The 72,089-nt window shown below is 35.1% G+C and overlaps 1 protein-coding gene and 1 pseudogene across 1 annotated transcript; both read right to left on the bottom strand.

The window, feature by feature from the left end:
* Positions 1-22,689: 22,689 nt before the first annotated feature.
* Positions 22,690-43,281, bottom strand: LOC105036008 (uncharacterized; annotated as a pseudogene).
* A 2,771-nt stretch (positions 43,282-46,052) lies between these two features.
* Positions 46,053-47,795, bottom strand: LOC140857842 (uncharacterized). The gene is made up of 2 exons (XM_073257028.1): positions 47,475-47,795; positions 46,053-47,008 (listed from the first exon to the last, which is right to left on the bottom strand). The coding sequence occupies exons 1-2, from the start codon at positions 47,710-47,712 to the stop codon at positions 46,284-46,286; spliced, it is 963 nt and encodes a 320-aa protein (XP_073113129.1). The 5' UTR covers positions 47,713-47,795; the 3' UTR covers positions 46,053-46,283.
* Between the last annotated feature and the right edge of the window lie 24,294 nt (positions 47,796-72,089).

Raw genomic sequence — 72,089 nt, 5'->3', positions numbered from 1 at the left:
CAAAATCCTCTATCATTGATGTAAAGGGGTGATCGGTCCCAATGATGGCGGCGATCCATTGATTCAAGTCTTCCAACAATCACCGGCTAGGCTTTAGAGGGGAGGAGTGCCAGCTTTTGGCTCCTCCTTCTCCACCGATCACCCATCGATTCTTAATCCCTACTTCACCAGTAGCTGGGGCAATGGTCTCAGGCCGACGGTCGGTGGTGGAGGTCAGCCAGTGACTTGCCAGTGGTGTATATGGAGCTTTCAAATCGCCAGTTAGGTTGTGGGGTTTTGATCAGAAAAAGAGGAGGAAGAATGCAAAGGAAATGGGTTCAGATTTTGGGTTCTTATTCAAAATCCAAAACTCAATTTTCCATTTTCTTTTAAAAAGGAGATTTTCGCATTTAAGCCCCTGATAAAGTATATATTATTTAAAGGTCCTTTTTTAATAGAAGATTTTACAATTTAACCCTTGATAATGTTCTTTATTATATAAAGGTCGTTCTAAATTATATTTTGTTCCCTGTAATCTAACTTTATTTTATAAAAGAGCTTAGATTATTGTGAAATTTGTGATCATGATAAAGATGAAAATCATAATAAAGCTTCATATGGTTATTTGAGATTTTTCAATGCCATATTAAAGTTAGTGGGTTTATTATATTCAAAAGTAGCCACGGTATCTTGAATATAGTTAAAACCATATAAAAGCTATAAATTAAAATGTAATCGCATGTGAACAAAATTATAATTAAGTCAAAAAAATAATTAACTTTATCTATAGGAAGTGGTTATTTTTATGATTTAATTAGAATAAAATGGTGATTTAGGTATTAAGGATAGGATTTTTTCTAGACCTACATGTATGAAAATTTATTATTTTTTGATATCTATGTTGCTGGTTTTATTAATAAAGTATTAGTAAATTCTATGCATGATGTACCTCTACCCACAGGAAGGTTAGAATTTGCTACTGAAATTAATATTGATTATTTCAGATTATAATTTATACTTCATAGCACTAAAGTTTTCTATGTTTATGGATTATTGTAGCTAATCCTACTGCTTATGTTAATGATGCCACTCTTATTCCAATGCTAAGTGGTGACAATTTTTCTCGCTAGAAAGATAGTATTCTTTACACTCTTGGGTATGACTTGACCTAACATTTTATATGGATGAACCATTTATTTCCATGGATTCAAGTATGCCACAACAAATATTGGCATATGAGAAATAGGAGCCACTACAAAAAAATAATTTTTAGCGATGGCTATTAGCGACGCCAATGTTGCCATCGCTAATAATAGATTTTACCGACCACTAATGGCGACCAAAAAATAAGCCATCGCAAATTTTTTTTATTAAAATTATTAGCGATGGAGGATTATCATCGCTAATACTTATTAGCAATGGCACTATTGATGATGAAAATAGCCATCGCTAATAGCTCGTCGCCCCATCCCCACCCTCGATTTTAGCTTTCTTGCTAAAACCCTCATTTTCTCCCTTTCCCTCCATCCTCGATTTTCAGCTCCCCCATCGGCAATCGATCGAACCCCCCTCTCTCCATCTTTTGGTTCTCCAGCTCACGTCGTGCCGTCAGAGCCCTCGGTCTCCTCCTCCCAGTCTCGCGTCACCCCTAGAGCCCATGTCCCCGAGCCCGCATCCCCGAGCTCCCCCCTTCTTCCTAGCTGTCTCTTACAACCGGCATCCTGCCGTTCGACCTCTCTTTTCCTTCCGACCCCTCCCCTTGCTGGATTGGACCCCTTGCCGCCCCCTCTTTTACCCCACCTTTGGTCCCCTTTTTTCCCCACCGTGCCACTGAATCTAACCTCCTCGAGCCCTCGGCCCGCCTCCCCGAGCCCCCGACCCTCCCCCCAACCGCCTCCTCGAGGCCTCGATGGCCTCTCTGAGCCCCTAGCCAACCCCCCTTGTTCTTCCTCCCCACTTCTTCCCCTGCCTCCCCCTCCCCCCTTCTTCTCCTACCATGCAGCATCGCCTCCTGATTGGTTTGGTGAGTATTAGCGACGGTGATGGCGATAGCTCTATAGCGATTATCAAATATTATTATTTTAAAATTTTTAATATTTTTAAATTAATATTTATTAGATTTAATTAAATTAGATTTAATATTTAAATTAAATAATAATATTTACTTAAATTTAGTTAAATTAGTTTTAAATTAATAATATTTAATTAATTTAAATTAATAATATTATTAATTTTAATAATATTATTAATTTAAATAATATTATTTTTGAGAGGTGGAATCACTTCAGGAAGCTCTCCAACGATAGTAGTCTTACTGTCTTGGACGGCAGAGTCGGTTCGAATTCAAATCGAGCTTCGGACTAGACTTGAAATAGTTCAGACCAAGCTTGGACCTAATTACAGGATCCATTTGAATTTTGGATCGGGCTTCAGTATATCTTTGATCTGGCTCAGGTCTAATCCGAGCTCGGCTCGAGAGTAGGCCCGATACTGCCAGCCCACATCTAATCTAAAGCCAACAGTGCTTTATTCATAAAGAGGCTATGATGACTGTCTGTGCAAGATGCACCTAAAGAGTCTAGAGAGAGATGGAGATGATGCATTTTTGTTCCTGTTGTTGTAATTGTAGGACAAGCTTGGATGGTTTGTTACATCATAGGCAACCGCTTGCAGCCACCTTATGATTAAAGGTGCAGGAGAACTTGCAATGCCTAAGACTTCTTCTTTTCCTCTTTCCCTTGTTTACTTTGTTGGTCTCTAATTTAAGTACTATTTTTAAGTTTTATTTTATTTTTCAAAAAAATTTCTACTCCTAATTTGCAGGCTTCTTACTTTGCAGCCATCTCATGGTTCGGATCCATCCAAATGGGTTCGGACCGGGCTCGGACCTGGGCCAAGGCCGGGCCCAGGTCTGATTTTTCCTAAAATCATTGGGCCTAAGTTCAACTCGAAGCTCGAAAAGGATTTTTAGACCGGGCTCGGATAGGGGTAGGGGGCTCGGGGAGGCAGTCAGGGGCTCGGAGAAATAATATTATTTTCGGGAGATGGAACCACTTCAAAAAGCTCTCCAATAAGAATAGCCCTACTACCTTCGATGGTAGGAGTTTGAGGTCGGACCACTGTCGGACCGATTTTGGCCTGTCTAAAACCAGCAATGCTCTATTCATAAAGAGAATATGATGACTGCCTATGCGAGATGCGCCTAAAGAGTCTAGAGAGAGATCGATGGAGGTGATGCATTTCTATTCCTATTGTTATAGTTGCAGGGCAAGCTTGGATGGTCTGTTACATCGCAGGCTACTGCTTGCAGCCACCTCATGGTTAAAGATGCAAAAGAACTTACAATGTCTTATTTTCCAATGGCAGATCCAATCCTTCTTCTTTTCCTCTTTGCCTTGTTTGCTTTGTTGGTCTCTAATTTAAGTATTGTTTTTAAGTTTTTATTTTATTTTTTAAAAAAAATTTACTCCTAGTTTGTAGCCTTCTTACTTTACAGCCACCTCATGGTTCAAATCCATCCAAATAGGTTCGGGCCAGACTCGGGCCCAGATCCAGGCTTGATTTTTTCTAAAATCATTGGGCCTAAGCTCAACTCGAAGTCCGAAAAGAATTTTTAGGCCAAGCTTGGGGAGACGGTTGGGGGCTTAGGGAGACGATCGGGGGCTCAGAGAAATAATATTATTTTTGAGAGATGGAACCACTTCGGAAAGCTCTCCGATGAGAGTAACCCTCTATCTTCGATGATAGGGATTCGAGGTCGGGCCACCGTCAGATCAGCTTTGGCCAGTCCAAAACTAGCAATGCTCTATTCATAAAGAGGCTATGATGACTGTCTGTGTGAGATGTACCTAAAGAGCTAGAGAGAGACCGATGGAGGTGATGCATTTCTTCTCTTGTTATTGTAGTTGCAGGGCAAGCTTGGATGGTCTGTTATATCGTAGGCAACCGCTTGTAGCCACCTCATGGTTAAAGGTGCAGAGGAACTTGCAATGCCTTATTTTTCAATGGCAGATCTAAGCCTTCTTCTTTTCCTATTTTTTGTGTTTACTTTGTTGGTCTCTAATTTAAGTATTGTTTTTAAGTTTTTATTTTATTTTTTAAAATGTTTTTACTTCTAGTTTGTAGCTTTCTTACTTTGCAGCCATCTCATAGTTCAGACTCATCCAAATGGGTTTGGGCCAGGCTCAAGCCTAGGCCAGGGTCGAGCCTAGGCCCAAGCCTAACTTTTCCTAAAATCATCCAGCCTAAGCCTGACCCGAAGCCCGAAAAGAATTTTCAGGTAGGGCTCGAGTAGGGATAAGGCCTGGCCCAACCCAGCCCGACCCTAACTATGATGAAGATTTTGGATTGGCCCCCCTTGCCAAATCGGCCTCCCCCATAATAGGATTACACATCTTCTCCCTCCCAAAGTCATGATACTTTAGTTGAAGCATTTGAAAGATGTAATTTCACATTACTGTAGGTAAACTACTTTCAGATAAATATGATTAATACAACTATAACATGTCTTTGGAGGTGGCATGATCTAGGCATCAATTGCAACAAGCTGATTTCTAACCATGATTCCAAACTCTTTTGCATACTTATTATGAGAAAATCTATAATATTTGGACTCTAGATGTACGCTTGAAAGATAGAATCAAGTCAAGAAACAAGAAAGATTCAAACCTCCAGAATATTGTGCTCCCTATCTTGAGGGCATTCGTATATAAAGGTCAACATTTCAGTTATTTGTCGCTTATTCAGCTGAGCTCACTGTCACAACCACCACAACAGGTAAGTCAAGCAGTATTAATAAATTTTTTTACTTGTTTAAAATTTTTATACTTAGAAACTTCACATAGTTAGGCTTGAGTCAGAGGAAGGAGATCTAGAGTTAAAAGTTAATCTTTCTATCCGATGGATGGGATGGAGATGTAGATACATCCGTATCATCGAATGAAATGTGTAGGAGCATGCAAGGCATCTCATCATGATACCAATACATCAAGTAGAATAAAATTTAAATAATTATTATTCAATTTTAATTTAAATAACTAAATCAAATATCTTACATCCAATAAAGTTTTACTAAAAATAAAATAATAGATCTAAGTTCAATGAAGTTGAAAATGCTAAATGTTGCCTCTAAAAGCTCTGTCCCAACATTATTGCCCATACTTGTAATTAATTATCCAAATCTAAAAAAAAAAGGTAATGAGCTAGACAGCTCAGCAAGTAACAAATATCTCAACTAGATATTTTAGATATTATATAATATTCAAGAATAATACTGTGAATAAATCTAAAAATATATTTCATGCTAATTCAATACAAATCCAATCTTTTTAAATATTTATATACAATATAATCATAAATCTGATTCAAATCAAAATACTTCTAACTCAATAGCTATGACTATGACCAACGTTTAACCTCCATTGATGAGGTCTACTGAATACCAGCATACAACCCTGCACAACCTCCATTAGCAGGGTCCACTGAGTACCAACATATAATCTCCATTGGTGGGGCCCACTGAAATATAGTTAGACTGAGAGTATAAATCCGATCTATATCAAATTACTTTTATATCATAACATATCATAATTTTTACTGAACATATGCATAATCAATAAACCATGATATTTTAGAATCACTTTACGTTCAAAATATAATTTCATAAATCATACATAATTTTAAAAAATAATTATTTACTTTCAAAATAAATATGAAATATCTCGAGAAGATGATTCATTACTTATCTTTCGCAGACCACTAAGCGAATAGATCGATTAACCTTGAAGAAATTTTTTAGAATCTAATATTTGAAATTATATTTTTATATTAATTTTAATTCATAACTAAATCAAAATAAATTTCAAATCAAAATCATATTTAAGATCGAATCTTTCACTAAACTCGATCAAAATTATCAAAAAAGAAGTCCTTCACTGGGCAAATCTTAGAAAAATAATTTTGAGAGAGAGAAATCCATCAAGAGAAAGAATCAACTCAGAGAGAGAAAATTTTAGAAAGAGAAAGTTTATAGAAAGAAATTAGAGAGAAAAAGTTATCTTTTTAGAGAGAGAAAGCATGATTCAACTTAAAGCAGGGAGAGAGAGAAGAAGAAAAAATTCTCTCTTTTTTTTCCTTTCTTTTCTTTTCCCCTTTTTTCCTTCATGGAAGATGGAACCCACGTGGTCCTCTTCCTTCTTTTCTTTCATGGAACAGGAGAGCTCTTGCTCCCCTTGTTCTCGAGCTTGGAGGACCCCCACCCCTACAGGCATCCCTTAAGATCGGAAGAGCAATTCTGGACGATGACAACTAGCCTAGTCCAATGACCGACAACAACTCAGGCACCGAAAAATCAAGCTTAGGACTCAAAACATGGGATTTGGGAACATAAAAATTATCAAGGGATTTTGATAAAAAAATTTGGCAAAAATTCAAGATTAAAACCCATACAGATTGATAAAAGATAATGGAAGATATTTACTTAATTTTTGGATGGTTTTGATTCGATTTCCAGTGACCATAGTAAGATCAAATCACTGATATAACAAGAGGAAATCAGAGAAAAAAGGGGTAGCCAATGACAGTGATTTTTGATGAGAAAAAATGCAAAGATTTGAGGCCTTTAAATAGATCACAAAAGGAAGAGTTTTAGTTCGATTTTTACTTGAATTTTTGAGTAATTTTAAAACTTTGAATCAGAAAAGAAATGGAACCCTTCCAGGGTTCTTTCTATGTTTTTCTTTTTTTTTTTGGTAGCTGCTTTAAGATCTGTGTTATGGGTTGGGTATTACATTCTTCCCCCCTAAAAAGAAACTTCATCCTCGAAATTTTTTTGACTTAAGATTCATAGTTCAAATCTCATTCTCAAATATTTTGCTTTCCAATCATCGATGTAACTTCATCACTAAATCATCTTAGAAAAAAGTTAATATCATGAGGGTTGATCTAAATCAGAACCACTCACTTCTTATAATCAAAACCAATATTTTAATTCGAGATAAAGATATTAAGTTTATCACCAAAACATCATCTACAGTTGACTTAATCGATCTATCACAAAATCATGAACAAACTTTACTATACTCTCAATAATTGATCATTCGAGTACACAATCTAAAATTGATAAACAATCTCATATTCTTTTTAACAGATAGAGAAACATAAGCTTCAATAGTCCAAATTCAAGATCAATAATCAATGGTCCACTCATCTTAGTCCTAGGATACCAATTTTTTATCTTTTTAAACATGATAAATAGAAGATCTACTTGTAAAAATCACAGAGATATCTGAAATAGTCTAGAATCAAAAACATTATTCTTTCCATATAAATGATTTTTTTTCTATTAAGGAATATCAAATCATATCTTTTCTCATAATTTTTAACTCAAAAATTCAATATTATTGACCATATCAAAATAATCCAGATAATCTCGATCATTATGCTTCCACTGTACACTCTAATTCAGATCCATCAATGTATTTGTGTTAAATCTAGGGTTTCTAAGTTGTCACAATCAATATCAGTTATCGTCCCACTATTCCTAGTGTCTACCCACATACACTCATATCTGATTCTATGTGTCACAATTCATCCACTTATGCTCAGATACCATATTAATTGTCACACTTTCGATCTGAGATCATGCATCGAGGGTCATGGCAACTGCCGCATACTTATGAAGAACTCTCTCCATAAGCATGTAAGGCATCTCATCATGATATCAATGCATCATAGTGGAATAAAATTTAAATAAATATTATTCAACTTTAATTCAAATAATTAAATTAAATATCTTATATTTAATAAAATTTTACTAAAAATAAAATAATAGATCTAAGTTCAATGAAGTTAACAATGCTAAATCTCGCCTCTAAAAGTTCTATCCCAATATTATTGCCCATACTTGTAATTAATTATCCAAATCTAAAAAAAAATAAAAGAGAGATGTAATGAGCTAGACAGCTTAGTAAGTAACAAATATCTCAACTAGACATTTTATATATTATATAATATTCAAGAATAATACTGTGAATAAACATAAAAATATATTTTATACTAATTCAATATAAATCCAATCTTTTTAAATATTTATATATAATACAATCATAAATCTAATTCAAATTAAAATACTTCTAACTCAATAGCTATGACTATGACTAATGTTTAACTTCCATTGGTGAGATCCACTGAATACCAGCATACAATCTTCATTGATATGGTCCACTAAATACCAGCGCACAACTTCCACTGATAGGATCTACTGAGTACCAATGTATAATCTCCATTGATGGAACCCACTAATTTTCAACATATAATCTTTATTGGTGGGGCCCACTGAAACATAGTTAGGCTGAGAGCATAAATTCGATCCATATCAAAATATTTTTGTATCATAATATATCATAATTTTTACTGAACATATGCATAATCAATAAATCATGATATTTTAGAATCATTTTTTGTTGAAAATATAATTTTATAAATCATGTATAATTTTAAAGAATAATTATTTACTTTTAAAATAAATATAAAATATCTCAAGAAGATGATTCATTACTTAACTTTCACAGACCATTGAGTGAATAGATCGATTAACCCTGAGGAGATTCTTTTGAACCTAATATTCAAAATTATATTTTTATATTAATTCTAATTCATAACTAAATCTAAATAAAATTTAAATCAAAATCCCATTTAGGATCGAACCCTTCACTAGATCAAAATCATCAAAAAGGAAGTCCTTCACTAGGCTAACCTTAGAAAAATAACTTCAAGAGAGAGAAATTTATCAAGAGAGAGAATCAATCTATAGAGAAAAAATTTTAGAAAGAATGATTGTAGAGAGAGAAATTAGAGAGAGAAAGTTATCTTTCTAAAGAGAGAAAGTAGATTCAACTTAAAGCAGGGAGAGAGAGAAGAAGGAGAAATTCTCTCTCTCTCTCTCTTTTCTTTCTTTTTCTTTTCCCCTTTTTTTCCTTCATGGAAGAGGAAACCCGTGTGGTCCTCTTCCTTCTTTTCTTTCATGGAACAGGGGAGCTCTTGCTCCCCTTGTTCCCGAGCTTGGAGGACCCCCACCCCCATAGACATCCCTTAAGATCGAAAAAGCAATTTCGAATGGCAACAACCGACCTAGTCCAGTGACCAGTGGTGGCTCAAGCATTGAAAAATTAAGCTTAGGACTCAAAACAGGGGATTCGAGAAAACAAAAATTATCAAGGGATTTTGATAAAAAAAATTTGACAAAAATTCAAGATTAAAACCCATAAAGATTGATGAAAGATAATGAAATATATTTACTTGATTTTTGGATGGTTTTGATTCGATTTCCAACGGCCATAGCAAGATCAAATCACCGATATAACAAGAGGAAATCAGAGAAAAAAGGGGTAGCCAATGATGCTGATTTTTGATGAGAAAAAATCCAAAGATTTGAGACCTTTAAATAGATCACAAAAGGAAGAGTTTTAGTTCGATTTTTACTTAAATTTTTGAGTGATTTTGGGACTTTGAATCGAAGAAGGAATGGAACTCTTCCAGGGTTCTCTTCGTGTTTGCTTTTTTTTTTTTGGTAGCTGCTTTAAGATCTATGTTATGGGCTGGGTATTACAGCTCTCATGCAGTCAATTCATATGGTTCTGTGCCAGACATACCATACGGTAAACTCTAATACTTTAGATATTTTTTTATGTTATTTTATCTTTTATTATCTAATATAACATTCTTTATGATGTCTGGATACTCTCAGATTCGAACGATGTGGGGTCACCAATGACCCCACAGTCACACGAAGCAACATCTGGCTCTCAAAGTCAGCGACATCATAGAGGATCCATTCAGCTCGCAGCACCTCCAACTCAGTCAGAGGATAGAAAGCTTGTCCACATTCAGAGCTGCTCGTAAGTACTATATTTTCACTGAATATGTTTAAAATTTAGTTATTTTAGAGTCTAACATTTATTATTCAAAATTAATTTTACAGCATATTCAGAGAGCCTGAGGTGCCTCGTGTGGTTATTGGAATTATCCAACGATTGATGCTGGGGTCGGTGAACGAGTTCTCCAGTTGGCCTTCAGAGGCTCGTGATGTAGCCTGGGAGATATTTCTGGTAGGTCAAAGGTGTTTAATTTTTAAATTCACGGTAGATTTGTATTCTATTTATTAATACATGTTTGCTTCTACTTGTAAGAGTACTATCGATTCGAGACTCCTCAAGATGAGGAGGCTGGTCATCGGACCTTCAAGGAGGTGGCCACATGTAGGCTCCAGGATGGGCTGTATAGCCTTAGACAGACACCATGGAGTACTCCAGTTTTGAGTCACCATCAAACTAGAAGTCTTATATAGATCATTAGATGCGAGCGAGAATATAGGAGGCTCTTTGTGACCAATGGAGCATTAAGTAGTACTTTCATAGGTGGCAGAGGGCATGACAAAATCGGACTGCCCAGCAAGATCTGATCAAACACACCGACGGCTTCGTTGACATACATGTTGTGGTCGATAGATTGATAAAAATTCTATACTTAAATTAATTTCACATTGAATTGATCATATATTTATTTTAATTAATTTAATTTTATTATTTATTTATTGTAGACATGGTAGCTGGGTCATGCACTAAGGCAGCTATAAATATGGGAGGCCACACACCAGCCTAGGAGGATTGATGATTATTTAGATCCTAAATATCGACAAATTAAGGTAACAACTAGAAATACTATTTATTAAGTTTTTATATATACTGATATGTATGGACTAATGAATTTCTAAACTATATAGGTAGATTATGCAAAGTATCTCGTATCACAGTATGGTGAGGATCCATCCTCTCAGCCCCTTCTTGACCTCGAGGGATGGCTTAGTGCCACTGGAGGGGTGAATAGGAGTCGGGTCATGGGATTTGGCCATAGCTTCGATCCTCCAGCAGCTCGATACTCTTCGATGTTCACCTCTCAGGTCTCGACGATCCAGATGTAGGGTGATGCATATGTGGAGGAGGTCGTGCAGAGATTTTGGAGTCAGTGATCTCAGAGCTTTCGAGATGCCGTCCATGATACGATCATTGAGATTCTTCGGGATCCACATCTGTGCGATCAGCTGGGCTCATTGTCATAGCCATCATAGCAGATAAGTCTATTAATAATTTTTTTTACTTATTTTAAATTTTTATATTTAAAAGCTTCACATGTTTAAGCTTGAGTCTGAAAAAGAGATCTAGAAGGTAAAAATTCAATCTAACCATCCAATCGATGGGTCGGGGGTGTCTATAGCTCCGTATCATCGAATGAAACAGTAGGAATAATCTGTTTGAGAATCGAAGTAGTATATCGAAATATACACTTCCATATCAATATATACATTTTCGTACCGAAACTTGTTAATAATATTTTATTTTTTTTCGTTACAAGATGCTGGGACATCCAATACTCATCCGTTAGCTGCTAGAGAGAACATATAGGAGCAGGAGGAGGATAAGGAAGACGAGGAGGAGGATCTCACATGATTTTTTTTTTGACATGTATGTAATTTTGATACTTGTAAAGTAGTATAAATTTATAAAATTATAAAATTTATATTTTTAATATAATATAATTAATTTTATATTTATAATTATCATAAATAATTATTATTTTATTTATAATATATTTTAAAAAATATAATTACTTGTTACTATGATTAAAAAGTTTTAAAAAATTTAATTATATATTTAAAAAAATAAAAAAAATTATTAGCGATGGTATTAGTGACGAAAAATACCATCATTAATAGTTTTTAAAATTTTAATTAAGAAAAAAATTAAAGTAAAAATTATAAGTGACGATATTAGCAATTAAAATATCATCGTAAATAATTTTTATTTAAAAAAATTAAAATAAAAAAGTACTACTGACGGTATTATTGTTGCTAATACCGTCGCTAATTATACATAATAGTGATGAAATATTTATCATTACTAATAATAGTAATTAGCAATGACATTATTTTTGATGAACTATTAACGATGATAATCCATCGCCAATAGTATTAGCGATGGAAAATGGTTATTAGCCATGACATTTAGCCATCGCTAATAACCTGCTTTCTTGTAGCGAGCAATCTAATTATTTGAGTTTGATGCTCATCAAGTCTCAAGTGCCTAAAAGTATAAGAGGTTCAATCCCTCAATATGATAAGATCAAGAATTTTTGAAAGCCATTGAAGAACAGTTTGAAAGTTCTGATAAGGCATTGGTGAGTACCCTAATGAAGAGGCTTTCAAGTACAAGATTTGACAGTTCTAAAGATGTATGTGACCATATTATGGAAATGAGAGATATTACTGCTCAACTCAAGTCTTTGAAAGTTAAGATTTTTTATTTTTTTCTAGTTCATTTCATTTTAAATTCTCTATATGTAGAGTATGACATTTTCAATATTTTCAATAGTACACATAAGGAAAAATGATCTATTAATGAACTTTTGACTATGTATGTTCAAGAGAAAGAAAGATTGAAATAAAAGAAGCAGGATATAAAGTATGAAAGTACTAATCTTGCTACTCATGGCAACGAAAGAAAGAAAAAAGGTGCTCCAAAGAAAAAGAAAGATACTGCAGTGCTAATGAAGTGCCAGATAGTAAGTTACATGCTTCTTTTGTAAGAAAAAGAGATACATAAAGGACTGCATAAATTATAAAAAATGGCTTAAAAAGAAAGGTACTTTTATATCTCTAGTGTGTCATGAAATCTTTTCTGTTGATATTTTCAATAATACTTGGTAGATTGATTTTGGTACTATAATTCATATTGCCAATACTATACAGGGCTTTCTCAATCTAAAGAATCCAAAAATAAGTGAACAAGATATCTATTCAGGGAATCGAATATGATCACATGTGAAAGCATGTGAACCTTTAAATTAATTTTGAATTCTGATTTTATTTTGGACCTTGAAAATACTTTTTATGTTTCAAGTTTTTCTAAAAATTTAGTTTCTATTTCCAAGTTAACAAATATTATTTTGGTTTTTATTTTGAGAATTCTATAGTTAACATTTTTAGAAATGAAAGTGTTATTAGTACTAGTTTTCTGATGTGATGGTTTATATAAATTAGATTTAAATTTAAATTATAAATGTAATCATTCTTCTGTGCATGGTGATAATAAGAGGAACATTATTAAACAGAATTCTTCGAGTTTATGGCACAAAAGATTAGCACATATCTCTTTAGAGAGAATAAATTAAGAGGTTGATAAATGATGGTATCTAAAAAGATGTTGATTTTACTGACTTTGGCACTTATTTGGATTGCATAAAGGAAAAGCAAATTAGCAAGTCCTCTAAAGGTGCCAAAATGAGTTCTAATATTTTAAAAATCACACACACTAACATCTGTGGACCATTATCTACTTCCTATTTTAATGGTTAGAGATATTTTATCTTGTTCATTGGTGACCATACTAGACATATGTATCACTATCTTCTCCTTGAAAAGAGTGAGGTACTAGATGCCTTTAAGATTTATAAAGCAGAAGTAGAAAAATAAATAGATAGAAAAATAAAGATCATAAGATCTAACAAAGGAGAGTACTATAGAAGGTACACTGAAAGGGATCAGTCAATGGATCCATTTGATAAGTTTCTTGAAGAAGAGGGTATTATTGCTCAATACACAATGCCTGAAATATTATAACAAAATGATGTGACAGAAAAAAAGAACCGTATACTAGTAGATATGGTAAGGAGTATGATTAGTAATTTTAATCTTTCATTATCTCTTTGGAGTGAAGCATTAAAGACAACAGTATATGTTTTAAACAGGATTCCATCGAAGGCTGTACCTAAAACTCTTTTTGAGTTTAGAAAGGATGGAACTCGAGTTTAGATCATTATACACAAGGAAATATGCAGTTGAGGTATGGATTTATGGATTTATAATCCATATTTAAAGAAATTGGATTTTAAAATAGTTAGTAGCTTTTTTTTTGGCTATACAATGAACTCCAAGGGATATAAGTTTTATTATCCTTACCACACTTTAAAAAATAGTTGAAGCTGGAAATACTAAGTTTTTTGAGGATTATGAACTTAATGGTACAATGAGAAACCATAGAATTGGTGAGAACTTTATGGCAACGATAAAAAAAATCCTTGCTTAAAATATCATGTATGACAAGAACACAATCAAGTCCTTGCCAAATTTTTTCAACCCAACTTTTTGGCAAGGACTATATAGCTATCCATGCCAAAATTTAGGCATTTAAGCAAGGACATTGTATGTCCATTCCAAAAGTAGAAGGATATTTTTATGTCCTTGCCAAATGGGATAATTTTAATGTGAGGACATTATATATTCTTGCCGAAACCTGTGATTATAAACAAGGAGCTTAATCTTGGTAGAAGCATGATATTTTATTGGGTTTTGGAGATTTTTGATCTAAAGGATTCTTCTTTGCCTACAAAATTTTCAATTTATGGGGCCTATGTTCTTCCCTGTTTTTTCCCCTCCTTTTTCTGTTCTCAAGAATCTCAATCCGATGTAGCACCTATTTGGAGGGTATGACTCCCCCAGCACAATTTTTTTTTTAAAAAAAAAGGGTACACTTTACATGAGAATAGAGCTCTATAAGTTGAAAATTTTGTAGCCAAAGAATAATCCATTCGATGGAAAATCCCAAACCCTTTAAAATATCATGCATTCTACCAAGATTAAGCTCTTAGAACCTCAAGGGACCAACTCGCCCTGCCACAACTCGCACAAAATGCCATATGGAGCCTAAGAAACCACTCCGATCTCCTTCAGGTGCTCTCATTTCCCACATCTCTGGAAAAGAGAATGAAATGAAAAGAAAACACAAAAATGAGCATCTATGTGGGAAAGGATCTTGCCTTTTAATTTTTTCTATCTTTCCTTTGTTTTTGTTGATGTTTCCCGTGTTTTCCTTCAATGCATCCTCTATTTTTTCCATCATCAGGAGTCCCAACCGGATGGGACCGTGGGAGACTCAGAGCGGCCGAATATGGAAGTCTGGATGATGGTCAGGTTATTGTGTTGGTAATTATGGTCTGGTTCCTTCTCACGTCAGTTTTGTGTTTATGAAATATTTCTTTTGGATTTTATTTTATTTTGAGAAGTTATTGCTTCTGTTATGAATTGCTTGAAAAATTTGTGGAGTACAAATGGAGAACTTACAAGGATCTATAACTTGATCTTTTCCTTTATCTGCGTGTTGTATTATTTCAAAGTTATAGTCATTTATAGGAAAGCTGATGGAAAAATTTTGGTTGTTTGGGCGTCTATACTTCACATGAATTTGACTACACACGTAAATACAAATGATGCTGATGTATGAACTAAGCATTGACATTTTGCCTGATTTTATTCTTGTGTTTTCAATGGGCATCTACGTGTGACACAGTCTTCCATGCATAGCAAAGGAATAACCAGTCATAGACTGATAGTTTCTGCTATACATAATCATAGAATTAGTGACTCAAAGTAGCCATGTAATAAATTGACATCACATCAATGATTTGTACCAACCAGACGTGAGCAATACTGGACCATAATCAATTGAAGCAAGCTGGAACCTGAAATTTGATTGATTTCAGGATGAATTTTTTTTTTGCCAGAACCAAAACAAATTAGTTTTGGCTGAATCATGAAGTCTTGGTTGTGGTGAGTTGAATTTTTTTGCTTCATTGAGATAAGAATATGTGTAAGACCCAGGGTGAGAGAAGCAAAAAAAGAAATTTTAATTGGATTAGGAATAGCTGCAAATATGAAAATCTGAAAATGAATGGTTTACTTGTGTAATCTTTGCATTTTATGAAAATCCAAAGTATCATTTTTTTTGTTATACTTTCATAATATAGGATATTTTATTTTAGTTGTTACTTGTATGAGATGTTAGTTATATCCAAGAGCCATATGTAAGATATTCAGTCTCTGAAGTTGGTCGTTTTAGTAGTTATGTGGGTTTGTCATATATATAAAAAAAACATGATAGAAATATATACTAGTTACAGCAAAGATATTGACATATGGACATGCAAAGAGAAATTTTTCCAACAGCAAATGGAGCAACAAGTTGAACAAAGGATGCAACAATAATTTGATCAACTGTTTAAAGTGCTATGTAGCAGATGTTTCAAAATATGCCTTCGGGGATGCCATTTTTTCAATCTCAACAAAGGATAATTGACTTTTATAATAATTTTATCTAATAAAAGTGTTAGTTTAAAATTCTATTAGTAGCTAGTGCTTAATTTATTTTTTTAAATAGAAATAAAATAGTAGTTTGTTGACTATAAAATATAATTATTTGTTGTCAAATTTTTGTTGGATGAAAATGATCATGGAATTGAAGGTGAAGATGAAGAATAATGGGATGCAATGTCATGGAGACTTTGATATTATTTTGGAGCTTGTTTTTGATATTTTAGAGTGATTTTGTATATACTATATTTAATATTTGGATTGTGTATTTGGTGGAGATTTGGTTTTCATTTGGATATTATTCTTAGGTTTAAACTATTTTGTTTGGTAGTACTTTGTTATTATATGATGGAAATTAATGATGATATTTAAGACATATGTATTGTTGATATAGAAATGATATTATATATGGCATTAAAGTAGATTTGCTATTAAGATGTAAATTTATTATTTATATCGTATTGAAAGCAGGTCTTAATATTATTGTGTATGTACATATGAACAAAATGCAAAGGATACTATATACTAGGATAGTTTATGCTAAAAGTCCGCCTATGACATATCTCTAGCTTGGATGGTCCTCATCAAAGCTTTTATATTACAAGCTTTGGCTAGACAAATCCTTGCTAATACTTTAGTCCAGAATATTATATAATATATTTTAGCAAGGCTTGTCCATATCAAAAAATTCTATATTAGAATCTTAGGCAAGAGTTTTTCTTATCATAAAGATAGTACTAATTATTATTGATAGATTTTGGCTAAGACAATCCTTATTACGAACTTTATATTTTTGACCTTCAACAAAGATTTGCGTTATTAAAAGGATGTTCATTACAACTTTATATTAGGATTATCCATGCTAGAATATAGCATTAAACAAGGACCATCATCACCTAAAGAAACAATAAGCGAAGTTAATCCTAGCTAATAGTCTACATCTATATACAAATTATATTTATTATTTAATTTTTAGCTTGGATTATCCTTGCAAAAAGATTAAATATTTATAAATAATTATTTTTTTTATCAAAAATAGGTAAAGGCAGATTTTATTTTGGTGATAATTTATGTCCTCACCGATAAATCAACTTTTAGCAAGGACTATATTTGTCCTCTTCTAAAAGAATAGATAACAGCTATATAGGTTAGAACCTAGTGTTGAAAATTGTGTCCCAAAGTCAATCGTCAATCTGTTGATAATTATGCTCATATTTGTAAATTATATATAAATTATTATTAATAAAAATTATTTAATTTTTTCATCACATTTTATCCATCTTATTTGAACTCTTGTATTATAATAAAGTTCTTAGGACTATATTTAATCGACAAAGAAAGATTTGTCATTTAGTCCTTAAAATATTTTCGCGATCAAATGATATGCTATTAATAGAATGATAACAATATCAAATATAGGTCATTTGTGCCATATGGGTTAGTTATCCTCTTAATCAAGGAGTGTGGAGACACTGGTATGGCATATAGGTGGAATGTAGAAGTACATTCACATCGAATGTGATCAATTGTGGAGCACTCTACTGTCAAGAGTAGCTCATGAAAGGTATGAATATAAGTGTCCCTCCGATTTGAGATCACCACGGTGACTTGTAAGCAACTCACTGTACTTTGATGTCGAACCAACTAAATTTTTAATTCAGTGATAGAAGATTTCTGGATGCAGTCAAGTACTTATCAAGTCAGTGTATGAGGCAAGATGGGATTGATCCCTCTAAATAAGTAGGAGATAATGCATCAATGTATTTCAATTTAGTAAAACCTTAGTCAGGATAATCCATGTGATGAATTTGAAAAGTTGAAATACAATGTGATCGACTATATTAGGATCGACAGTTAAATCCTAGATCACTTAAGTATTTGGATCAAAGGGATAAATTATATGGTAACCATACGCCAGTAGGTTCTAGAATGTTGCTTTACAATCTTTCAGCCTATTCGGACATTGGATCTCATTGCTAGATGGTTATATGGATTAGTATAAAAATTTATTTCTATGCTACCAGCTTAAGTTCGAATCTATGGAGTCACACATATTAAAAGATTCGATCTGATCTGATGGCTGAAGAGTCCTACTAGATTGAGACTCTAGAGAAAAGTCTCACTAGATTGGGACTCTACTGTTAATGGAGGATTTATTAGCAATTAGATTGCTAATTAACTCAATTTAATTGAGCAAAGAGTTTTGAATCAAGTCTAATTGAATTGAATTCAGTTTGACTTAGATTGGGTTTGATTTGATCAAGTCTAATTACAAAAAAAATTTGTTCCTAATTTGATCAAGATTTTGGCTCAGTTAATTCCTAATTGGGTTAGAAATTTATTGAAATGATTGAGTTCCTAATTAGATTAGGTTTCTTTCTCTCATTGGATTCAAATCAGATTTAATTTGATTTAGAATCAAATTAGAAATAAAGAGTCCCAGCCAATTGGGACTCTCTCCCTTCCGCACGCCCTGGACCCACGCCATTCTTCTCAATGCCAAATAATTTTTGCATGAGATTTTTGGGCATGAGAAGGGAGGGTGCAGAGAGGATGGGCGGCTATCATGATGAGTCATGATCCTTGTCCCTTTCCTGATTTGAATGCAATCCGAATTAAAGATAAGGAGATAAGATGGAAAGAGATCGATTTTGTATGGAAAGATGGGTGGCGCCAAAACTAATTTCTCCATGTGCGTAGAAATTTTTGGAAGGTGTGAAAGAGATTTGATTTCTTTCTCATGCCATCACAAAAATTAAAAAAATATGGGATTCCCCATATGGATATGGCGTGGAGTTTTTGGCGCCCTCCCTTTTGACCCAAAACCCTGATGCCCAACTATTTAAAGGGGGTCCAATAGTTGGATGCCCCATAGGTGTTCTTGGCTGAATTTTTTTTTTCTCCAAAGCTCTCTCCTCTCTCCCCTTCCTCCACTGATTCTTCTTTTCCTTTGGAGCATCCAAGAGATCAAAGGAAGAAGAAGTAGATCAGCCTTCAAAGATCCTTGCGAGCTAGCACTCCCGAGAAGCCTGATCAGCATCTATTCTTTATGTGGATGATCTATAGAGGTCAGGCTCCTTTGTGTGGCTACGAGTGATCTGAAAGGAACTCCTTCCCATGCGAAATACTTATGGAGATTAGCAACCCACACTTCAGTAATGAGTTTTGAACTCGTTAGATTAGTTTTGATAGATCTAAGGGTTAGATCTAGTCTACAGCATCGATTAGATCGATGTAGATTTTTAATTTTTAGATCTTAAACTCATATTAAATCATATCATAGGTCTCAGCATGGTAGTTTAGATTAGATCTTGTGCATGTAGTGTAGGTTAAATCGTTTAATCTGATAAGATCTATTACGAAAATTTTAAAATTGCATGTATAGAACTGCCAGTATTTCCCACACTTAGCGAGGAGTTTTGTCCTCACCAATAATATTTGGCAAGGATATTTTGGTTTTTTGGCAATGACAAAAGTCTATGCCAAAGATTGGTTTTATTATAGTGTGGGAGTAATTTTCCTTGAAAGGATGAATTTAAAAAAATAAGGGATCAAAATGATCAATCCATGAAAGATATGAAATTGATGGTTATTCAAGGAGATCCACAAGATCCTTTTGAAGAACAACCAATTTAAGAACAACCACCCTATGAAAAATAAGTTTATATTAAGCCTACTATTAAAAACACTCAAAATATAGATGTAGTAGGATTAAGAAGATCCTTAATAGAATGAAGATCTACATATTTCTAATGATTACATTATCAACCTATAGGAATTCGATTTTGATGTTAAGCTCGATGATGATTCTAAGTTGTTTTTACGAGCCATGAGTGAAAACAAATCCATATTCTGATATGATGTCATGAAAGATGAGATTGAATCCATAGCTAAAACTCAAGTCTGGGATCTGATTAAATTACCACAAGATGCTTCAGCCATTGGCTGCAAATAGATCTATAAAACCAAAAGAGACTCCTTAGGTAAAATTGAATGATATATGGCTAGACTTATAGCTAAGGATTTTACTAAAAAAAAGATATTGAAATCTTCTTTTCAGTTTCAAAAAAAGATTCATTAAGAATAATTATGGCTTTAGTAGCTCATTTTGATTTAGAGTTACAACAAATTGATGTAAAAATAATATTTCTAAATAAAAATCTCGAAGAGACGATGTACATGACTTAGCCTAAAGATTTCTATATTGATAAAGATAGTCACCTTATCTATAAGTTCAAAAAATCTATATATAGACTTAGACAGGTCTTCTGCTAATGGTATATGAAATTTCATGATATTATTAGCTCTTTTGACTTTACAGAAAATATTATGGATCAATGTATATACTTTAAGATTTGTGGGAGTAAGTATATATTTTTAGTTCTATATGTAAATGATATATTACTTGTAAGTAATGATTTAAGCTTGTTAAAGGAGATAAAACTATTTCTTTCTGAAAACTTTGAAATGAAGGATATGGGTGAAGCCTCTTATATCATTGACATAGAGAATCATAGAAATAGATTGTGAAGGATTTTAGGTTTGTCTCAAAAGGCCTATATCAAAAAGATTTTAAAAATATTTAAAATGATAGATTGTACTCCTATAGTTGCATCCATTATGAGAAGTGACAAATTTCTTAGAATCAATGCCTACAAAATGAATAGAAAAAAAAATAAATAAAGAATATCCCATATGTATCTACAGTGGAAAGCTTGATGCATGCTCTATTCTGTACAAGATTTGATATTACTTATGTAGTAGGAATATTGGATAAATACCAAAGCAATCCTAATCTTAATCATTGAAAAGCTGTAAAGAAGGTTATGCAGTATCTATAAGAAATCAAGTATTATATGCTTACCTACAGATACAATGATTACTTGAAAGTGATTGGATATTTGAATTCAGATTTTGGTGGATGTGTGATACAAGAAAGTCTAATTTAGGATATATTTTTTTTCTTGCAGGATATGATGTATCTTGAAGAAATAATAAGCAAACTATAACTACTTTATCTACCATGGAGGCGGAGTTCGTTACATGCTATGAAGCTATTTCATAGGTAATATGGATGAGGAATCTTATTTTTAGTTTGAGAGTTGTCGATTCTATTGCAAGGCCAATAAAGATTTATTATGACAATTCTGTTATAATTTTTTTTTTCTGAGAATGATAATAGTAGAAATCACAATAAGTATATCGATATGAAGTATTTTACTATTAAAGATCATGTCAAGAAGTATGAAGTGGATATCCTATATATCAGTATTGAATTAATGGTTACAGACCCTATGACTAAAGGATTATGGGCCAAACAGTTTAAAGATCATATAGATTATATGGAAATCATTAATTCAATTTTTGTTTGATTTACTTCTTATATAATATTTATGATATTCTTAGAAATAAAGGACATACTTTTTGTTTTGTGCACATGAAGTTCATGTCATAAATAAAGTTGGACTTTGAATAGCTTACAAGAAGTAGTTGTTCATAAAGAAAAGTATAAAATACTTAAATAAAGAGTATCATGCATTATAACACATGGAAGGGAGTATTCAATTTATAGGATATGACCGCCATGATTTATCTATTAAAATTTCTTATTTAAGTGAGAGTTTTGGCTTGAGCTGGTTTATGGCCATATTGTAGTTTTATTTATCATCTATTCGGTATCTTGATTGTGATACGTAGGCCAAGTGAGAAAATGTTGTACGTGCCCCAAATATTAAGAACTTGATGTAGCTCACTTATAATTATATTGTTAAAGATAATTTAAGATAATTAAGATGATAATAAATAATTAAAAATTCTTTTGAGACAAGGATAAACTCAAGTAAAAATAAAGACTCCACTATGATTGTGTTTTCTTGATGAAAGAAAAAAGTTATGTTACTCCAAAAGAGTCCTAAGTCTAGCCTATAAATATAGCTTATGACTCTCCATCAAATATACGCATCGAGATCCTCTGGTATAGATCAAAAATACGTTTTTGCGGAATAGAAGCAAAGCTGATTCATCTACAAGATTTATCTTCTGGTATTTTGACAACTTTCTTGATTATTGGTTCGACTGGGCTTGAATAATAATAGCTAGAAGTATGTTCATTTCCAATTCAGATTAAATTTCCTACAAAAAATCACTCTATTATTCAATACCATGGAGGCCATAATTTTTCTTGATTAGAAGAGCTGTCCACCGCATAAAGTAGTTATATCACTTGCAGAGTCATGCAACCTTTCAAACTATATCCCTGATCTGAAACACCCTTTGGATCATTAACAAACATAAAAATCATGCACATCAGTCTCTTATTTTGTGGTTTCAAGTAATATTCTTATATATTACATGGTAAATACCGATTTCATAAATACACAAGTAACAATGTTTATCGATGTGAGTCGCACATCTTTTATACTTAAGACAATATAGGCATCATTATGAATTTAATTTATGTCAAAGAATCTCTTTTGTTGCAAATTTACTTCACTTTTTTGTATCTCCTATCCTCAGCGCAGAACGTGCAACTCGATCTCATTATTTTCCTCAAGAGAGAACAAACACAGCTTGCAGTCTACAGAGAGGAGTGATGAAGTCTTGTATTTGTCTTCTCCACCAACTACAGGCATCAACACACCACACTTTACCGTATTCTCGTAGTCAGGACGGTATGTTCTTCCCAGAACTTTTTCCACTTGAGGGGAGAGCCCAATGAATCTGAACTGCACCTTGAAATGTGCAAAGGAATCATTTGATGGTATCTGATAGTTGTGTATCTCATCATCTTCCTTGGTAATTGGAACTAAATTGAGCATGGCCTCTGCAATCCCCTCAACCATGACCATGATGCTGTCTCTGGTTCCAGCCCTCTCCAGAGCTCCTTATCTTGTGACTTCCAATCGGAGAGGTGTCCTTCCGAGGACTAGCAAAGGCTTTCCATCATAAGAGAACTTTAGGTGATCAACATTGGTGTCCCATTTCTTCACACGAGCTGCCTCAACGGTGAAGTTGTGAGAACCGTACATGAACCCAAGAGCTTGAATCCAAGTGAAGTCACGGGTCCATCCGGAAGACCGGGGCCAATGAAGCAGGCATTTGTCTGATGGTTGGTCCAAGACTAGGCTGAAGTGTTCATCCTTTCTCCCATGAAAATAAAACACAGCATCACCACCACCAATGAAGCGAGGGTCATGACATCCAGACCCATGGTGATGTCAAGGTTTATCATGACCTGTGATATGATAGCATTCTTGCAATTAATTAATTGCAGCGTTCACACCATTGGAAATGCAGTGTTCCATCATTTAGAATTCAAATTCTAAGATATATGAATATATACATTTTGAGAATATTGAGATACAGTTTCAAACCCGGGAAGGGTGTCCTGCGATGTCGGGACGGTGAGTTTGGTCGGGACGGTGTGCCCACCATCATCACAGCATCCTTACCGATGTTCCCTGGGACATTGTTCCTCGCAAGTGTCAAGACAAGGCGCTACATGTCATTCTATGAGAAAATTAGGACACCACGGTCCCATAAGATTTAATATATCATTAATATTGTAAAAAATTAAGAAACTAGAGGCAGAGTAAGATGGTGTTTCCACGCCACTGGAGATCTCTTTTACTTCTTGGAGGAATTTCTGTTGAAGAAGCCAAGCTTACCTTTGCACACAGCTTCACATTTGGGGGGGTAGATGTCGAGGAGACAAGCTTTGGCCTTCGGGTGTTTTGGTTGTGTATGGGCACTCCTTTGGACATATGATAACCTTATGATGGCATGGGCTCCATTGTGACAGCCACAAACAACAGCACATTACCATCCATTTGCTCTCTGTGGACTGCTTTAACTCAGGGCAGGCCACTACAAAGTCGTAGAAATAACTCAGCTGGTGGTTAGAAGGCTTGCTATTCTTGACATATTTATAAGGCTCAAATAATGTGGGTTTTCAAGAGTTTGGCTTGTTAGCCTAGTTTGACATTAAATTTCTTGCTACAGTTATATTAGGCAGAATTCTAATTTAACATGAAGGTCATGGATTCAACTGGTCGAACCCAGTTGGTTTTTTCTTTGTTATCAGTAGATTTTGGAACTTGGCCACAGAAAGAAGAGGACTTGGATGTTTAGCTTGGTTATTTCTCAGTCCCCACAAATGCAGACACAATGGTTCAATCTAGTAGAATTTCTTCTAAGAGTTGCACTCCTTTCAGTATTCCATTGCTTGTTTATTTTGAATCTTTAGCAGAAATTCAATAGCAAAGAAAGGCTTTGCCCAATTGGGGTTAGTTGCCACTCAGCTCTGATAGCTCCTCCGGCGAGAGCCCAACCGGATGTCCCAGCAGATGGTGGCCGCCCTCCAAGGTAGTTGGACTTGCAAGGAAAGCTCATGCATCAGAGCATGTCCAGCAGCGGCCCCTCTGATGGCTAAGTTAGTTGGAGCCTAAGGAATGGATGAAGGAGGAAGAATGGCAAGAGGGAGCAAAGGAAGAGCTTTGGGTTCGGTGTCGGACTTGCCTCTCTCTGCCCTTACCTTAGGGCCCCTTTTTTACCTCTTTAAATAGAGGTGGAGTTATTGGTTGCCATGATGGAGTCGCGTAGACCGTCTGGGACCTGCTAGGCCATGATCTGACGAGCCATTGGTGGTGCCTAAGCCAATGGCACCATTATCTAACAAATCATTATTTTAGCCACTACCCCATGTTCGGGGTTGTTAGTCATGAGCTCTTGTGGCTAGCTGTGTCTGCAAGTGAAGTTGGCTAGTCATGGGTGTTAATTGCAGGATGCGTCCAAATTGAAAAAGCTGCTAGCCTCTCAGTTTAGCTTGCTTATCTCAGGATCTCCTTTGTACCTCTTTTATATGAAGGTTGAGCCCATAAGCTATTAGCCGAAATCTGTAGGTTTATTAGGCCTAATTCTCTAAGCCGTTGGATCATGTTCTCGCCATTTAATAGGAGAGAAACTCTACCAACTAATAAGATTGTTAGTCATGGATGTCTGTCACGGGCTTTACGCATATGAGTAGTGGAGTTGGTAGCCCTGACCAAGTCACCTTGGGTGCACCCTAAAGAAAGGGGTCTATCTGGTCGGTGGGTCACCTCCACAACTCTTGCCTCCCACTTTCGAGTTTAAAATGATCTTTTGGCTTCGAAAGAAGAAAGTAGTCGATCCGACAGCTGGCTGTTGATTTGGTTCCCTCTTGGAAGCATCTGTTTTATTACACTCAGAGGAAAGAAATCTTGGAGGTTGACAATATGTCGTTTCATGATCCGCACCATCATTATTAGAGAATGGAGCTCGAGGAGTCACCGAACAATTCCTTTGAGGGAAGAGATCTGGAGATTACTTCTAAATTTGTCGGGACTCACCATGTGTCTGATGCTGGTAGGCTTTGAGATGTGCTTTGTAGATTACCTCATACAGCTTGATCTGGGAAGGGTGTGATGAAGAGCCACGAAATTCGACGCCTCCAATGTTGGCTAGGTGGCAAGTTCTGGTGATTCGATAGTCGAATATGCACCGTCAGTGGTCCATACAAATAGACCACTCGTCTAGTCAGATTTTCTGCCATCTAATCACCAATTACTCTCTTGTCATTATAGCTATTGAGGGAAGACTTCTTCCTCTTGTTGTCCTCGATCAGGAGCTTCAAATGTCGAGACTCGAATGAGGAACACCGAGTAGGCCAAAGAGGCAGCTAAGGACCAGCTAAGGTTCATCGAGGCTACGAGGAAGCTGCCATCGAGGCTAGATCCAAATGCATCAAGGAGTACAAAGATTCGATGGATTTTAAGAATCAAGTCCTCGAGGCATCCTCAGTCGCTTTCATTCATGACTTCCAAGACTGCAAGGCATGCTTGCAATGGATAGTCCCCAAGTTGGACTTGAGATACCTTCATCCCAAGTACAGTGATGAAGAAGTCGGGACATTCTCTTTGAATAAAGACTAGTTTTTTTTTTTTGTAGTTGCTCTTGATGCCTTCCAATTTTTGGCAATTTTTTTTAAAAATGTTGTGTTTTACTTTCCAAATCAATTTTATTGTTTCTTCGTGTTGTCTATGTTGATTGGCTCTCATTGTGGTCAAGGGCTCGGATGGTTTGGATAGGTCAGTCTCCATGCCCGAGCCAAGGTCTTCCTTGACTCTCCTTGAAGTGCTTATTTTGGCAATATATGGTGGGCAAATTTTTCAAAACTGTAGACTTGCTCGGATGCTAGGTGCTGGATGTTGTCGATCGAGCACAATATTACCTTCCATGGATCAAAGAAAGTAATCAGCCTAGGGGGTCACATGGTGGAGAATCATACAATCTGGAGGGCTAGTGGGATGTGGCCTTTAATGCTAGTACCATTTGATAAGGATGGTATGTTACGAAGGACAATCGAAGCTCTTTTTTATAAGGGTCATGGTCTCTGAGGCCCTGCAGGTGGCGACACTTGTTACATGATTAGTGGGACATTTAAATGCATCCGGACCTATTCCTCCTATAAATAGAGGTTCTGTCACTCAAGACTAATCTTGGCTTAATCATCTTTCACAATGTCATGGTGGCACCGCCTCATCAGGTGTCAAGTTATCATCAGTGCATTCCTCTATCTAGGGGAGTCTTTTTTTTCTCCAATCAATCGCAGAGTATTTTGAGAGAATGCACTAGTAAGCATCCTACTTTGGCATGAGAGGTGTTAAAAAATTCTGCCATTCCGACTATGGAGCCGCAACAGTGGTCACTTGGGGGCTTCTAATGCATTGTCTTCTGCAGAAAGATCCTGGACCTTTCTAGAGGTGCATCTTTTGCCTCACCCACTGTAGCATTCCGACCCTTCTTGAAGGAATATCTTAGAGATGGACGGATCTCCTGATGGAAAACCAGTCATGCCATCCCTAATATCCTTTAGTGGAGGCTGGTGATCATCAGAAGAGGGCTTCTCCTTGTGTACATCATCGAGAACGGCATCGAATGATTTTCGATTCTTCATCTGAGGATGTCGGTTGAGCTTGCAGAAGCTGATCGAGCCAAAACCTTGTATTTTGCTTTCTCTATTATAGAGATCCTTGCTCAAATAAGATTGATTTATGATTGGCTCATGATGTTGTCGTTAGGACACCATGATTATCAAATTAATTTTGACTTTTAAAAATTAAAAATACATAGAAAGTAGTGAGTCGAGTTGAATCCACAGAGAAGATAGTATTTTAATTTGAAATTTTTAATTTTATAAAAATAAAATAAAATTTTGAAAAAAATAATTTAAGTCAAAAAATAAAAATTAAAAGTATAAAAAATAAATCGGATACAAAGATCTAGTATTTAGGTCCTAACTTCTACTTGCAATAAACATAAATAATAAAAATTTAAAAAGTATAAAATAAATTGATACTAAGATCTACTAACTAGATCTTAGCATCTATTTGCAATAAAAATAAAAGATAAAAATTTAAAAGTATAATAAAATAAATTTTATATTAATTAAAAGTTGAAATTCAATTATAAAAATTTAAAAAATAAAATAAAATAAAATAAAACTATAATAATGATCAGAAGTTGATCGGTACAGCCTCATCGGAAAGATGGTTGATGACTCTCCTTCTTCTTTCATACTCCATGGAGCGAACTGACTTTTCTTCTTCTTCTCCTTGGATTCCTAAATCTCTTTATTATTTTTTTATTTTTTCTTTTTTTATTATTTTTTATTTTTTTTCTTATTCTCGGATCTCCTTATTTATAAAAAAAAATTTATCTTTTTCTGATAGCAAATGGAGTCCCAAAAGTCCTCAAAATCGTGTCAAACCTGTGTCTTAAATTTTTGACCATTGGATCTTATTTGGATGCATGAGATCAGCCCAAAAATCACCGCCTATCTCTTTCTCTCGATCGGGATCAATGCTGGCCATTAGATCAATCATTGGATTGATTCTGGATCGTTGGATCACAGTCCTGATCTCCTATTCACAGTCGAAAGAATGCTGATCATCGGAACGGGCTTCAAATTGGTTTTGAACCATTGGATGGTGCAAAGAATTCACTTCTATTTTAGTTCTCAGCTGACAACCAACCATAACCATCCGATCACCCTTAAGAACATTGCCAGTCGTTAGATTGCACAAAGAAGTGGGTCACCGCCTGCCCATGGACCGCATTGTGGACCACGTGAATTTCTGTGGACCACGCCCCTTATTCTGTGGATCGAGTGATCAATCCACCATGCATCGAAGGCTATTTAAAATAATTTTTTAGGTATTTTTGCTTGATTTTACTCGAATTTTGTGCCCGAAAAATTAAAAAAAATGAATTAAATTACTCATTAATTTTTTAATTATTTTGATGCTTAAATTACTCAATTAGCTTAATATCTATTTTTCATAAATATGCTCTAATTTTATATTTTTAAAATTATTTATTTTTATAAAAAAATTTAATTTATTTATAAAATTAATTTTTTAGAAGATGTTAGCACCATTAATTATCAAAAATATCTAAAATAAATATAAAAATATATGACTTATCACATCCCTCCAACTTGAACTTTGCTCGTCCTCGAGTAAAGAAAAAATCTAGAGTTAAGTATCGTTTAACTTAGAGTTTCAAATTTTATCAGACGATTTTAAAAAGAGCCACTGATATTTAGTAGAACGTGAGTGAGGTATGTTATTAGGATATTAATACAAATCAATGTAGGAGTTAAGCTAAAAACACTAAATTTTTTTTAAATTTTTTCTAAATTACCCCTACCTTTATCTCCAAATCATTAACCTTCATATGGGCAAGTATATTATTACTTCCGTCCTTCATTTATTAATTTTTTTTAACATTGTACTGCTATTGAGTATTTTAACCCCTTAAACTTTCTATTTGACCTATATAGCGTGTTTTCAGCCAATAACTTTCGAACCAGATGGCTTTAGAGCATTAAGTATAGAATATCCCTCAGACTTACTTGCTCAAATCGAACAGGCTATAAGTTAAAACTAACTTTACAATAAAATTTCTTTATCCTTCATACCTTTTGATGTAAAACTCAATGCTTGCTTAGCAAAGAGGCCCGGTTACTCAGCATGAAGTACTTGAAAACTTTTTGCTCTCTCTCTTTTTTTTTATGAAGAAATGTATAGTTACCCTACACAAGCCCATAAGAACTAAACTCTTCCTTGATGCTGGTAGAAAAAATTAGAAATGCTCAAGGAGAATTATTTAAATTCTAAACTTAACTTTTTATTAGATTTTTTTAATACTTGATCCCTTGATATCTCACAAACTCTCTGGTCTATGCATCATTTTTTTAAAAAAAATACTTAGTTTAACTCGATTCTCAAGTGTAATCAGATACTTAAATGCTAAATACTAACTTACTTGAGGACTTTAAAAATTTAAAAATTTTTATTATTCTCTCCCTCAATTTAATTGACATTGTCCTCAATGGAGTAGGAAAAATAAATGGTGCATACAAAGAGAAAGAAAAAAGAAAGATGTCATCTGATCCAGAAGTCTTTTTAAAATTGATTCTCCTCTCAACTTAGCCAATATTATTTTCAAATCTCTACAAGTTGCTAAATAGAGATTTAGGGATCTACTTCACCAGAGGATTAGGCCTTAAATCTCTCTATTTTTTTTATTTTTTTATTTTTATATTATTTTTCTCTTATTCTCGGATCCTTTATTTATTGGTGAATTTTTAATCTTTTTCTGATAGCAAATAGAGTCTCAAAAGTCCTCAAAATCGTGTCAAACTCATGTCTTAAATTTTTGGCCGTTGGATCATGTTTGGACTCACGAGATCAGCCCAAAAATCACCACCTATCTCCTTCTCTCGATTGGGATCAATGCTGGCTGTTAGATCAATCACCGGATCAATTCTGGACCGTTGGATCGCACCCCTGATCTCCTATTCATAGTCGAAAAGAATGCTGACTGTCGGATCAGGCTTCAGATTGGTTTTGGACCATTGGATGGCACAAAAAATTCACTTCTATTTTAGTTCTCAGCCGACAACCAACCACAACCATCCGATCACCCTTAAGAATCATTACCAGTCATTAGATCGCACAAAGAAGTGGGTCACCATCGAAGCATATGGGAACGTGCATCCTGGACTTCTCTCTTTCTTCCTTCATACTCCATGGAGCAAACCAGCTTCTCTCTTTCTTCTCCTTGGATCCCTAAACCTCTCTAATTTTTTTTTTTTTTTTACTATTTTTTTCTTATTTTTTTCTTTTATTCTCATAAATTTTTATTTATAGATAATTTTTCATCTTTTTCTGGTAGCAAACGGAGTCCCAAAAGCCTTCAAAATCATATCAAATCTATGTCTTAAATTTCTGACCATTGGATCTTGTTTGGACACACGAGATCAGCCCAAAAATCATGGCCTATCTCTTTCTCTCGATCAAGATCAATGCTGGCCATTAGATCAATCATCGAATCGATTCTGGACCATTAGATCATGCCCCTGATCTCCTATTCACAGTCGGGAAGAATGCTGACTGTCAGATCGGGCTTCAAATTAGTTTTGGACCATTGGATGGTGCAAAGAATTCACTTCAATTTTACTTCTCAGCTAGTAACCAACCACAACCATCCGATCACTCTTAAGAATCATTGCCAGCCATTGGATCGTGCAAAGAAGTGGGCCACCATCGAAGCATATGGGAAAGCGTGTCCTGGACCGTCCGATCGCGTGTTTGGCATGATCTTAGCTGTCCGATCATGCAAAAGCCATCCGCCCGCCCATGGACCGCATCATGGACCATGTGAATTTCTACGGACCGCACCCCTGATTTTGTGGACTGAGCAACCGGTCCATCATGCACTAAAGGCTATTTAAAATAATTTTTTGGATATTTTTACTTGATTTTGCTCGAATTTAATACTGAAAAATTAAAAAAAATATGAATTAAATTGCTCATTAATTCTTTAATTATTTTAGTACTTAAATTGCTCAATTAGCTTGACATCTATTTTTTATAAATATACTCTAATTTCATACAAAGTTATTTATTTTTATAAAAAAATTTAATTTATTTATGAAATTAGATTTTTTAGAAAATGTTCGCACTATTAATTACTAAAAATACCTAAAATAAATGTAAAAATATACGACTTATCAATTTATAACAAACTTTCTTTGAAATGTGTACGAACCTTTTGAATAAATTATCCTTTCATAAATTTTCTTCATGTGTCTTCTAGAGTTCCTTCTTTTTCGAGGTGGGATCCTAAGAGGGTTAGTCTGGTTGTTGCTGGCTTCTATTGGCAGTGCAGGGTCTCCGGAGTGTTAGTCCCTATCAACCTCAATCAGCCATGTGGGGTCCCCAAAGAGTTAGCCCATGTCGGCCTCAATTGGCTGTGTGGGGTTTCCAAAAGATTGGTCCTTATCAGTCTTAGTAGGCCATGTGGGATCCATGGAGGATTAGCCCCTTTATCTTCATCGTCATGGCCTCCACTTTGATGCGCCCATGTGTAGGGAGCGTCAGGTGTCCTGGCGGGGTCATCAGAGGATTAGACCCTTCGCCTTCATTGTCGTGTTCTCTGCTTCGATCCTCTCATGGGTGTGGAGTGCCAGGTGGCCTAAAAGCATCTTCGAAGGGTTTGCCCCTTCATATTTATCATCATGGTTTCCGCTTCAACCCGGCCCTGGGTAAGGAGCAGCAGTTGGCCCGATGGGGTCCCGATAAATACTTAAATTAAGTCACTAGAGGTACTTAATTCTATTTAATTATTTTTTATTTATTAAGAATTTGATGCTCTCTAGTCTATTTTGCAAGTTTTAAAAGTTTGGGCTCATGCAATTCAAATAGGATTCAAATTGGCTCAGATTTGAGTAAACCAGGCAACCAACTTGAGAACTAATCAAATCCAAGTGTAAACATGACTTAAATATCAATGGCTATAAGTGATTTTAAAGATCCAAAGGTCAAAAAGCAATCTCTCCAATCAAAATCTAGGAAGTAATGCATCAAGGACCATCAAGAAGAGCACCACATCTAAAATCCTAAAAACGGGATGCAAGACCTAGTGCCGCACAAGCATTGTAAGCGTGGGATTTTTATTCACATAAAGAAAAAGGCACCTCAACTCTTCACGCTGCCGCAACTCCCTGTGAGTCTTCAAAGCCTTCCATTTACTCCTTTCACGTGTTTTCTCATGTGATCCAAGCTTCCATAAAATTCTAAAGTCCATGCGGCCCCCACTTTCGCTCCTTTTGTTTTCCCACGCATTCCAGGCCAAAACTCCACGCTAAAAGAAAGTCTTCAGATGCTTCTTTTCTCACGCCAAATCTCGTGCATCCCAATTCTTCATGGAATAAAAGCCTTAACGCCGTGACTTCCAGGCCTAACCTCCGTCCATGATATTTTGCCTTAACCCCTCATGAAAGAAAAACCTTTCCATGCGCTCTCCTTCTCTCACACAAACTCTTCGTCTCCCTCTCCTCCTCTATATAAACTAATGCCGCCCCCTCTAGGATGATATCCATCTGGCCCTAGGCCTCACATACGCTCCCTTGTGGGGATCATCTCCTCCCTTTCTCTCCCCCTCTTCCTTTCCTTCTTCCACATCTCTATGCCCCTCTTCCATTTTCAAACCCTAGCTGGCTTTAAGTTCTTTTTCTTCCGGAATCCGGGGAAACCTTCAAAAGACTTTGCAAGTAGGAGAGAAAGGATCATGCGCGGCTAAAGATCTTCATTTTCAGAGAGCAGATGAGGTTTTTAGTATTTATATTTTGTAAATTTTTTTTATATAATTAAAACTTAATTATAATATTTTTTTTTCATGAATAAATTTTTTTTCATTGCTTCAAGTATTGTGCTTCTTGTTTAGACTATAATTTAGATTTTTGAATAGCCTATGACTATGTAAAAATGAGTCGTGATCTAAAGATACGATTCATACTCAGCGAGATAGGTTATGCTCGAAATCTGATTATAGATTATTTTATTTTTATGATTTGAGACTTTAAATAGCCTATAGCTATGTAGGGACGGATCAAGGTACTACAATCCATACCCAGTGAGATAGGTTATGCTTGGGGATCAATCATAATTTTAATAATTATATATTGAAAAATACTTTATATTATACTAAAAACTGAATCGAAACTTAACACGTCTTAATCTCTTGCTTACTAGTTTTAATTTAATTTGAATTCTTATTTCTTTTCAACTATAATCACACTCTTTCTTATTTTTAGTATTTACAATCTAATTAAAATTCTTAAAAATTCTAATTAAAAGTGAACATAATCTCATTGATCCCTATGGGTTTGATCCTGACTCATCCTATCTATATAATTTCAGTTAGATTTTATTTTTGACCGCCCACAACAGTGATCAGGTCTTCAGAGGATTAGCTCCTGTCATGCCTCCGATCCGAGATTGTGAATCGAGGGTCATGGCAACCACCGCATACTCATAGAAAACTCTCTCTATAAGCATGCAAGGCATCTTATCATGTTATCCTAAAACAACAACGGAATAATTAGTCAATAATTTAAATCCAAAAATATAACGATCTAAATTTCTTCTTTAATACCTTAATAAATTTAACAATGATTCATAGGCTTTTCATCAAATTCAATAAAAGTATGGAGATTCTGCTTCTAATCACTCTTCCATTCATATCTTGTATCATCTTAATTCCTCAACATCTGTAAAAATAGTAAAATAGGAGGTAATGAGCTAGACAGCCCAGTAAGCAATAATCACTTTCAACAGATTTCATCAGGCATTAAAGTAAATAATCATTTATAGAAAATAAGCATATAGAGTTCATCAATTTGAAATCAATTTCGATTATGCAATATAGTTCATGCCAAATTTATTTCTTTTTCAAAATTTGAGTTTCTTTCGAGATTTTAATTTTTTTCATTCTTAAATTCTTTTTGTCAACCATGAGCTATGACCATATTTTTTCTATGGCAGAGTCATAACACCGCGTATCTTCTTACGGTGAGCTGCGAATCATCTAGCAGCAAAGTCCATCGGAACCGCTGGTCTCTTTGGCGGTTTGTCGCTGGACTTGCTGGCGACATAAACCCATAGGATAAATCAATTGCCAATATATACACCCTCATTGACGGGGTCCTTTACATAGTCAGGTTGTCAATTCATGTTGTTCTTATATCAGAATTCTTCATGAATCATGTTTCATATTCTAATTTCAATAAGAAAACATATAATCATGTAGTATCAAAATCAATCAATATAATGCATCATAAAATCAATATGTTCAATTATGCTTCATCATAACATTTCGAATAAGATATTTTCATAATAAAATATCATTCATCCAATTCATGCATCGTTTCACAAATCATGTCAGAAAAATATATTATAATTTATCGATAAATCTAGAAAAAATGAAACATTACTTACCTCGAACGCATTCCAATAAATTCACATAATTCTATAAATTTTCTTTCAAAATTTTTTTGTTCATAAACCATATCACAATATCCAATTATCAGGTATCAATAATACCTATACGAGATCAAATTCAATAATCAGAAAGAATACGAATATCATATTTCAATGGTTTAAATTGGGTCCGATCATTTAATTTCATCTAATCAAAATCTAATTAGGACATAAACGATCTAAAGTTTGACTATCAGATCAAATTGGATTCGAAGTGATAGGATCAAGGTTTCTTCATTGGTTTTATAAAATCAAGTAGAGAGAGAAAATTAGAGGAGAGAGAATTCATGAGGTACAATTCAAATTGATCAAGTGACACAATCCAACATTACGATTAGTCCAATATCTCGATTGGTAAAATCAACATGATCAAATCAAGTCATGGCTAGATCAGGATCACGGATGATCAAATCTAAAGATTCATGGTCTGATCAAGGTGCTGGCATACTATCTGACAACCACGGATTAGGATGCTTTCACTAGAATCATTCAAACTCATCAAAATAAATTTTTTTTTCTTGATAAATTCTAAAAAAATAAACTTCTAGAGAGATACAATTCTAGAGAGAGAAATTTATGAAGATGAATCTGTACTAATTAGATGACACAGTTCAACAAATTTGATTGATCTGATCAAGATAAATTAATCAATTCATGCTGAAATTACCACATGGATAATTCAATAGAATCATGGGTGATAAAATCTAAAGATATTTGATCTGATCAAGATGGGTGCCAATACGCTGCCCGACAATCATGGATCAGGATTCTTCATCAGATCAAAAATATTAAAAAAAATTTTTATTGATAAATCGATCAAGAGAGAGAAATAATTTTAGAGAGAGAAAATTTTAGAGAGAGAAAATTCATCTTGGACTCTTCAGACGATATGATTCAACAAATTCGATCGATCAGATCAAATCATGCTAAAATTATCATGTAGATAATTCAATAAAATCATAGAAAATAGAATCTTAAAAATATCTAATCTGATCAAAGTGGGTGTCGGTGTACCGTCCGATAATCATAGATCAAAAATCATCACTAGGATCATTTAAATTCATCATCATTCTTCTCAAAATTCTAAAAAATTTTAGGAGAGAAAAATAATCTAGAGAGAGAAAGTAGAGAGAGAAAGAGAAATTCTAGAGAGAAAAAGAGAGAGAAAAAGAGGGAGAGAGAGAAGAGAGAGTCTATTTATTATTTTTCTATTTTTCTTCTTCTTTTTTTTCTTTTTATTTTTCTTTTTCTTTTCTTTTTTTTTTCTTTTTTTTCTTTTCCTTCCTTTTTCTTTTTCTTTTTCTTTTCCTTCCTTCTTCTTCCCGCGACTTCCTTTGGGCCGAAACCGAGGACCCCTCGATTAGTCGACCGACCGACAGCCGATCGGCATGAGACTGGCCAGCGACAAAAGGACGACGACGGACAACTCGGAGGGACCCAAACTGGTGGCCGACGGCGACCACCGATGCCTGAAAAATTGAAGAAAAGAGAGTAAAAACAGAGGTTTCTTCCGCAACAAAATCCGATGACTTCGGTCGCCGGCGATCGTGCACACGGGCACGGGAAGGAAGGAGAAGAAGAGAGGGAGCGAAATCGGGCTTACCTCGAGCTCCGGTGACTGCTGTGGCGAGGAATCATGGCGAGCACGGTGACGGGCTATTGCGAGTGATTTCCGACGATCCTCGCCGTTTGGCTCCGGATTTCTTCCTGAGAAAAGGGAGAAGGGGTCTCCCTTTTAAATGGAGTCAGAGGGGAGCCTCTTTCCGACTCCAGTTGGGAGCCGATGAAAGGAGGAAGAAGACTCCCTTCGGGAGTCTTCTGCTCTGTTTCTTCTTTCTATTTTTTTTTTTTATCGTTTGGGCTGGGGTTTGTTACATGGGCTGGGCCATGACATTCTTTCCCTCTAAAAAAAATTTCGTCCTCAAAATTTTTCTTGCTTGAGTCTTCATAGTTTCTTACTTGAATCTCATCCACAAATATTTTAATATTCTAATTCTTGATATAAATTCATTCTTAAATCATTTCATAAGAAAAAAGTTGTTACATCAAATATCGATCTGAAATGGAACCATTCATTTTCTTATTTATCAAGACCAACATCTCAAAGATTTTCAATATTTCAAGATTTTGAAATTATGATCTCATTTTCTATAAAAATAATGTTCAATATCTTATGACTCAAATTAAAATCAAATCCATCTCTTTTAGATAGAAGAAAATCAATGTCTCTATTCTTACATAAGAACTTTATTCATCATCATCATTTTTTTTTCAAAATATTAACTGCTCTTAATTAATCAACCCATCATAAAATAGGAAAGTATACTTATATGAATCATACAATGACATCCCAATCAATCAAAATTCAAAAATATTTTTTCTTATTCATACTTTCAAAAGTTGAAGATTTATCATTTCAATCTAATTCTCAAACTTTTGATATTTTAATTCTCGATGTAACTTCATCATTAAATCATTTCATAAAGAAAAGATCAATATCACCAGTGTTGATTAGAATCAAAACCACTATTTCTAGTCATCAAAATTTTCTTACTCAAACCCTCAAACTCTTAAATATTCTAATTCTTGAAGCAAATTTTATCATTAAGTCATTCCATAAGAAAAATCAATAACCCAAAAGTTGATCTAAATCAAAACTATTTTTTTTTTATAATCAAAATCAATATCTCTATTCTAAGTAAGTATATCAATTTTTTTTATCTAAACATTAACTACTCTTAATTAATCGATTCATTATCAAATTAAATTATAAATAACTCTAATCCATCTTTTATAGAATAATCATCAATATCAATAGATAACCTCAATCTTTTCCATTCAGTCAGAAAAATAATAATGATCAAAAGAGTTCAAACTTCAAATTTTATTATACTCTGGAGATAAATATTTGAGTATAATAATCTAAGATCAAAATCATTATTTGATAAACAATCTCAAATTCTTCCTAATAAATAGAGAATTATAAAATTTAATTCTAGGATAGAAAAAATTTATCTCTAAATATTCTAAATCTAAAATAAAAAATCAAGGGTCCACTCATCCTAGAATTAAGATGCTAAATATTTTTTTTTAGCATAGTAGGTGGAAGCACTACTTTTAAAAATCACATTAAGAATATCCATTTTTTTTTAAATATTATTCTTTTCAATATCAATAATTTTTTTTGTATCAAACCATATTATCTATCATGATTCTTTGACTCAAAGAATCAACATTCCTGACTTACTCAAAGCAATCTAGATCACCAGGCTTCCGCTGTGCACTCTGTTCTAACAATCAAAATTTCTTAGGTTCACCAAAAAAAAATGATCAAATTATTTTTTTATCTTATCAATAAAAAAAATTAAAATTTAAAATTTTAATTAAAGCCAAAGATTAAATTCTGATTCTCATTCATACTTTTACTGGTATACAATAATCTTGATTAACTCTTGAGTTCAATATCACATTTAAAACCATCATATAGATTTACTATAATCAATATGAATCAAATCTTAATTTTCATATCGATTCAATTAGATAAATTTCAAATCAAAATCCTTATAAGTCAAATCAATGAGAAAATCCTTCGATGGTCCATTAAGTTAGGACATAATCAGAACATATAAGAATTTCAAATCATTATCTCTTCTAAAATTTTTATCATCAGGATCTTCAATATCTATCAAGTATCCTTTCATAACAATCATACAAGCCTCAAAAAATCAAATCTCCATTCAATAGTAGATTCAATTAGGGGCCTCATTAACAAAAGCAAAAGAACTCCATATCAATTCCTAAATCCAAAATTGTAAATTATAAATTCACATGGGTCCAATAATCTCTAATAAATATAAGTCGGATCTTTTATCTTAATCTAAGAATAGCAGTCTTTCATTAACAACCTCAACAACAATATCAAAAATTTTTCTTTTGATCAACTTAGATACGAAATCTTTAAATTAAAATTTTATACACATCATATAGTCTCCAAGAGACACAATAAGATCTATTATTTAGATCCAAGGATGATGATTAAAGATTTCAGTACAATGAATATCCTACAATCTCATAATCCATTTCATCAATAAGAAATAGGCTTCTTTGCAATATCTTCAAATATGCATTCATCCTAATATGCCATTTTATATATGATCCACATACCAAGCTCAATTCGATAAATATTCTAATCAAGCATCATAAAAGACTTTCTTAGTCCATCCTAGAATAATATTTTATCATCAAATCTTTATCTTGTCAATAATAATCAACTTTTCAACTAGAAGTAATATCATAGTATTATTCTCACATCGAATTTGAACTTACGATTCACTTGAATAACCAATGATCAAATTAATAACCACAATGCACAATAAAATTTTATGTCAATCTTTTTGTGATTACTTTCGATCAAAATCTAACTAATCATATCATGATCTATAGATCATCCATCATATTTCAAACTCTATATGTCATATTCTCTTGTGATCCTTTTCATACATAATTTCAATATTTAATCAAAAATTATAAAGATTTCTCCCACTATAATATCAAAGATCTACACCATAATGTCTCTAGTGTCTATCCACTGACACTCATTTTATACACATCTTAGTTCATCCACTAATGCTCTAATACCACCTTAATTTTCATGCCTCCGATCTGAGATTGTGAATCGAGGGTCATGGCAACCGTCGCATACTCATAGAAAACTCTCCCTATAAGCATGCAAGGCATCTTATCATGCTATTCTAAAACAACAGTAGAATAATTAGTCAATAATTTAAATCTAAAAATATAACGATCTAAATTTTTTTTTAATATCTTAATAAATTTAACAATGATTCATAGGCTTTTCATCAAATTCAATAAAAATATGAAGATTCTACTTCTGATCACTCTTCCATTCATATCTTGTATCATCTTAATTCCTCAACATCTATAAAAACAGTAAAATAGGAGGTAATGAGCTAGACAGTCCAGTAAGCAATGATCACTTTCAACAGATTCTATCAGGCATTAAAGTAAATAATTATTTATAGAAAATAAGTATATAGAGTTCATCAATTTGAAATCAATTTCGATTATGCAATATAGTTCATGCCAAATTTATTTCTTTTTCAAAATTCGAATTTCTTTCGAGATTTCAATTTCTTTCATTCTTAAATTTTTTTCATCAACCATGAGCTATGACCATATTTTTTCTATGACAGGATCATAACACCGCGTATCATCTTATGGTGAGCTGCAAATTATCTGACAGCAAAGTCCTTCCGAACCGCTGGTCTCTCTGACGGTTTGTCGCTGGTCTTGCTGACGACATAAACCCTCAGAACAAATCAATTGCTAACGTATATGCCCCCATTGGCAGGATCTTTTACGTAGTCAGGTTGTCAATTCATATTGTTCTTATATCAGAATTCTTCATAAATCATGTTTCATGTTTTAATTTCAATAAGAAAATATATAATCATGTAGTATCAAAATCAATCAATATAATGTATCATAAAATCAATATGTTCAATCATGCTTCATCATAACATTTCGAATAAAATATTTTCATAATAAAATATCATTCATCCAATTCATGCATCGTTTCACAAATCATATCAAAAAAATATATTATAATTTATCGATAAATCTAGAAAAAGTGAAACATTACGTACCTTGAATGCATTCCAATAAATCCACATAATTCTATAAATTTTTTTTCAAAATTCTTCAATTCATAAACCATATCACAATATTCGATTATCAGGTGTCAATGATACCTATACGAGATCAAATTCAATAATCATAAAGAATATGAATATCATATTTCAATGGTTTAGATTGGGTCCGATCATCTAATTTCATCTAATCAAAATCTAATTAGGACATAAACGATCCAAAGTTTGACTATCAGATCAAATCAGATTCGAAGTGATAGGATCGAGATTTCTTCATTGATTTCATAAAATCAAGTAGAGAGAGAAAATCAGAGGAGAGAGAATTTATGAGGTATAATTCGAATTGATCAGGTGACACAATCCAACATTACGATTAGTCCAATATCTCGATTGGTGAAATCAACATGATCAAATCAAGTCATGGCTAGATCAAAATTATGGATGATCAAATCTAAGGATTCATGGTCTGATCAAGGTGCTGGCATACTACCTGACAACCACGGATCAGGATGCTTTCACTAGAATCATTCAAACTCATCAAAATAAAATTTTTTTCTTGATAAATTCTAAAAAAATAAACTTCTAGAGAGACAATTCTAGAGAGAGAAATTTATGAAGATGAATTTATACTAATTAGACGATACGGTTCAATAAATTCGATTGATCTGATCAAGATAAATTAATCAATTCATGCTGAAATTATCATATAGATAATTCAATAGAATCATGGGTGATAAAATCTAAAGATATTTGATCTAATCAAGATGGGTGCCAGTACGCTGCCCGACAATCATGGATCAAGATTCTTCATCAGATCAAAAATATTAAAAGAAATTTCACATTGATAAATCGATCAAGAGAGAAACAATTTTAAAGAAAAAAAATTCTAAAGAGAGAAAATTCATCTTGAACTCCTCAGACGATATGATTCAACAAATTCGATCGATCAGATCAAATCATGCTAAAATTATCATATAAATAATTCAATAAAATCATAGAAAATAGAATCTTAAAAATATCTAATCTGATCAAAGTGGGTGTCGGTGTACCGTTTGACGATCATAGATCAAAAATTTATCACTAGGATCATTTAAATTCATCATCATTCTTCTCAAAATTTTAAAAAATCTTAGGAGAGAGAAATAATCTAGAGAGAGAAAGTAGAGAGAGAAAGAAAAATTTTAGAGAGAGAAGAAGAGGGAGAGAGAGAGGAGAGAGTCTATTTAATATTTTTCTATTTTTCTTCTTCTTTTTTTTCTTTTCTTTTTCTTTTTCTTTTTCTTTTCTTTTTCTTTTCCTTCCTTCTTTTTCTTTTTCTTTTTCTTTTTCTTCCTTCTTCTTCCCGCGGCTTCCTTTGGGCCGAAATAGGAGACCTCACAATCTCCTCGATTAGTCGACCGACCGACGACCGATCGACACGAGACTGGCCGATAACAAAAGGATGACGACGGACGGCTCGAAGGAACCCAAACTGGTGGCTGACGGCGACCACCGGTGCTCAAAAAATCGAAGAAAAGAGTAAAAATAGAGGTTTCTTCTGCAACAAAATCCGATAACTCCGGTAGCCGGCGATCGTGCACACAGGCACGGGAAGGAAGGAGGCGAAGAGAGGGAGTGAAATCGGACTTACCTCGAGCTCCGGTGACCGCTGTGGTGAGGAATCGAGGCGAGCACGGTGACGGACTCTTGCGAGTGATTTCTGGCGATCCTCGCCGTTTGGCTCTGATTTTCTTCATGAGAAAAAGGGAGAAGGGGTCTCCCCTTTAAATAGAGTCGGAGGGGAGCCTCTTTCCGACTCCGGTTGGGAGCCGATGAAAGGAGGAAGAAGACTCCCTTCGAGAGTCTTCTCCTCTGTTTCTTCTTTCCATTTTTTTTTTGTCATTTGGGCTGGGGTTTGTTACATGGGCCGGGCCATGACAGCTCCTTCATTTTCATCATCATAGTCTACATTTCGACCTGCCCATAAGTAGGGAGCACTAAAGGCCTGATGGGGGCTCCAATAGGTTATCCCCTTTTATCTTCATCATCATGGCCTTTGCTTCGATCCGTCCATGGGTAGGGAGCATCAGGTGGCTTGGCGGAGTCTCCAGAGGGTTAGCCCCTTCATCTTCATCATTGTGGCCTCTGCTTCTATCCACCCATGGGTAGGGAGTGTCAAGTGGCCTGGTGGGATTTCTAGTGGGTTAGCCCCTTTCCTCTTCATCATCATGGCCTCCACTTCAACCTGCCCTTAGGCAGGGAGATCTAGATGGCCTGGTGGGATTAGGTGTCAACTCGAGTATCCTCAAATTTTTTAAACTTGTGGGACCTCCAAATTCTAGGAAGCCCTGAAGAATCTCTTCGCACTTTTTTAGACATCGACCCACCTTCAGTCCCCAAGCCTTTGGAGATTCGAGACTTCGACATGGGGTGTAGCAAGAGGACCCAATTTCCTCAGCTTGCTCTAGGTCTGGTTCCTCATTGGGTCATCATGAGCCATAGGAGCTTTTTCAGGTTGCATCAAAGATGTTATCATTGGGATCGAACCTCATTCATTCTTGCCTCGGCTCTGCCCATGCTTTCCTAAGATTGCTGGGCCATTTTATTCTTCACAGAATATCATAAAGCAAGATGTCAGTTAGAATTTTATCATGAATTAAAATTCTATTTACAGTGTGCCTTACTATTGCCAATAGCATGATGACAGCACCATAGCAAGGAATGTACTTCCGTGGGAAATTATTGTTAGAAACAAAAACAATGCCCCCTAAACATCATTTCTTTTTCTTCCTATATTTGGTCTTCTAGCCCCCATGCCACTGGCAAAGATGGAGATGGTATTGATGACGCCGACCATTGGCTGATTGCTATTGCTTTCCTCATCGGGTGCTTGGTTCGATGGCTCTCGAACATACTTACCAAAATGATCTCCTTGAATCAAGGCCTCGATCTCATCTTTGAGTTGGCAGCATTCTTTGGTGTCATGATCGTGGTCATGATAGAAATGACAGTACTTCTTCTTGCTTCTCTTGTTTGGAGTGGCCTTCATTGGCTTAGGTCAACTAGATATCTCTGATCCTCGATCTCCATCAGGATCTGGGATCAAGTGTTGGACAGAGGGATGTAGATGTAAAACCACTAGTATGGGCTTCTCAATCTATAGCTCTTTGTTGGTTGAGAAAATTTTTTTTCGGCTCGGGCCATATGAGGATCTTTTCGACCCCTTTTCTTGTTGGAGGTCTTCTTTGCTTCTATCTGCTTGCACATTACCTAGGCTTCCTCAATCTGAGCATACTTTTAAGCCCTTCGAGCAGGTCAGCATAGTCTCTTAGAAAAGTCTTATCGATGGAGAAGATGAGGCACTTATTCCATAGCCCTCGCTCGATATTGCCACTAACTCATCAAGGTTGCACACCTCAAAAGTGATGGCATTGAAGCATGTGACATAATCATGTAGTGACTCATCCTCCTCTTATTGGAGAGAGAAGAGGTTGTTGAAATTTCTCAATGGAGCTCGACTGCTGCCAAAGTGGGCAATGAATAGTCTACCAAGCTACTTGAATAAATGGATGGATCCAGATTAGAGTCCTAAATACCATGCCCATGCTGACTTTCTAAGGATGGTTGGGAAGGTGAGGTAAAGAAGGGTGTCAGAGGTGCTTTGTAGCATCATGAGGGTTCTGTAACCTTAGAGGTGATTGAGGAGATCATGGAGCCATCATATGGCTCCAACTAAGATATCTTGAACTAATTCAAAATCCGTTTACTCAGAATGGTCTGGGAGAATCAAGGTTAGGAGTTGAAGTAGAAGCTGTCATTATTCCGATGAAGCCCACTCTGGACTTCACTAAGGAGACACTTAATGTCTTGGACTTTCTTCTTGAGCTTCTCTCATTGTGATCTCCAAGACCTAGGAGAGTAGGTCGAAGTCGAATCTCCAGCAGAGGAAGAGCTTCTTAATCGTGCCTCCTCCCTCAAGTTCCAACAATAGGAGGATCAGGCTACAAAGGCAGGGGAATGATGGAAGTGTCGCTGGGGAGCCGATCTTAGGCATTGGGAGCAAGATTGCCAACTACGATGGGAAGGAGCCGCTTGAGGATTTCGGCTCTACACGCTGCTATTGCTCCACTTGTTGGAGTTGTTGCACGGCACTAGTCAAAGCTTGGATCTGGTGAGCCAGAGCATCGAGCAGCGGAGAGTCTATTATGGCTGGGGTTTGCACCACAACAGACCCATGGGAAAACTATGGCTGTGATAGAGATATTATCGATGGAAGGTGGTGGAGTTCTGTGCTCTCATTTGTACTATACTCTCTTTCCTCTCGAAGGGAGCTAGGGCCCTTTCTCTAGCATCAATATATTGTAAGACTTTAAGAGGGTGCTGATGTAGCTGGAATTGGATGCCATCTGAGATCCAAGATGCCAAAGAGAACCTATAAAAAAAATCCATACTCATCAGGGATGTTCCAGCAAGGGACCCTCCGATGCTCAAATTAGCCAGAACTTTAAGAACAGTAGAGAGAAAAAGGAGAGAGGATGTGGGAGAGCAGAATGCTCTTCTCCTAGTTCTCCTCTCAGTTTAGCTTGCTTATCTTAGGGTCCCCTTTCGTACATCTTTTATATGGAGGTTGAGCTGTAGACTGTTAGCCAAAATTTATAGATTTGTTAGATCTAATTCTCTAGGCTTCTGGGCAATATTTTAGCCATTTAATAGGAGAGAAACTCTACCAGCCAACCTTCGCATCAAGGTTGTTAATCGTGGATGTCTGTCATGGGATTTACCTGAATGAGTAGTCGAGTTGGTGGCCCTAGATCCATATCTAGTGCGACTTCACCAAGCCACTTTGGGCATGCCCCAAAGAAAGGGGTCCATCCGATTGGCGGGTCACCTTTATAACATGATTAATTTGAAAATTTCTATTAACCATATCTTGAAAAAATGGCTAATATACCAACTTCAGATCAAAGACTAAGGTCCTGTTTGGCCAAGCTGTGAAATTCAGCTTATTTTGAAATGACTTCTTTTCAAATGGAGTTTCAGAAAAAGTACCGTGAGAGAAAAATACTTCACATTTGGCAAAATCATTTGTTAAGCACTTTTATCAATATTTGAAAAGCAGTTTGTGTTGGACAAATCTTTCAAAAAAAAATATTTTTGACCGTCAAACTACGAAAAAAGACATGTATATATTTACTTTACAATTAATATTATTTAAATAGATAAATAATTTTAAATATTTATTATGGTTAATTTTAATTAAGTTTTTTTATTTTTATTTAATTAAAATATAAATAATAAAATAATAAAAAATATATTAAAAATTTTAATCAATATAAATATAATTGAATTAAAGATAATACATATTGAACATTTTACATAATTTTTATATGATAATATACATGTATCAAAATACATCAAAATATATCATTCACTAAATATTAAAAATTTACCACAAAAAAGAAGGAGAATAACTCATACATGAGAATAATGGGAGGGTTACGTAAAAATAAATAGAGATAGTTATGGTAAATAATGATTTTGAGTAAGGATATTTTTGTCTTGAAGACATTAATTTTCTGCTTCTGCTTTCAAAGAGAAGCTTCAATTTTCTGCTTCCTCTCCGTAGCAGAAACACTGCTTCTACTATCATTCAAAAATGAATTATTTTTTAAAATAAATTTATTCAAATATTTTATTTTTTTTAATAATTTTTAAAAAAAATAAATAATTTTTTTTCCCTCAAAAACTTGGCCAAACAGGCCAGAAGTTTAATCTGAGCCACCTTTAACAGCACACGGTCTCTTGATGAGACAGGAAACAACCATTTTATTTTGTGCTTCCAAGTACTATTCTTATAGATTACATGCATGGTAAACAACCATTTCATTTTCTTACCAAAAAAAAAACACCCATTTTATTAATATGCAAGTACCAATGTCGATCGATGTGACTCACCCATCTTAAGACAATACAGATATCATTATGAACTTAATTTATGTCAAAGAATCTCTCCTGTTGCAAATTTACTTGACCTTTTGGGATCTTCTACCTTCAGCTTAGAATGTGCAACTCGATCTCATTATCTTCCTTGGGAGAAAACAAACACAGCTTGCAGTCTGCAGAAAGGAGTGATGAAGTCTTATATTTGTCTTCTCCACCAACTACAGGCATCGGCACGCCTCGCTTTGCCGTATTCACGTAGTCAGGACGGTATGTTCTTCCCAGAACTCCTTCCACTTGAGGGGAGAGCCCAATGAATCTGAACTGCACCTCGAAATGCGCAAAGGAATCATCTGATAGTATCTGATAGTTGTGTATCTCATCATCTTCCTTGGTAACCGGAACCACATTGATCATGGCCTCTACAATCCCCTCAAGCATGACCCTGATGCTGTTTCTGGTTCCAGTCCTCTCCAAAGTCAGCCGTTTATCTGGTGACTTCCAATCAGAGAGGTGTCCTTCCGGAACTAGCAAAGGCTTTCCATCATAAGAGAACTTTAGGTGATCAACATTACCGTCCCATTGCTTCACACGAGCTGCCTCAACGGTGAAGTTGTGAGAACCATACATGAACCCAAGAGCTTGAATCCAAGTGAAGTCGTGGGTCCGTCCAGCAGGCCGGTGGCCAATGAAGCGGGAATTTATCTGAAGGTTAGGGTCCGAGACTAGGCTGAAGTGTTCATCCTTTCTCCCACGAAAATAAAACACAGCACCATCAGCACCAATGAACCGAGGGTCATGACATCCAGACGATGTGGAAAGGCAAGGTTTATGACCTGAAATACAATAGCATTCCTGCAATTAAATGCAGTTTTCACACCATGCGAAATGCATGGCTCCATCATTTAGAATTCAAATTCTAAGATATTTTAATATTTATATTTTGAGAATATTAAGACATAGTTTCAAATCGCGAGGCTGTCCTGTGGATGTGTGCCGTTCCAAGTCGGACAGTCCCACCACCATCATCACAGCATCCTGACCTATGCACCCTGCGACATCATTCCCCCCAGGAGTCGAGAAAAGGTGTTGCATCGCATTCCACGAAAAAATTAGGATAATATCGTCCCATAAAATTATATATATATATATATATATATATATATATATATATATATATATATATATATATATATATATATATATTATTGTTACAAAAAGGCAAGAAAGTAAATGTTTTACGCGCCACTCGACATCTCTTTTATACCTTAGAGGAATTTCTGTTGAAGAGGCCATGCTTACCGTGGCACACAGCTTCACATTTGGGGGAGTAGCAGTCCAGGTAACAAGCTTTGGCCTTCGGGTGTTTTGGTTTTGTGTATGGGCACTCCTTTGGGCATCTGATAACCTTAAGATGGCACGGGCTCCATGGTCTAAAACATAAACGCTTCTCCGTGGGCATGGCTCCTCCCGTTTCCATTGTGACTGCCACAAACAACAGCAGAAACATCGCCATCCATTCGCTCTGGGCGGACTGCATCTTTAACTCTGGGCAGAGTGCTACAATAGAAGTAGTAGAGATAACTCCAGCTGGTGGTTAGAAGTCTTGCTATTCTTCATATATTTATAAGGCTCGAATAATGTGGGTTCTCAAGAGTTTTTTCTTGTTATCCTAGTTTGACGTTCTATTGCTTTCTACAGTTATATTAGGCAGAATTCCAATTTAACATGAAGGCCTTGGATTCAACTGGTGAAAACCAGTTGGTCTTTTCTTTGTTATATATCAGTAGAATTTGGAACTTGCCCCTGAAAGAAGAGGACTTGGATGCATGTTTAGCTTGGTTATTTCTCTATCCCCATGAGTGCGCACACAACGGTTCATCCTAGTGGAATTTTTTCTAAGAGTTATACTCCTCTCAGTATTCGCTTGCTCGTTTATTTTTATCTTTGGCAGAAATCCAATAGCAAGTGATCTGTCAGCATTATCATGTTAGGTGGGATTCCAATGTTACAGGGATGGCGATTGGATGGGATTACCTTTAAAATCCAATAGGTCAAAATGTGACCTTCCTTGCTCCATGACCATTCTCATGATGCCCAAATCAGGAACAAAATCATATGGGGCAGGCACCACAGAAGGAAATATGGTGTGGGCTGCCGATTTTGTCATGTTTCCTCTAATGCTCATTTAAAAAAAAAAAACTTAAAAGTCAAAAACTTCTTCTACTAATGAATGCATGCATAGATGCATACGTACATACATACATGCATACGTATATATATACATCTATATATATACACACATGATAATAATACATGAACATCATGTGATCTTCCTCCCAATGCAAAATAGATTGAATGTAAATGGGTTCTAACAAAAAAACTTGGACCTGATGGTAGTATAGAAAAATACAAGGCAAGATTAGTTGCTAAGGGCTATGGCCAAAAACAAGAAAGTAATTATTTTAAAATTTTTTTATCTATAACTAAAATAAATCTATTAGAATAATGCTAATTTGCAATTGCATCTAATTTAGAAGTATACCAAATGGATAAAAAACAACATTTCTAAATGGTGATTTAGAAGAAAAAATCTATATTAATCAACTTGAAGGTTATGTTATTAAAGATAAGAGGAAAATGAACAAATCTCTATATAGATTGAAATAAGTACCAAGACAATGGTATAAAAAGCTCAAAATAGAAATTAAGAAATTTGGATTTAAAAGTAGCAAGGTAGAAAGTTGTGTCTTTACTAAAGAAACAAAAAATTTCAAAATATTAGTTACTCTTTATATGGATGACTTGCTCATATTTAGTTTTAGTATGGAATGCATAAATGAAACAAAATATTTTTTTACACAATTATTTAATATCAAGGACTTAGGTCTAATAGATATTATCTTAGCAGTTAAGGTAATTAAAAGAGATGGGGAATATATTTTAACCTAATCTCGTTATATTGGAAAATTATTAAGAAAGTTTAATTTCTTTGATTGCAAGCCTTCCAAAACACCTATAAATCCAAATCATAAATTGGTTCCTAACAAAAGAATACCTATAAATCAAGAAGAGTATGCAAAAATAATTGGAAGCTTAATGTATGTAATGAATTATATAAGACTAGATATTGCATGTGCTGTTGGTATATTGAGTAGATTTACTAGTAACCTAAGTCATGGTCACTGGAAAGAAGTTAGCAGAGTTATGAGATATTTTAAGCATACTTTGCATTATGGTTTGCATTATAAATATAGTTTTTCTTTTTCACAATGCTATAGCGATGCTAGTTGGGCTTCGGATAAAATTAATTCTAGATCAACTAGTGGCTGGTTATTTACTATTGGTGGTGCTATTATTGCTTGGTCATCTAACAAATAATTTTATGTTGCATTATCTTCAATGAAATTTGAATATATTGCTATGTCTGAAACTAGTAAAGAGATATTATAGATGAAGCAACTTTTGAAATGCATTCCTTTCATTAAAATTCCAAAAAGTCCTATTACCATGTATTGTGACAACTAAACTGCAATATACAATACCAAGAATAACAGAACTGGTAATAGTAAGCATATTGCTATGAGATACAATCATATTAGGAGACTTATGAAGAAAGATAAGATGGTACTTGAATACCTTTCTACCGATCAAATACTAGCTGACCCCTTACAAAACCTTTATCCGATGATAAAATTACTAAAATTATGAGAGGCATGGAACTATTATTGGTTTAAAGTGATAGACTTAACCATAGCCTACTCTAAAAAGTGATGTCAGTTTAGGATTCTACTCAATAATCGAAGAATCATTGCTTAGAGTTCAAAGGAAATTTAGTTAAGTTACTATCCATAAAATGTCAACTCAAAGATTGCATTTTCAGTGCATTTATATCTATGAAATAGTAAGGGTATAAAACTATATAAATTTTCATGCCTATATGGATGCATTGTGATATCCAGGATAAATTAAATAGGTTGGACGATATCCTCAACAAAACTCATAGTTTATGTGGGGTGAATGATAAGGTTGTAGACACCCTTGATGAGTTTTGCTTTCGCAAGCAAGGAGATTAGGGCCATTTCTAAGGGGTTAGCAATAAAACCCTAGTAGACTTGCTAAATTGGGATGAGGTGTATGGCCCATAATGCGCTACCTTAATAACAAGAATCCGATGTGTAGTGTGAATATTAGTAATAAGTTTTGACTAATTAAGATTAAAATTTAATTCTCTTAGTTTTTTAATTTTTATTTAAACCTTAGATTCAAGGGTAATCCACCTAAGGCTTGTACTATACTAAATCCAGATTTGTTTTTCTTTATCTTTTGATATTAGTGATGTTATTATTAGAAAATAAGTGAGGAATTGTCATGCAATTCATATATTTTCAAATAATAAAAATTTTTAAATAGATAAACTCTGTTAAATATTTTATTTTTAATAAGATATGTGTTATCTAAAGTTTGATTTTTTTTAAAAACTCTTGGGTAGTTATTAGCAGTTGGGAAACTTTACAATATTTAAAAAATTCCGTAGAGTTGCATTTTTTTTGAAAATGATCATATGCAGCATTCAGATTCTATAGGTTGCATTGCTTTTGAAGTTTTACAACATTTGGGCTCTTATAAATCTAGGGAATATCTAAAACGAGAATGAACTTACTTTTTTATTCAAACTTAATTTCTATTCTATACTTTCTTTAAATCCTCTTTCTTTTAATTAAAGGTGATTAAGAAGTACAATCTTATATCATCTTTGTGTTGGATATTGTATCCTAGGAATAGGATTTCCAAGAGTCTTTTTGCACATAAAGAGGGAAAATCATTATCTTTAAGAAAGCTTCCTAAAAGTGCCTTATCTGACCAAGTTTTTTTTCTTCCATCATATTTCTTTCTATATCTTCAACCCAGTACAACAAGTAGCAGTCTAGGAGACCAGCTTCGGCCTTCGGGTGTTTTGGTTGTGTATGGGCACTCCTTTGGGCATATAATAACCTTATGATGACATGGGCTCACAGCGACAAACAACAGCACATCACCATCCATTTGCTCTGAGTGAACTGCTTTAACTCAGGGCAGGCCGCTACAAAGTTTTAGAGATAACTCAGCTGGTGGTTGGAAGGCTTGCTATTCTTGATATATTTATAAGGCTCGAATAATGTGGATTTTCAAGAGTTTGGCTTATTAGCCTAGTTTGACGTTAAATTGCTTGCTACAGTTATAGTAGGCAGAATTCCAATTTAACATGAAGGCCATGGATTCAACTAGTGGAAGCCAGTTGGTCTTTTCTTTGTTATCAATAGATTTTGGAACTTGTCCACAGAAAGAAGAGGACTTGGATGTTTAGCTTGGTTATTTCTCAGTCGCCATGAATGCAGACACAATGGTTCATCCTAGCGGAATTTCTTCAGAGAGTTGTACTTCTCCCAGCATTCCATTACTTGTTTATTTTGCATCTTGTGCAGAAATCTAATAGCGAAGAAAGGCTTTGCCCGATAGGGGTTCAAGGACCCTTTGGGGAATTGGTTTCAACTTTGAGGATGGGAATTGTTGGCTTGTGAATATACACTATTCTGCCAGAATTATCATATTGTTAGGTGGGATTCCAAGGTTAGAGCTAAATATGGAATGGTAGGCTTGTGAATATGCGCTCCTCCACCAACATTACCATATTAGGTGGGTTTCCAATGTGACAAGGGTGGCAATTGGCTGGGGTCAGATAAGAACATGTAGGACCGGATGCAAGGTGGATTGATAATTTGTCAACCAAAACTTGATCTATTTATTAATTAAATCAAAAATCTAAATCCAACCCTATCCATTTTATTAAATAGTTACTCCAATCTAACGTACAACGGATTGAATCAAGTTAAATAAATTAAAAAAATTAAGAATGGCCATCTCTAATTGGAGCCCTCGATTTCTGCAGTGGGATCGGCCATGTTATATGGGCTTTTAATGTTATTGTAGGGAGTATATCCATGAGACTAAAATCTTGATAATGTTTAGGCTTACCAACCTTTCCTTGCTGGCTCTGCAATGCTAGCAAAATGCAACTTTTTGGTGATGCTGGTGCTTAGGAGAAATTTTCACTTTTAGCTATAAAAAATATGTAATTTAACAATGAAAATTTTGTAACTGACAGAATCAGCTTCTAATCCATTGTTAATCAGCGATCGATTTGCAATGAAATATTTAATTCTATTATTAATTTAAAAAAAATAAATTTATAAGAGACTTGCAACAAATTAGATACGAAAATTTTATAATAAAATAAAAATAAATATAAAAATAATTATTAAATTTTGTAAGAGATCCCACGTATCATTGATTACGGAATTGCAACAAATTAACAATAGAATATTACAACAAATTTACAGTGAACTCAATTTTTGTTGCTACTGGTTGGTTAAAAAAATTATAATTTTTTTTGATTAACTTACAATAAATTTACAATTAAAATTATTTTGTTACTAATTTAAAAATAAAAAAATTTATAATAATATTATTTTTATTATTTATTTAAAAATAAAAAAAATTTACTGTGAAGCAGCTGTAACAGAATTGCAATGAAGTTTCAGTCTATTATTAATTTTAAAAAAAATAAAAATTCCTAACTCCCTGTTAGCCTGAGTTTCCCTCCCTCTCCCTCTCCTCTCCCTCTCTCTCTCAAGTGAGCCGCTCTTAGCCTCCTCACAAAAAAGCCCTAAATCTCCTCTCCCGCTCCTCCCGCTGCTCCGTGCGACAGCCCGGCCCCCGTGGGAGACCCTGGCAGCCCCTGCACCCTTCGTCCAACGTTGCTCCGTGCGACCACCCCCAGCCGCTCCGCTGCTCGCAACCCACCCCTCCCCCGTGAAACCCCGGCAGCCCCTGCACTCCTCACCCAACGCTGCTCCGCGTGACCACCACCCCCCCCCCCGCCGCCGCCCTGGTGCTTGCAACCTAGCCCTCCCTTATGCGACCCCGGCGGCCCATGCACCCTCACCGATGCTGCTCCATGCGACCCCCCTCCCCTCCCCCCAGGCCCCACCGCCTGCACCCCTCGGCCCCGGCGGTGCCCTGCACCCAGGCACCCCTCCTCCCGACGGGGTAAACCCACGCCGGCCCCCGCACCCCTCCGGCCTCCCGCCCTCTCTCTCTCTACCCCTCACACTCTTGCTCTTGCTCGGCGGCTGGTGGGCAGCCAGACCTCCTCCCCCGGTCCCTCTTCGGCCACTCCAAGCCTCCCACCAGATCGAAGCTCCTGAGGATGGAAAAAGCAAAGGAAAAGAGGGGAAAATAGAGGAAAAAATCAATAAAAAAAAAAAAAGGAAATACGAGAAATTAAACAGGTACGAATGATCTTTTTTTTTTTTCCCCTTTTCAATTCTTATTCCTTTCATTTCATTCTTTTTTTTCGAGATCTGTGGGGAAGGAGAGCACTTGAGGGAGATCAGAGGTTCTTTAGGTTCCGGTTGGGGTTGTTTCTCTGAGTTGTGGCGGTGTGAGTTGATTTCGGTTAGGAAAGGAGAGAGCAGCGGAGCGGTTCATAGTTTCCAGTTTGGGTTTTTTCTCAAGCGTATGGATTTTGTGTGAGTTGTGGCGGTGTGAGTTGGTCCCTTGAGGTTTTGAGAGCTTAGTCTTGGTGGAAGTATGATATTTTGTCAGGTTTGGAGATGCAGGATGGGGCCGCCGGCAGTGGCGGCACGGCAGCGGTGGGACGGGGTTAGACATGGGGAAAAGAGAGAGAGAGCAACATTCATATATTTCTAAAAAATTGCATGCTTATAACTTGTTCCTGTATAGTTTTATTGCTATCTATATTTAAGATATTAGTAGTTTAATATAAATTTGATATTTATTAATGCATAATGATAGTTGAACATAATGAATTGAAGTTGGATGAGCCATAGGATCTATAGTAGAAGAGTGATACAAGAATTTAAGAATGGGGTTGATAAGTTCATTGCAATTGCAACATCAAATCTATTAACTATAGAAGGAGATAAAATTTTATGCTCATGCGCAATATGTAAGAATAAAAAACTTTTGTTCCCCGATTTAGTGACGGTGCACTTTTATAAGAAAGGTTTTGCGCAAGGCTATCAAAATTGGATGCTTCATGAGAAATCTTTTTGGAGGTTTGATGACCCTCATCCTGTAAGTGCTGAGGGGGGAGGGATAGATCTTAAAAATCCTTATATGGATATGGTAATGGATGGCACAAGGTGGGCCATGTGATCTATGATGCTATGAATGACTTTGATGAAATTCCAAATCCATCAGCTGTAAGGTTTTATGAATTGTTTAGAGATGCTAATGAGCCATTGTGGGAGGGGTGCAAAGTGCATACTAGGTTATCAGTCATAATACAATTGTTGAATCTCAAATTGAAGTTCAATATGAGCGAGGCATGTTATGACCGTATGCTCATAATAATTAAGAGCATGCTACCTGAAGATGAAAAGTTATCAGATAATTTTTATCGATTGAAAAAAATGGTTATGGAATTGGGATTAAGCTATAAGAAGATAGATGTTTACCTGAATGATTGTATGTTATACTACAAAGATGATGAGGGAAAGAGAGTGTTCCGTATGTGGTCAGCTTCGATTCAAGCCTGATATAGAGAACAATACAAAGCAATCTAATGTACCTATAAGGTATTACGCTAACTCCTAGGCTCCAATGATTATATATGTCGAAAAAATCTGCTAGGCATATGCGATGGCATAAAGAAGGTGTCCATCGTGACCCGATCGTGGTCTCACATCTGACAGATGGAGAGGCATGAAAATAATTTGACTTGGTGCATCCAAACTTTGCTAGTGAGTATCGGAATGTTAGACTATAGCTATGTACCGATGGATTTACACTATTTGTCAACAATTCTGTACCTTATTCATGTTAGCCTATTTTTGTAACACCGTATAACTTGCTGGAGATGTGCATAGATAAAAGTAATATATTCTTAACTCTTATTATTCCTGGTTTGACTTCACCTGGCCAAAGTATAGATGTTTTTCTTAGGCCATTGATTGATGAATTGCAAAATTTATGGAGTGAGGGTGTATGTACATTTGATACTTTTCAGAAACAAAACTTTAATATGAGGGCTGCCCTTTTATAGATAATCAATGATTTTCCTGCCCATGGGATATTGTCAGGGTGGAGCACACATGATAAACTTGCGTGTGTTAGGAAATGTATCCTAAAGCCAATCGTTTGGATGATTGTGCTCTTTGTAATTGTATATGAATTATGAATTAATAAAAATCATTTGATATTTTTCATTACAAGATGTACATCTTTCTTATATGAACTCATGTGTTGTGATGAAATCCTTAGAACTATATGAAAATCGATAAAGAAGGATTTATCAAATAGTTCTTAAACATATTTGTAATCAAATGATACGTCATTAAAGGATGATGATGTTTATCAAGTATAGATCATTCTGTGCCATATAGGTTGGTTATCCTCATAACTAAGGAATGTGAAGATACTGATATGGAATACAGATGAGATGTAGGGGTACATCGTCACTGAACAAGTGACTCACTTACGAAGTGCTCTACTGTCAAAAGCAGCTCGCGAAGCATATGGACGTAAATGTCCCTCATATCTGAGATCACCATAGTGACTTACAAGCAACTCACTGTGCTTTGGTACCGGACTACCTGCAATTCTAATGCAGTGACGGAAGGCTACTAGGTACAGTCAAGTACTTGCAAAGTCTATGTATGGATCAAGATGGGATTGATCTCTTTGGATTATAAAAGATAATGCATCACTGTATTTCAATTTAGTAATCCTGAGCTCGGATAATCCATATGATAGATGTGAAAGGTTGAAATACAATGTGGATAACTCATTCAGGATTGACAGTTAAATCCTAAGTCACTCTCAAGTATTCGTGGTTAAAGAGATGAATTATGCGATAACCATATGCGTAGTTTCTTCAATATTGCTTTGCATATATTCAACCTATCCAAACATTGGGAACCATTGCTAGATGGTAATTTCGATTAGTACAAGAAGTTGTTCTTGTACTACCGACTTAATGTTCGAACCTATGGAGTCACGCACAAAGTCAAGCAATGTAGGAAAGAATTGACCTAAATCTATGAGTTCAATTTAGAAGTACGTGACTTGATTGAACGAATAGATTAGCTTGATTAAGACTTAAATTAAGGATCATACAGGATCAAACAAGTTGACTATGTCTAGCTAGCATTGGACATGAGGTTCAGATTTAATTTCGATGATGATAATGATCTGATCAATGATCCAAGAGATTTATGAGAGAATCACTTTATGTCCTAATTAATTTCATATTAGATCTGATTTAATTAAGGATTAATTGAATTAAAAATTCAAGTTAGATTTAGTCTAGAATTCTAATTAGATTAGGATTGACTGGTTTTTCGAATCTGGTTCGAATCGGATTCAATTTGAGTCAAATCTGAGCTCATTTAGTTAAGAACCAAAGAGTCTCAATTACCAGAGACTGTCTCTCATAAGGTGGCCGACCAGAAGGGAAGGAGCGCTGATTTTATTCCACCCATAAGATGTGCGTGCGTGAGCTTTGCGTGAAGAGGTTGGCGCTCTCCTTCTTTCATCCGATTTCCTTTTTGAATTAGGTTAGGACACCTAACCAACCTAGGACATTGATCATAAGTGGAACACCTTATCTATAAAAGGGGAGACCTTATTACATAGTAAAGGTGAGGTTGTTTTTATGTGACAAAACAAAATAAAACACCGTGAGATAGAGTGGGGCGGGTAAGGCATGTGCGACACAAAAAGAAAGAAAGTGTTTCTTCTTTTCTGACCATGAAGTTTCTCTTGGGCGCTCACCTTTGGATGTCCATCTTCTTGGCATGAGGAGTCACGTCCAAGATCATATCTCTCCTTTCCCTTGCTTTCAGATCTCGTGAGGCATCGGATTCGAGTTTTATTTGAGAATTTTGATCTCTATTTCACGGCATATCAAGTAACAAAATTTATGTTAGCTTATTATAGAAATTTTTTTCAAAACACACCTTGGCGATTCGATTAGATCGGATACTTTCCCTTCAAATGGTATCAGAGGAGGATTGATAAATGCTATGCATAGTTAATCTTTCTGATATTTTCATATGAGATATATTATCAGATTTTTATATAGGATATTACATCTAATTTAGATCTGTTAATTAAAAATTATGTGATCTGATTTTGATCAGATTTCAAGATCTAATCAACGGTTGATAATGGTTAGTTATAAATCTGCTAAACATAATTTTCTTGATGCAGATTTTTGCTGAAATAATAATCAAATTAAAATCTATTTAAAATCTATTTTAATAAAATTTTTATGGTGTTATTTTTAATATTTTCAAAACCAGATCGGACATCAGATCGAAATAAAAAAAAGGGTCAGGGGTCAATCGATTGGCTCGATCAATTGACCCGTGACATCAGCATGACATAATTATGATGTAATAAATATATTTTATTCTTTAAAAATATAAAAAATCTCTAAAAAATAGACTAATAATTTGACAAAATCATGCATGATGCATAACTAAAATTTTCACCTATTCTTAATTTTGAAAAAATACTTAAAAATTTAGAAATCAACATTTCTTCATAAACTTCAACAAAAAGAAGCACCATAAAAGATAGCAATAAACATTCTATACGAGAAACAACACAAACAAAGTTCTACACAAAAAATAGCACAAACAAAAGAACATACAAATCTGTTCAATGAGATTGTTTCACAATCAAATTTAACATAATGTTTCTAGTTATCTCTCAATCCATATTTGATCATATATCATCATTGTCTTCACCACGATCACTATTATCTCCCCTACTAGAGTATGCTACATCAACACCTTCATCCAACAATATCATATTATCATCATCTTCTTTGTCTATAACAAAAAAAAAAAGAACTCATCATAAGATGTTTCAAATAAAAGCTTAGATATATACCCAAACGAGTTTTAAAAAAATAAATATTTTTACACTTACCTTTGGGAGCATTGAATTTGATTCTTCATTAGTTTTTGGTAGCTCTTCTTCTAGGATGTATTCTAACTCATCATAGTCAAGCTCTCCTTCGAGATCCTCTTCCACAATTCAAAATTTTGTTTTGTCAATTGATTCATAATCAATTAGATCATAAGGCCTCTTATCCATTTTAAGCCTACACATTAAAATATCAAAAATATTTTAAAAAAAATCTCATTTGCAAGTCTTGTAAACATATAGCCCAATCATAATATCACATTTAAAATGTAAAAGGAAGCAATAAAATATTTTTAATACCTGTTTTGTAAACGCAAGTTATAATGAACATACACTAGGTCATTAAACTTTTGATGCTCTAATCTATTTCTCTTTTTGGTATGAATACATTCAAACACACTCCAATTGCGTTCGCATCCCGAGGAAGCCATTCGACTAAGGAGTTTAATTGCAAGCTTTTGCAAATTAGGAGCATCACTACCAAACATCCTCCACCATTCATCTACATAAATTTCATACATTGCATTAGAAATTTTATTGTAAAGTATAAATAAGTATATAAGTTATAAACTTGTAAATTTGTATTTCTTACTGGGTCGAATGGTTTTGCAAGATATGATAGCGATCGATCGTCCAAAATTTTTTAGACATTCTTTAAACAGTCTTTTCTCATCTAACAATTTGGTTTTACTCTCTGTTGCTTTAGTCTCGATAACATCAAGTAGTCCTGACATAATTTCTGATTTCTGACAAAAGTTATTTTGATCATATTGAAAAGTCGGGTTCAACTAATATGTAGCAGCATAGATACTTTGATGCAACATCTTATCCCAACGATTATTTATGATATCTGTGTATGGCTTATATGATCTCTTCTTGCCTTTAAACAATTTCTTAATGCCTTTGCGTGCCCTGTACATGCCTTCATACACATCCCAATGCTGGTTTTTCATCAGAATCATAAATATGCAATAAACGTATCAATGGTGCCATGATCCTCACAATGATTAAGCAATTATTCCAAAACATCTCATCTAGAATGATATGTTTCACTTCCTTTGCTTCCGGTAATTTCAAAAACTTCTTATAATCAGAACTAGTAACCAAAGCTTGCAAGTCTTCCTTATGGTCATGTAAGCTCCTCAATGCAATAAAAGTGGTGGCAAAATGAGTTGGCCCAGGGCAAATTATCTCTCTCCAATTTGGCCTCTTTCTTAACCAATTCAATGTATGTTTATGATTATAGATAAAAGTAGTTATCCTTGATGCAAGGACAGCAACACTTTACACATGAGATAATTCTCCAACATCTTTCACGATCAAATTAAGACAATGTGCTGCACATGGTGACCAACTAATATTTGGATATCTCTTAGAAAGTTCTATTCCAGCTTTTTTATAATTGGATGCATTGTCTGTCACTAAGTGAACTACATTACTAGCACCAATCATTTCAATAATCTCAGCAAACAAGTTGCATAATGTTTTATAATCTGATATCATATCTAATGTATCAACTGATTTAATGAATGATATTTCCTTAGCGGAATATACTAAAAAATTTATTAATGGCCTCTATCTAGTATCTGTCCATCCATCACCCATAATAGTGCAACCACAATCAACCCATGTACTTCTATAAGAATCAATAATTAATTGTATATCTTTCTTGGCATCTCTTAATAAATTGACATGCAAAGCATGATAGAAGGACCAGTATATTCATGATCTATAGATGCTATTTTACCAACTGTAATTTAAAAAAAAAGAGAATTTACCGCATTCATTGGGATGCAAGCATGATAGAACCAATGAGCAATGGACAAATCAGTGTCATGCCATCTCTCTGGACTTTGCAAGCAAACTTTGATAGTTGGTTGAGAAGGATCACGAACATCCAATTTGAAATAATTTTGAATATCATAATTAGCCTTTCTTTTTTTTTTTGGAGGATTGTCCATCACCACCTTTAGCATTTCCTTTAATAGGCAAACAGGGACTTTCTTGCATTTCATCACCTTCAAAATTATGCATACTTTGACCATATAGATTTCTCTCATTAAAGATACCTCGCTTCTCTTGTGCTTTATCAATATTCTCTTGCAGGGATTATGCTACTAAATTCTGGACATCCAAAGAAACTTTTGAACATTTTCCAACTTGACCGTTTACCCCAGTAAGATGTTGCTTCATTCGATTAAGGCCTCCACCAGCAAGTGGCTTGTGACAAAAATCACAAATGAGTATCTTCTTTTCTTGATCATTTCGTACCTCAGTAATATATTTTCATGCTATATCTTTCTTTTGTCAAATTCTTTGTGTTGATTGTGCTTGTGCATCAGATGGAGTTGAGGTGAATCTGTAGCTTCCATTTGCTGCAATAAAATAAAGAATCAATAATTATATTATACGTAGCTTCTGTAATAAAATAAATAAGAACTAATTTAATATTGTAAAATAACAACAGGTGGTCGGTAGTTCCTTCATTGTACATTACTCTTTATTATTAATTTAATATAGCTGTTAGATTTGTAGGAGAGATAGAGCTTGGCGAGAGCGGTTTGGAGGCTTTCATTTTTGGACTTGGTCCCTATTTCTAAGAATTGTGGAGTGGTCTTGGAGACAAGGCGCCGGCGCTGGCTCCTATAGCACCGGAAGATGAGAACGGATTGGGATAGATAAAGATCTTGGCCATCTTAATTGATATCAAAAATAACATTTCTAAATGGTGATTTAGAAGAAAAAATCTATATTAATCAACTTGAAGGTTATGTTATTAAAGATAAGAGGAAAAGTACGTAAATTGAACAAATCTCTATATAGATTGAAATAAGCACCAAGACAATGGTATAAAAAGCTCAAAATAGAAATTAAGAAATTTGGATTTAAAAGTAGCAAGGTAGAAAGTTGTGTCTTTACTAAAGAAACAAAAAATTTCAAAGTATTAATTACTCTTTATATGGATGACTTGCTCATATTTGGTTCTAGTATGGAATGCATAAATGAAACAAAATATTTTTTTACACAATTATTTGATATCAAGGACTTAGGTCTAATAGATATTATCTTAGCTGTTAAGGTAATTAAAAGAGATGGGGAATATATTTTAACCTAATCTCGTTATATTGAAAATTTATTAAGAAAGTTTAATTTCTTTGATTGCAAGCCTTCCAAAACACCTATAAATCCAAATCATAAATTGGTTCCTAACAAAAGAACACCTATAAATCAAGAAGAGTATGCAAAAATAATTGGAAGCTTAATGTATGCAATGAATTATATGAGACTAGATATTGCATGTGCTGTTGGTATGTTGAGTAGATTTACTAGTAACCAAAGTCATGGTCACTGGAAAGAAGTTAGCAGAGTTATGAGATATTTTAAGCATACTTTGCATTATGGTTTGCATTATAAGTGTAGGTTTCCTTTTTCACAATGCTATAGCGATGCTAGTTGGGCTTCAGATAAAATAAATTCTAGATCAACTAGTGGCTGGTTATTTACTATTGGTGGTGCTATTATTGCTTGGTCATCTAAAAAATAATTTTATGTTGCATTATCTTCAATGAAATTTGAATATATTGCTATGCCTGAAACTAGTAAAATGATATTATGGATGAAGCAATTTTTGAAATGCATTCTTTTCATTAAAATTCCGAAAAGTTCTATTACCATGTACTGTGACAACTAAACTGCAATATACAATATCAAGAATAACAGAACTAGTAATAGTAAGTATATTGCTATGAGATACAATCATATTAGGAGACTTATGAAGAAAGATAAGATGGTACTTGAATATCTTTCTATCGATCAAATACTAGCTGACCCCCTTACAAAACCTTTATCCGATGATAAAATTACTAAAATCATGAGAGGCATGGAACTATTATCAGTTTAAAGTGATAGACTTAATCATAGCCTATTCTAAAAGGTGATGTCAGTTTAGAATTCTACTCAATAACCGAAGAATCATTGCTTAGACGTCAAAGGAAATTTAGTTAAGTTACTATCTATAAAATGTCAACTCAAAGATTGCATTTTCAGTGCATTTATATCTTTGAAATAGTAAGGGTATAAAACTGTAGGAACCAGATCTAGGGTTTCAGGGTTAGATCTTGAAAAAGAGGGTTAGATCTTGAAACTTTTTCAAGATCATACAGCGGAAGACTAAAATAAATCAAAATTTATTTTCTAAGATCAGAAAATCTCTAGATCTAAGATCCTATTACATGATTATTACATGGCATTAAATCAAAAATTAAAATATATAAATATAGCATGAACTACATGTTGATCATATCAACATGTTTCTATACTACATCTAATGTATGTATTAAACAATAGATCAGATCTATTACCTTGCAAGTTAGACATTCTAACCTTGTTGATCTGGGCTTGAGGATGATGTTGCAAGCCGCACACGCGTCCGGCCTCTAGGAGTCGTCCACACGAGCCCACGAATCTCGATCAGAAGTCCTGCTTCAGGAAATCAGCACAGTATGCTAGTACTGCGCTGATCCTTTTTTGATGGTTGATCAGGTGCCTCCTTCTTCTTGATTTGGACTCTTCCAAAGATGGAAAGTAAAAGGAGGAGTTTCAGATCTGAGACACTCTCAGGAAACTCAAGATGGAGGGAGGAAAGATATGAAAACAAAAACCCAAGAAGAAGACCCTCTTCTTCTTCACGTTTTTCTCTCTAGACACCCAAACTTGCGTCTTTTATATCTCCACGATCCAAAGGTATTTCTCTCTGATTTTTGGATGGCACAAAGGTCTCTCAAATCTCTAATTTTTCCTAAAATTTCACGAAGAAACTCATCTTATATAGAGAGATATGATAGAGTCCTTGTCTAGGTCAAACACCTAGTCAAGGCTTATCCAAACATGACAAGTTAAGGGACGCCCAACTCTTGAGCACCTCCTTCATATTTTCGTGTATGGATCAACAAAAAAGGGTGCACAATGTATACCCTAAAAGTCATGAAAATTTCAAAAAAAAATTGGATAAATTCGGTGCAAAATTGAAAGAGTTTTGGATTTCTAAAACTCTATCTCATAGAATTCGAAATCCAAACTTATTCCTTTTAGATTTGATCCAAACCACCTTCCATGTAAGAAAGAAGAGAGGAGACCTTTTGTGAACGTGGGAGAGATCTGAGAGAGGACTTTTGTCGCACAAAATAAGTGGAGATTGGCGTTGAATAAGAGAGAGGGCGTGGAGAAGGCTTATGTGGCGCAAGGTGGAATCCTAGTCTTACTAGGATTCTGTCTTATGACTTGTTTTAATTTGGTTTCCCAAACCAAATCAAATCAAAATTAGATCAACCCAATTAAAATAGGTCTTAACCCAATTAAGAACCTAATTTAATCAGATTAAATTAGATTTAAATCTGATTTAATTTTCTAATCAAATTAGAAATTAGATTGACCCAAGTCCTAGTTGAACTATGACTAGTTTTTCCTTGCACTTGGCTTATCCAATAAACCAATTGGACTTGATCCAATCAAGCCCAAACTAAATCTAATTAAATCATATTTAATTAGACTTAATCTCAGCCCATTGGCTTAATCAAATTAAGCCAATTAGCAATCGAATTGCTAATCGATCCTCCTGCAATACTTGTACTGGGTTAAATGTCAATCGTATTGATCATTTAACCCTAGAACGATTCTTAATCGTTGATCAACCATCCGATCGGATCATGAACTCTAATGTGTGTGACCTCATAGGTCTGAACCTAAGCCGGTAGCATAGAAATAAATTCCTATACCAATCGAAGTGACCATCTAGCAATGGTACCCGACGATCGGATAGGTCGAATGTGTAGAACAACATCCTTAGAACCCATGCGGATATAGTTTTCATATAATTCATCCCCTTGACCAAAATGATCATAGGACACCCCAGAGTTTAACTGTCAACTCTGATCAGGTTGTCCACATTGTATTTCAAAATATCAAATCCATCTAATGGATTACCCTGGCCAAGGTTTTGCTAAATTGAAATACAGCGACTCATTCTTCTCCAACTCTTGCAGTGGTCAATCCCATCTCGATCACACTCTGACTTCGCAAGTACTTGACTGTGCCCAGAAGCCTTCCGTCCCTGAATTAGAAATTCAGTTAGTCTAGTACCAAAGCACAGTGAGTTGCTTGCAAGTCACTGAGGCCATCTCAGGTCTAAGGGACACTTATACCTATATCCCATCAGAGACATTCTCGACAGCAGAATGCTCTGGAGTTGGTCACGTTCAATGACGATGTACCCTTACATCTCACCTGTATGCCATACCAGTGTCTCCACACTCTTTGGTTAAGAGGATAACCAACCCATATGGCCTACAGCGACCTATGCTCGATAGAAGCTGTCGTCCTTATTAACAGCCTATCATTTGGTCGTGAACAGTTTTAAGGACTAATCGATAAATCCTCTCTTTATCGAATCTAAATAGTCCTAAGGACTTCATCATAACAACGGAGTTCATTAGAAGATGAAAGCTTATGATGAAAATACCAAATATATTTTATTTATTAACAAATCAATTACAATACTTGGTTGCTCAACCGTTAACAGCTTGACGATTGGCTTTTTGGGACACATTTCCCAACAAAAACTATATAAATTTCCATGTCTATATGAATGCATTGTGATATCCACGATAAATTAAATAGGTTGGATGATATCCTTAACAACTTATAGCTTATGTGGGGTGAATGATAAGGTTGTTGACACCCTTGATGAGTTTTGCCTTTGCAAGCAAGGAGATTAGGGCCATTTCTAAAGGGTTAGCAATAAAACCCTAGTAGACTTGCTAAATTGGGATAAGGTGTATGGCCCAGAATGCGCTACCTTAATAACAAGAACCCCACGTATAGTGTGAATATTAGTAATAAATTTTGACTAATTAAGATCAAAATTTAATTCTCTTAGTTTTTCAATTTTTATAATTTTTTATTTAAACCTTAGATTCAAGGGTAATCCACCTAAGGCCTGTACTATACTAAACCCAAATTTGCTTTTCTTTATCTTTTGATATTAGTGATGTTATTATTAGAAAATAAGTGAGGAATTGTCATGCAATTCATATATTTTCAAATAATAAAAATTTTTAAATAGATAAACTCTGTTAAGTATTTTATTTTTGATAAAATATGTGTTATCTAAAGTTTTAATTTTTTTAAAAAACTCTTGGGTAGTTATTAGCAGTTTGGAAACTTTACAATATTTAAAAAATTCCATAGAGTTGCACTTTTTCTGAAAATGACCGTATGCAACATTCAGATTCTATAGGTTGCATTGCTTTTGAAGTTTTGCAATATTTGGGCTCTTATAAATCTACGAAACATCTAAAACTAAAATAAACTTACTTTTTTATTCAGACTTTCTATTCTATATTTTCTTAAAATTCTCTTTTTTTTAATTAAAGGTGATTAAAAAGTACAATCTTACACCATCTTTGTGTTGGATATTGTATCCTAGGGATAGGATTTCCAAGAGTCTTTTTGCACCTAAAGAGGGAAAACCATTATCTTTAAAAAAGCTTCCTAGAAGTGCCTTATCCGACCAAGTTTTTTTTCTTCCATCATATTTCTTTCTATATCTTCAACCCAGTACAACAAGTAGCGGTCTAGGAGACAAGCTTCGGCCTTCGGGTGTTTTGGTTTTGTGTATGGGCACTCCTTTGGGCATATAATAACCTTATGATGACATGGGCTCACAGCGACAACAACAGCACATCACCATCCATTTGCTCTCAGTGAACTGCTTTAACTCAGGGCAGGCCGCTACAAAGTTTTCGAGATAACTCAGCTGGTGGTTGGAAGGCTTGCTATTCTTGATATATTTATAAGGCTCGAATAATGTGGGTTTTCAAGAGTTTGGCTTGTTAGCCTAGTTTGACATTAAATTGCTTGCTACAGTTATAGTAGGCAGAATTCCAATTTAACATGAAGGCCATGGATTCAACTGGTGGAAGCCAGTTGGTCTTTTCTTTGTTATCAATAGATTTTGGAACTTGTCCACAGAAAGAAGAGGACTTGGATGTTTAGCTTGGTTATTTCTCAGTCACCATGAATGCAGACACAATGGTTCATCCTAGCGGAATTTCTTCAGAGAGTTGTACTTCTCCCAGCATTCCATTGCTTGTATATTTTGCATCTTGAGCAGAAATCTAATAGAGAAGAAAGGCTTTGCCCGATTGGGGTTCAAGGACCCTTTGGGGAATTGGTTTCAACTTTGAGGATGGGAATTGTTGGCTTGTGAATATACATTATTCTGCCAGAATTATCATATTGTTAGGTGGGATTCCAAGGTTAGAGGTAAATATGGAATGGTAGGCTTGTGAATATGCGCTAGTCCACCAACATTACCATATTAGGTGGGTTTCCAATGTTACAAGGGTGGCAATTGGGTGGGGCCAGATAAGAACATGTAGGACCGGACACAAGGTGGATTGATAATTTGTCAACCAAAACTTGATCTATTTATTAATTAAGTCAAAAATCTAAATTCAATCCTGCCCATTTTATTAAATAGTTACTCCAACCAGATGTACAACAGATTGAATCAAGTTAAACAAATTAAAAAAATTAAGAATGGCCATCTCTAATTGGAGCCCTCGATTTCTGCAGTGGGATCGGCCATGTTATATGGGCTTTTAATGTTGTTGTAGGGAGTAAATCTATGCAATTGAAATCATGGTGATGTTTAGGCTTACCGACCTTTCCTTGCTGGCTCTGCAATGCTAGCAAAATGCAACTTTTTGGTGTTGCTCGCGCTTAGGAGAAATTTTCACTTTTAGTTATAAGAAATATATAATTTAACAATAAAAATTTTGCAACAGATAAAATCAGCTTCTAATCCATTGTTAATCGGCGACCGATTTACAATGAAATACTTAATTTTATTATTAATTTTAAAAAAATAAATTTACAACAGATTTGCAACAGATTAGATACGAAAATCTTGAAATAAAATAAAAATAAACATAAAAATAATTGTTAAATTTTATAAAAAGTTCTACATATCATTGGTAACAGAATCGTAACAAATTAATAATAAAATATTACAATAGATTCCCAACGAACTCAATTTTTGTTGCTACTAGTTGATTAAAGAAATTATAATTTTTTTTAATTAGCTTATAATAACTTTATAATCAAAATTATTTTGTTACTAATTTAAGAATAAAAAAATTTGTAACGGCACGGTATCATTTTTATTGCTTATCTAGAAATAAAAGAATTCACTATAAAGGAGTTTTGTAACTGAATTGCAATGGAATTCCAGTCCATTGCTAATTTTTAAAAAAATAAAAATTCCTAACTCCCTATTAGCCCGTTTCCCTACCTTTCCCTCTCCTCTCCCTCTTTCAACTGAACCGCTCTTAGCCTCCTCACAAAAAAGCCCTAATATCTCCTCTCCCGCTCCTCCCGCTTCTCCGTGCGACAGCCCGCCCCCCCCCGGGAGACCCTGGCAGCCCCTGCACCCCTCGCCCAATGTTGCTCCGTGCAACCGCCCCCAGCCGCTCCGCTGCTCGCAACCCACCCTCCCCCGTGAAACCCCGGCAGCCCCTGCACTCCGCACCCAACGCTGCTCCGCGTGACACCCCCCCCCCGCCGCCGCCCTGGTGCTTGCAACCTAGCCCTCCCTCATGCGACCCCGGCGGCCCATGCACCCTCACCGATGCTGCTCCATGCGACCCCCCTTCCCTCCCCCCCGGCCCCACCGCCTGCACCCCTCGGCCCCGGCGGTGCCCTGCACCCAGGCACCCCTCCTCCCGACGGGGTAAACCCACGCCGCCCCCCGCACCCCTCCGGCCTCCCGCCCTCTCTCTCTCTACCCCTCACACTCTTGCTCTTGATCGGCGGCTGGTGGGCAGCCAGACCTCCCCCCCCGTCCCTCCTCGGCCACTCCAAGCCTCCCACCAGGTCGAAGCTCCTCAGTATAGAAAAAGCAAAGGAAAAGAGGGGAAAATAGAGGAAAAAATCAACAAAAAAAAAAAAAAAGGAAATACGAGAAATTAAACAGGTATGAATGATTTTTTTTTTTTTCAATTCTTATTCCTTTAATTTCATTCATCTTTTTCGGGATCTGTGGGGAAGGAGAGCATCTGAGGGAGATTTGTAGCGGTGTGAGTTGATTTCGGTTAGGAAAGGAGTGCAGCGGATGGGTTCATAGTTTCCGGTTTGGGTTTTTTCTCAAGCATATGGGATTTTGTGTGAGTTGTGACGGTGTGAGTTGGTCCCTTAGAGTTTTGAGAGCTTAGTCTTGGTGGAAGTATGATATTTTGTAAGGTTTAGGGATGACGGGATGAGGCCGCCGGCAGTGGCGGCACGGCAGCGGTGGGGCGGGGACAGAGATGGGAGAATGAGAGAGAGCAACATTTATATATTTTTAAAAAATTGTATGCTTATAGTTTAATTTATATTTATTTTTATATAATTTTATTATTATCTATATTGATAGTTTAATATGAATTTGATATTTATTAATGTATAATGATAATTGAACATAATGGATTAAAGTTGGATAAGCTATAGGATCTATAGTAGAAGGATGACACAAGAATTTAAGGATAGGGTTGTTGAGTTCGTTGCAGTTGCAACATCAAATCTATTGATTATGGAAGGAGATAAAATTCTATGCTCATGCGTGATATGTAAGAATAAAAAATTTTTGATTCCCGATTTAGTGATGGTGCATCTTTACGAGAAAGGTTTTGTGCAAGGCTATCAAAATTGGATGCTTCATGAGAAATCTTTTTGGAGGTTTGATAACCCTCATCCTGTAAGTGTTGAGGGGGGAGGGATAGATCTTAAAAATCCTTATATGGACACGATTATGGATGGCACAAGGAGGGCCATGTGATCTATGATGCTATGAATAACTTTGATGAATCTCCAAATCCATCGGCTGTAAGGTTTTATGAATTGCTTAGAGATACTAATGAGCCATTATGGGAGGGGTGCAAAGTGCATACTAGGTTATCAATCATAACACAATTGTTGAATCTCAAATTGAAGTTCAATATGAGCGAGGCATGTTATGATCGTATGCTCATAATAATTAAGAGCATGCTACCTGAAGATGAAAAGTTATCAGAGAATTTTTTTCGATTGAAGAAAATGGTTATGGAGTTGGGATTAAGCTATAAGAAGTAGATGTTTACCTAAATGATTGTATGTTATACTACAAAGATGATGAGGGAAAGAGAGTGTTCCGTATGTGGTCAGCTTCAGTTCAAGCCTGATATAGAGGATAATACAAAGCAATCTAATGTACCTTATAAGGTATTGCATTAACTTCTAGGCTCCAATGATTATATATGTTGAAAAAATCTGCTAGGCATATACGATGGCATAAAGAAGGTGTCCGTCGTGACCCGATCGTAGTCTCACATCCGACAGATGGAGAGGCATGGAAACAATTTGACTTGGTACATCCAAACTTTGCTAGTGAGTATCGGAATGTTAGACTATAGCTATGTACTGATGGGCTTACACCATTTGTCAACAATTCTGTATTTTATTTATGTTGGCCTATTTTTGTAACATCGTATAACTTGCTGCCGGGGATGTGCATGGATAAAAGTAATATATTCTTAACTCTTATTATTCCTGGTCCGACTTCACCTGACCAAAGCATAGATGTTTTTCTTAGGCCATTGATTGATGAATTACAAAATTTATGGAGTGAAGGTGTATACACATTTGATACTTTTCAGAAACAAAATTTTAACATGAGGGCTGCCCTTTTATGGAATATCTATGATTTTTCTGCCTATGGGATGTTGTCAGAGTGGAGCACACATGATAAATTTGCGTGTGTTAGGAAATATATCCTAAAGCCAATCGTTTGGATGATTGTGCTCTTTGTAATTGTATATGAATTATGAATTAATAAAAATTATGTGATATTTTTCATCACAAGGTGTATATCTTTCTTATATGAACTCATGTGTTGTGATAAAATCTTTAGAACTATATAAAAATCGATAAAGAAAGATTTATCGAATAGTTCTCAAACATGTTCGCGATCAAATGATACGTCATTAAAGGACGATGATGTTTATTGAGTATAGACTATTCTGTGCCATATAGGTTAGTTGTCCTTATAACCAAAGAGTGTGAAAACACTGATATGGCATCTAAGTGAGATGTAAGAGTACATCGTCACTGAACAAGTGACTTACTTGTGGAGTGCTTTACTGTCAAGAGCAGCTCGCGAAGCGTATGGACATAAATATCCCTCATGCTTGAGATCACCATAGTGACTTACAAGCAATTCACTGTACTTTGGTGCCAGACTACCTACAATTCTAATGCAGTGATGGAAGGCTACTGGGTATAGTCAAGTACTTGCGAAGTCTATATGTAGATCAAGATAGGATTGACCTCTTTAGATTATAAAAAATAATGCATCACTGTATTTCAATTTAGTAATCCTGAGCTCAGATAATCCATATGATAGATGTGAAGGGTTGAAATACAATGTGGATGTCTCATTCAGAGTTGACAGTTAAACCCTAAGTCACCCTCGAGCATTCATGGTCAAAGAGATGAATTATGCAGTAACCATATGCGTAGATTCTTGAATATTGCCTTGCATATATTCAACCTATCCGAACATTGAAAACTATTGTTAGATGGTAATTTCGATTAGTACAAGAAGTTGTTCCTGTATTATCGACTTAGTATTCGAATCTATGAAGTCACGCACAAAGTCAAGCAACGTAGGAAAGAATTGACCTAAATCTATAAGTTTAATTTAAAAGTACGTCACTTGATTGAATGAATAGATTAGCTTGATTAAGAATTAAATTAAGGGTCATGCGGGATTAAACAAGTTGACTATGTCTAGCTAGCATGGGACATGAGGTTCAGATTTAATTTCGATGATGATAATGATCTAATCAATGATCCAAGAGATTTATGAGAGAATCAATTTATGTCCTAATTAATTTCGGATTAGATATGATTTAATTAAGGATTAATTGAGTTAAAAATCTAAGTTAGACTTGATCTAAAATTCTAATTAGATTAAGATTGACAGGCTCTTCGAATCTGATTTGAATCGAGTTCGAATCGGATCCAATTTGAGTCAAATCTGAGCCCATTTGGTTAAGAACCAAAGAGTCTCAATTACCAAGGACTCTCTCTCCTAAGGTGGCCAACCAGAAGGGAAGGAGTGCTGATTTTATTCCACCCATAAGATGTGCGTGCGTGAGCTTTGCATGAAGAGGTTGGTGCTCTCCTTCTTTCATCTGATTTCCTTTTTGAATTAGGTTAGGACACCTAACCAACCTAGGACATTGATCATAAGTGGAACACCTTATCTATAAAAGGGGAGACCTTATTTCACAGTAAAGATGAGGTTGTTTTTGTGCAACAAAACAAAATAAAATATCGTGAGATAGAGTGGGGCGGGTAAGGCATGTGCGACACAAAAAGAAAGAAAGTGTTTCTTCTTTTCTGACCATGGAGTTTCTCTTGGGCACTCACCTTTGGACGTCCATCTTCTTGGCATGAGGAGTCACATCCAAGATCATATCTCTCCTTTTCCTTGCTGCCTTAAGAAGATGCTACGTAAAGATCATCATCCCACTTTTTTGTAAAGCCTGACGTGCGTGTGAAATAGAGGGCCTGTACTTTCAGGCCTCGCGAGGCATCGGATTCAAGTTTTGTTTGAAAATTTTGATCTCTATTCCACTGCATATCAAGTAACATAAAATTTATGTTAGCTTATTATAGAAAAATTTTTCAAAACATACCTTGGCGATCCGATCAGATCGGATACTTTCTCTTCAAATGGTATTAGAGCAGGATCGATATATGCTATGCATAGTTAATTTTTCTGATATTTTTATATGAGATTTATGATCTGATTTTTATGTAGGATATTACATCTGATTT

Source organism: Elaeis guineensis, chromosome 5, assembly GCF_000442705.2.
Source record: "Elaeis guineensis isolate ETL-2024a chromosome 5, EG11, whole genome shotgun sequence".
Classification (NCBI taxonomy): Eukaryota; Viridiplantae; Streptophyta; class Magnoliopsida; order Arecales; family Arecaceae; genus Elaeis; species Elaeis guineensis.
Note: the sequence above shows the minus strand (reverse complement) of the source record. Positions and strands in the feature narration are given on the sequence as shown.

Coding starts and splice junctions, on each gene's coding strand:
- LOC140857842 (XM_073257028.1), bottom strand. CDS start 47,712: ATGCAGTCCGCCCAGAGCGAATGGATGGCGATGTTTCTGCTGTTGTTT. Junction 47,009..47,474: donor ATGTGAAGCTGTGTGCCACG/GTAAGCATGGCC, acceptor ATTGTATTTCAG/GTCATAAACCTTGCCTTTCC.